Below are 69276 nucleotides of genomic sequence, written 5' to 3' on the forward strand. Positions count from 1 at the left end.
GATTCGCTAAAATGTAAAAGGGTTCTTGTAATAGGGAGAAAGGAAACGTTGCAAACAAGTAAAAAGATACACCAGAGGCAACGGAAAAGAAGATCGGAGTAGTTTCTGAAGTACTGAGTGTCGTGGCAGATAAAAGAGAATTAGAAAGCGAAACTCTAGAGGAGAATGTGTTAGCTCTGGTAGTGGGAAGAAAGTCCACAAATGAGTTGTAAAGGTTTTATTTATAGTGTCAAAAGAAGTGGTTACTTGAGAGGGTTTTAATGTACGTAATGAATGATATTATTAAAAAAAGTTTTAATGTTAGGTAACCATTACTAAGAGTTAATATCGAGTAATGGTTAGAAACTTATTATATGATTGTTGAAGTAATTAAATGTAACAAGACTTGTTATTAATTAGAAGGTAATAGGGAAGAGGTATACGAGAAAATGCACAAGAGAAGAAACTGTACATGAACAGGTACAAGAGAAGAAGATGTATATGAACAAGTACATAAGAACAAGGTAAAAGGAGGAAATACTTGTACTTCAAGAAAAGGTTAAAAGGAAGACTTATTAACTATCTCCACATATGACCCACCAAACCAAACTCTTCAAAACATCCCAAAATAAAAATAATCCATGAACCTTGTCACTTATTTCGGGTTGCTTTCACTGTCATCCGTATAAAGTGATTATTCTGTGTGAAGTAACTATTCTACTTATATTAATTGTTTCATATGGAGTAGTGCTCCATTTATTCTAATTGTTCTGCATGAATTAGCAGTTCACTTGTTTTAATAGCGTTTCACTTGTTTTAGTTGTTTTGTGTAGAGTAGTGCTTCATTTATTTTGATTATTCTCTATATAATATTATGTTCTAAATAATTCTTTAAAGAATATGTATTAACTAAAATTAAGTATCTATCAAATCAAAACCGTATTCATTAGTAGTTAAATTCAATAAATAAAAGGAATAAAAAATGTTCCCGAACAGTAGAAACTAAATGGGTGATCAATACCTAATTGAAAGTCATTGTTTTACATAGCTTATTTTAAGATGCTAGACTCAGGCAATTAAGGGGCAGGGGCTAGAGCTCTTTGGACTAATCCAACTCTGATTTTCCAGGGTACATGATAGTTATCCATCACAATTGGGCATTCCAAACTTAAGTGAATACAAGACTATTGTCTTGGAGGAAATAAGAGTGTCTGCCTTGACTAACGGGCCAAGTTTATTAATTTTTGATAAAAAAAAAAGTGCTGATATTTGGAAAAGTGTAAGTGAGTTTAAGGGCGATGGAGCTTCCTCAGTTCCAGTGTTCCACTAATATGTTTTGAACTGAATTCAATTCATGAGTGGTATGAATGCATTGGCTGTTATTCTAACGGCCAAGTCTGGCTATAGGGGCGAGGAGTGGGAGATCAAGGTGATAAACATTGCTTTCTCAGTTGGAAAAAGCAGCTACCAGCTCACTGCTGAGATAGGGGTGGAGTTAAATGGATGCTGCGGGTGTATGTTGCGCTATATCGAGAAGGGCAAGGTTATGCACTGCTCTGTTTTCAGCTCTTACCGATATCTTGCACTGCAGAGGTTTATTTGGTTTTTGTGAAACAGAGTTGAAAAATGGGTGCCAATCTTCCTTGTTTACTCTTACAGTGTTGACATTAAGGTCCTCGTTCATTGTATCTGCTCCCACTGATAAATTTACCAGTCAGAATTCGGATGTATAAGGTTCCAGTATAAATGAAATCACAGCTTTTCAACAATATATATAAATTAAGCCCCATCTCAATTTCATCTTATCTGCATTATATCTAAAGTGTAAATCATGTATAGACCACTTCGAGGTACAAGTTAACAAATAAGTCAACAAAGCAGTGACCTTAGTTGAAGAAGAAAGTAATTGCTGTTTTATTTTGATCCCTTACCAGTTAACTTTCCTTTTCTATATGTTTAGCTTTCTACCACAGAAGATAGGCACCCATGTATTACACCAAAGTTGCAGATCCATAGAAGATTATGGACATATAGCCAATTGTTTTTTCAATGGTTCCTCCACTTCTCACCTCTTTTGTTTTTTTTTTTTTCTCTCGTCCTTTATCTCTTTTTGTGCCCCTTATCTTCTAGAAATGAATCACTTTATCTTTTGGCCCACCTGCCTCTTGTAACTTTGATGCTGAAAGAGAACCTGCCTAACTCGCCAACAAAGTTAAGGTTCTTCCCAGGATTGATTCCCAAGTTTAATAGTTTAATTATTCCCATAGTATCTCTGTCATTATTCACTAATTATAATTAAGTAAATCTTGTAATCTATATTTTCGTGTTTTAATTGTGTCATGTGGATATGTAAAATATTAAAGATTATATGAGTAAACACGATAATAATACGTTTAATAACTGTATAACGCAATAGGACATAACTAACACATATATTAAACGCAACACGACATAATTAATAAGTTTTATTATTCAAATTTAAAATTAATCTTGTAAATTTAAAATTAATAGTTTTTATGTCTACTGGGACATTTATAATATCAGACAGTAACGTCTCTAACATTTTCCTTAATTAAGTAACATGAATCTGATAGCTCCTGTGACCGCTTGACATGGAGAATCCGAAAACAGTGAAGCAAAGGGATAGATGCTATGCCCAACATAAGAGGTTCTGAAGAAAAATAAGGAAAACGAAAAGTAGAAGAAGTGGTCTGAGACCATACCAATTACTCCAGCAATAATAGATTCTAGACATAGGCAGACGATTTGAGCAGTCCTTATGAGTTATAAAGGCAACTGGTTCTAATAAAGTTAGGGAAATGAAGGAAATAACATTGAGAGGGATACAAAAAATAAAAGGTTCTCGGCAGCTTATTAAAGAACCCTAGCTCTGTGTCTCTGTCGGTAAAAATACTTGGTCTCCGTTTCCAAGTGAGGAATGGTATAGCCAAATATGTAATAAAGCAGTGAGGGCAATGCAAGTATCTTTTTTTTTTTCTCCACAAAATGTTATGTATGGAGCATTGTTTGTCCCTTTTTTTCTTTTTCCTATGGTGGAGTCTAGACCCACTAACGAAAGTAGACTAATTAGAAAGCAAAACGGACGTCATTAATACTACTGCCTCTATAGAAGGTAAAGCAAGTGGGCTGAGGTAGGATAGATGGAGTCATAGCAAAAGATAAAAACAGACGTTGGCCTACTTTGCTGCATGAGAGCCATGCGTCTAAACCTTGACGCCTTGGTGGCAATCCCAAAAATTGTAAACCGACAAAAAGAGCAATTTCAGAGCAATTATCAGCCACTTCACAGTCTTACCAGCGGAACAAAGCTGACGCTGAATAGGAAAAAGAAATGAAGAAGAAGAAGAAGAATAGAAGATGAACAAGAAGAAAAAGGCCCTTTTTTGCATTAATTGTTCTGACCACATTGCTTTGTAGTACATGTTTCCTCTACTGTGCCACGGTGCCTGAACTAGTTTTTGATTTTCTTTTCCTGTCTTTCCACAGATAATAAAAAACATAAAATAGTTTACAAAACTAAGAGAAAGTAAAGCACCAAAAGCTACAGCAAAATTCATGAACCCAGAAAAAGCTTTTAGGGTAAAAGCCTCCTTACATATGCATCTCCACATACCTACTTCATATATCAACTTTACAGGGAGGAGCCCCAAGCAAAGGAACCTGTCCTACCACACCCTTCTTCAAGCCCACCCAAACATCACATTTCACATAAACTCCATACTTCCCGGTCCTTATGGCACCAGCCTTCCATCTCAATTTCCCCAACAACACCACCCTCAGCGCCACCACCCCGTAAGCCTCATCTAACATTAGTCCATTCACCACCTCAGCAGACGCCGGCACCGTCTCGCTACCAAGCACCGGAGACAGTGCCACCGTGCTCTTTGTCTCATGGTACAGTGGTGGCAAGTCCACTGGAGGAGTTATCTGTTGGTTTCTGTACGAAACATAAGCTTGCAACTTTTCGTAAAAGATGGAGACTCTCCTGTTGGGGTTTCTTGTAACGATAGTGAACTGCATGGAAGTGGAAATGAAGGGTTGCGAGGTGGCGTTGAGTTCATAGATAGCAGCACTGACAACAGTGAAACGAGGCTTATGGGGGCGGTAGACGAGCCAAACAGTCAGGGCTGTGGCTCCTGCTAAGAGGAGGAATATGAAAATACATAAGCAACAGAAGCGGGCTGCGCCTCCTTGGCTGTACCTCGATGGGTTGGATTTAGGAGGGGAACCTAGCTTATCTATGTTCATTTTGGATTTTTGAGGTTGCTGCTCTTGTGTTTGCTCTTGGTCTGCCATGGAAAACCGAATATAAATGTGAGGGAATTTGTACCTTTACTGTATGATGAATGGAAACTGAAAGGGAGATGAGGGTTCCTAGGTGGTGACGGTGGGCCGAGTGACAATGTGGAAAATAAAAATAGAGGAGAAGAATATGTGTGACAAATGGAACAAAAAAGGAAGGGAAAAGAAGGGAGAGCTGGGTCGATGCCTGCCAAAGTGATATTTCTTTCTTGTGTTTTATTTAGAACAATGTGGGTGCTCTGCTCTTTTCTTTCTCTTGGCCTTTTTTATCCCTTGCTTTTGCTTTCTAACTTATTCGGAGGGAGTGGGAAAACAATGCCATATACCCAGAACAAAAAGAGATGTGAAAAGGAAGCAAATTGGGTAAAGCACTGCCATGAAGCAATTAATAATGCGCATGGGAACAGGTTCAATTTAACTTTTTAGACACTGCACTCCGAATCTTAAACCCCTCTCCAAGACACTTCTTTGTTGAATATATACTTCCTGTTTCCTCTTTTAATTGCTTCACACCTCGTTATCATTAATCATGAATTCATTATAGATCAATTGTAAAATATTCTTTATTTTTTATCTCTTATAATTATTGGATTTTATATTATTCTAAACCCCACAAAAGTAGTTAAAAATATGACACATGCCCATGTAATAATTATATTCTATTAGGACACTTATCAACCTTCTAATATTCCTAGTGCACTGTTAACACTTATACATCATCAAAAACTACGAAATGTCATGCAATGTTGACTGCCTATATATATATATATATGTATGTATATATGCAATCCAATCACTTTCAGATTGTTTTATTTTGATAGAACATACGTTTGATAGAAATGCGAAGCTCATCAGTGGTACGATGGCTCGGCATTAGCTTTAGCCCTTGCGTCAGTAGGACATTACATGATGTCAGCAGTATATTATGCCTTAATTTGTGGATTGATATATATACTTCCTAATGAGGACTAATACCACTATCACGACAGTGATTTCTCATGATTTGTCTCAAATCTCCTGATTCAATGTTACCAAACGTTTTGGTACTTTGTTCATGTAAAGGATAGAAGAAAATAGGAGAAAGGGAAAAGGTAAATAAAATGTGTAGCTCCAACGCATTTCCCCCAAGTGATGGAAAAAAACACATTAACCTTCAATTTTTTTTCTTCATGCTTGTAATTTAAAGATGGTAATCTGGGTCCCAAACAAAGGAGCCTTAGTGGGTAAGAGAAGAGAAAGAGATTGAGAAATGAGATCAAGGGATAGGTTCTTTTCTTTGTAATTTATCTTTCTAGATGGTAAGCATAAAGGGTCGGGCAGTGGCCAGCAGCACCACCGACAAATGGATAAGTTCTTACCCCAACTGTATTCGCATGAGAAGAATAGGTGGCTCTTCTTCGGCTTTTCTACATGTTTGGCCCCGATAGGTTCATGCCTCGTCATGCACCAGATCACAAGGCAATTCAACCAGGACCCACGTGCATGTATACACGTCACAGTTCCCTGCTTTTTCCTCCTCCTTCCATGTAAGAAGTCCACCATTTCGCTCCACTCCTTTTCACCATTTTCGTTGAAAATCACTTTCTTCACCTTCTGCGACTTATTTACTTTGTTTCTCCCCTTTCGTTTCTTCCTTTTGCCCCCAGTCTTTCACAATGGAGGCTGCGGCATATGATCCCATCAAACATAAATATCAGAGACCAATGATGCATTGATACTCATAAATGCGTTTCCCGAGATTTAGAAATTCAGGATTATCCCTTTCACTACAACTATTTCGACTATTCAACAATCAGAAGATTTGCATTCAAGTACAATTTTTCTTTTATACAAAAAAAAAAATTAATAAAGGCAGCGAATAGTAAGATCACTTTATAGCAAATACAGAATGAGAGCTCTCCTACGCAGTCTAAAAGAGAAACCATTCAGTAGAATAACCAAAGTTGTAAAGAAAAGAGTCAAAGACACCAATACGTACATTACCCTATTGAAGCAAACTTATACAACTAACTAGCCTGCCTAAACTACAATAAGTCAGTTGTCCAATGTGCATACAATCATACATAATCTACGATGAAAAAGAACCAAGACTACCTCGCTATAATTACAATGCTAACTCTTTCAGTTGGATGCAAAAACTACTGTCCTCGCCCATTGCTACCAGAGAAGCTTGCAAATATTTCAGCTATGACATGATCCTACTTTTACTTTCAAAAAACTTGTTGAATATGCTTGCAACAGAAAATTGAATAGTTTCATGCTTTGATCAAGAATCGATCTCCAAGTCGGTGGGAAAGGCAGGTTTGTATCGTCATATTTTAGGGCCATCAGCATCACCTACGGGGGTTTCATTCTGCACTTGACGGACAAACTGCCCTCTCACTCGCGGACGCTGCTCTGCTAGTCTTTTCCGGCTCTGATATCGAACCTGCGCAAAAAAGTTACTCATTAAAGAAGTAAACAAGCCTCTATAAACTTGTTACTTTCTGATTTCCTTTTCTCACCATGGCGCAAAACAGGATGTTAACTCATTCTAAAGAGGTTGACAGGGTATGTCTCTGAATCTAAGTTGTTTGGATTTTGAAGCAAATTAAAATTTGAGCTTCTGAACAAAGTTAAAAATACTTGTAGCTACAGCAGAGCATATTTTAAAGAAAGAAAAGACCTATTAGAATAATAATACTTGAGCAAACATAAATGATGGGTTAGATGGCACCAATTTGATAAGATTGGGCAGAGAGAGTGGCTGTTGTGAAGTGACACCAACCCACATTTAGGTGAAAAAATGTACACTGTTGTCTGCATACAACCATATTCCCATATGCAAAGCTTGAGTTTATCCTAAACCAATTACAACCATAATAGTAGTAGTAATAATATACCTTTTTCTCAAAGCATCGATCTTTCCGCTTGAGTCGGAACTTTGTCAAGGCGGCTTCTCTTTGGCTGGAGCGATGAGTATCCATCCCTTTCAATCCATCGTGATTGAAGAAATTGCTATCATTGAAACTCTCTGTGATTGTGCCATTATCAACTGCTGCAACAAAAGTAGCACTAGCACTTGCATCGCTTCTAGTTGAAACACCTCCCTGTGCACTGCTGTTTTCATGATTCACAACACCATTAGATAAACTACTGCAAGCACTCTGGTCAGCAATAGTAGAACTGCACCTTGGTTCCCCAACAGGGTCCTGCTTGTTCTGCTCTTGAACAGTCTGGTCAATAGAACAATTGGTAGCTTCATCAGACCGGTGGTAACCTTGTTCTGAGTCATGAACATCAGGATTAGAGTGCACTGAGGTGCTCACAGGAAAGGAAGAATATTCTCGCTGTCCAGCTGGTTTGGGACTCCATGCAGGGGGTAAACCTGATTGCGCATAATAAATGTGTGGGAAAACATTCTTACATCCAGCATACATATCATCCAACCTCACCCCTGGAACAGGAATCAGCCCAGGTTGGGCACTTGGACATGTTAGTTCAGATTGACCTGTGACTGGATTGGGCAGATTCTCCCAACTATCACTCACTAAAACAACATGAGGTTGAGAAGTACCATTGGTACTTTCCAGGTGCTGTCCAGATTCACTGTCACCCTCCTTCAATGCAGCTCGATTGCCAGCTAGCGTAGGGAAAATGGGCTGTAATGACTTGCTATTGTTATACCTGCAGAAAGAAACTTAGCAATCATCAAAAGACAAGCTACATAACATTTCCAGGAATAGAGACAAGGCACACAGCCATCTTTCTTTCAAATTTCAATGAACTGTTTACAGAGATAATCTGGTCCACCTAGTAAAACACTTGGCACAAACAAATTAAAGAAATGCTCACTCAAGGTCATGACAGGTTAAGTCAGTCCCTAGAAAATTTATATATATTTCACTTGGGATTATTTCCCAATCCTAGAAAAGGAGGTACAAGTTGTCTATATACAGGCAGCAGATTTTAATTGAAATATGATACGGTAATTGCATATATCACTCAATTCAAAACACAACTAGGCAAATTGATAATATTTTTTAATTATGGCCCTTTTATTGGAAATTTCAGGGAGTATTCACTAACCTATGTCACTGTAGCCACCTCTAAATTGCCTCCACCGCCCTCAACGGTATTGTACAAGGATTCACCTTTACCTAATCTCTAATTCTCCAGAAGATGTTTCTATTAAATAGTTGTTCCAAGAAACACTGATTTTCCAGAATAGCAAAAAAAAAAAAAAACTTTGCCAAAAATAGTAAAACATGGAGAGACAAAAAAAAATATTAAAACAGAAGAGAAAGCAACTCTTTCTGTTTCTCCAACAAAGATCAAGTAAACAACAGAATGGCATCTCAATTTAGCCTAATCATCTGTAGATCTCAAGCTCAATTATACAGTAAATAAAAGAAACGAAACAGAAAGTTTACCATGAAAAAGCCGATGCATCAGAATGGTTTAGTGTAGGCCTTTCACTGGTACCTTGGTTCTTAGTGCTACTTAAACAAGATCTTCTTAAGGAAAGCTCCAACTGTGGAGAAAATTCAAACTTGTTTGCACCATCACTTAAAATAGAAAGCCCAAAAGTGCCCTTTGGTCGATTATCAAATGAACCAATCAAGTCAATAGCTCCAGTTGGAGGTCCAACTAATTCATCGTTGCAGCCAACTCTAATCATAACATTCTCATTATCTCTATCACTATGTAGTCCAACAGCAGTATCATGAGTCATCCCTTTAACAGAAGCAGGGTTTTCTTCCAATCTAGATGCAGTTGATTCACAAGCTACACTGCAATAAGCAACCTCCTTTTGTAATCTATTTGAATTTTCTGAAACAAATAGCTTGTCAGACATCCCTCATCATAAAGAGGAAAGCAATTTTCTTTCATTTAGCTGAAATCAGAAAAGGAAAATAAAAAAATGTAAAATAGGGTAAAAAGAGATGATAACACACCTTCAGCTTGACCCTCAGCTTGAAGTGACCCTTGACACAATTTGATAACGTTTCCTAGCTGCTCTCCGCCTGTATCACTAAAATTTGAACTCGTACACTTCAGCTGTGAAAGACCCTGCATATTTTGCATGTATGTACTCTCAGCTTCCAAGTAAGGCGTTGTACAAGAGCTCTGCACAAGAGGTGGCAAGACATGCAGTCTCTACGTGAAACTTCATGAAGCCAGCCTAATCTCAAAATGAAATTTTCCTCACACTATAAGTAGCTCACATAGCATTGCATGATGAATACAAGACTTCTCGTAGATTGTGATATCAGTATGGCCCCAGATAAAAATGAACAGATCACAACTGATACTTAGCTTGTCATATTGCAAATACCTAATGAGTTTAACTTCCCTTGGCTATGGGACATTCAAAGAACACTACATGTCATGGACATGGATGTTATCAAAGTTTTGCAAAATCGTCAAAACAGCTAGACCATTAGATTACAACTCCAGTGGGCTGATAGCATATAAATAGTGACCTGTGTAGAAGTACCCGCAAGCCCTTATTAAACCTATATCACAAGATAAGAAAATGCTCACTTGGGTATCACTTCCTTCTTTATTTTTCTGTGTTGACGATCCATAATCACTCGATTGATTGCTCTCAGCATTGTTTTCAGCTGTGGCTTCAACTTCATGTTCTGTAGCAGGTAGATTATGAGGAACACGTCCACCACCTAGCTGATAAAAATTAAAGCAAAGACAAAAAGTTCAATCCAAGTTAAATGCTTGATTTGAACAGAGGAAAACAGAACCAAACGTTGAGCATACCGAGTGTCTTCTCCAAACATGCTGCCAGAGGTTCCTTAACTCATTCCTCCGAACAGGCTTGATAAGAAAGTCAGCTGCACCTTTTAACATGCACTTCAAAACCATGCTAATTGAATCATGCGATGACATCACTGTTTTAATCACCAAAAGATAAAATTAAACTTTAACATATTAGCTTCATATGTAATGAAGGATAATTAAAGTTCAAAAGACAATATTAAAGATGGCAGAGGAACAACAAAGTTAGTAGAAAGTACATACTTATAACAGGAATATTTCTGCAAATATCATGTTCCATGACCAAAGTAAGAAGAGCGAATCCAGATATCGATGGCAGCTCTACTTCAGTCAATATAAGATCAATATTATGCGGTCCACCCTTTAAAGTCTCCCATGCCGTTAAACCATCAGGAACTGCCGCAACTACTAAAAAAAAACAAATGAAAATTAGATATCATAAAAACAGGGGAAATTAAACTAAAAATTTTAATTCGAAAATAATCATAGCATGTAGATCTAGAGATAATGATAATAATACTAATAAAATGCCAAAAAGAAAGGTAAAGAAGAAACCTTTGTAACTGCATTTTCGAAGAAGAGCGGTAATAATCTGACGAGTGGAATCATCGGCTTCAACTAATAAAACTCTGAGAACCATCCGAGGTAAGAACCTTTCCCACCGAACAACCGCCGAAGATCCATCTTTTTCCTCGTTCTTATTCTTTTTCTTCCTCTCCCCCGCCGTCCCTACCTCCATTTCCACTTCCATACCAACTTCACCCATTCTCAAACCCTAATTTCTCAGTAAAAAGAAAAGCAGAGTGAGCTGAAGGAGAAAGAAAGAAAACTATTTATTTTGCAGTGAAATTATCCAAATAACCTCATCCCTAACCAAAAACCTGTAGAAATATCTGAAAAGTGAGAGAAGCAAAAGCCGCCTAAATTTTGATTAGCCAACTTTCGTTCAGGACCGCGAAAACAGCATAAATATCTTCTTCTTCGTGAATAACAAAAGGAAAGAAGAAACGAAGACTTTCCGTTTTCCTCTCTACAAAAAAAAAAAAACGGGGGAGCGAGTCAGATCAAATCGTGGGCCGCCATTGGCTTCTGGTTGTGAAGATGACGTGGCGCAATACGGGCCACTGTTATTGATTTTTTTGGGGGGGTTGTGTGGGGACGGCACTGCGATGATCTGGTCGTGCTCGTCCACGCTGTTGGGTGGGGGCCGCATTCGGCTGGAAGGGACACGTGTTGGGCCGTTGCGGGATGTTCGAGAGAAGATATTTTTTGGTGACGGCTGCCACGTTGGCATACCAATACCACACTTGGGATCTCATGGTGGGGAAATGCGACACGTGGATCGTTTAAGAGAATCTGGCGTTTGTGGCTTTGAGCTTACTTTTTGGGCGGGAGGGAGGACTTTATTTATCATTTTTCCTGCTCATTGCTTGCTAATGCGACATCTGCCTATCTGCTTTTTCCTTTTTTACTATGGATTTGATTGCTTTTCCTTGATTATAACCATAATAGCTACAAGTAGGCTACTGATAAGGTGGGCCCTCCTTTCTTGGTTCGCAAGTAGCACTCTTTGTTTTCTTTATATTTGAATGATGATAGAAAGATTGAAATGAAATGTCCACACTGAAAAAAGAAAAAAAATTATAGTGTCTAGCTGGGGGATGACCATCTCCTTGAAGTACCATTTTTTTTAGTGAGCTTGGCATTTGCCAAAATAAATATAAAATGACATCCCTTTCTTTAAAAGAATCAATGGAGAATATAATTTGGCAAAGTAAATGTTTTATAGGTGAAGGCATCAATGGATGGTCAGGCAAATGCTTTAATCTGGTTAATATTTGAAGGGACATTTATTTATTTTTTATTTGCTAAAATAGGGAGCTTTATACAATCTTAGTTGTTGGGTCCAATCAAAAAACTATAATTGATGGAATCTCTTGCTCCAATTCTCTCATAGACCCATAGCCACTCATACCACTTAGACTTTTATATAATTTTTTAGTGGTAGTGTAATATTACTAATACTAGTATTGCACCACCTTATTTCAACTTTATATTTTATTGATTAGGATTCTTCCCAAGAATGCTCAAATAATTGAGAAAAATATTACTAGTTAGGCCAAAATGCCCCACATTTTCATTTTCCTTAATAAATATTCTAAGATATTTTTCAAAGTTAGTTAAGCTATTATTTGTGATCATATTTTTATAAATATAAGCGCAACAATTAATGTAAATAATTTCATTGTATTAAAAATTAATAATTTTTAAAAATTTGGTTAACAAAACCTTTAATACAAAGGAGAGTAAGAACTAATAGATAGTAAAGGATATTAGCAATGACTATGACTACTGGAGCCTGTATTGAGCGGATGATCCATGGCGCGTCTGCCGAGCAGCGTGCGCTGCTATCCATTCGTTTTAACGAGGTACTTTTTCGACTCTCGTGTCTCTCTCTATCATTAACACGCCAGCAACACTGAGACAACTTAGTGCAGAATTTATGTTTCATATCTTCCGCCCTTTGTCCCAATGGCAAGCAATTTCTGTTTAATTAATAAAAAAAAAAGAAGAAAAACACGTGGTTGATCATTGTGAGCTCTACAGACAATTTGACGTAGCATATTTTGGACCGGTCATCAAGATTAGCTCTTTAAATATTACCCATGTGATACCAATAATTCTCGCTTGAATGGATCATGGCTACAAATCATTGGTTCATTATTCAACGCCGACTAATTGTGGAGGACAAAGCAAACGAAAGGCGGAAGATATTAACAAGTGTTTGATGAACAACAGTAAGAAAGCTTGGGCAAAATATACCAGCCGCCCATTTCATTATCTTGGCAGATGGAAACTCTTTTGCTTCCGTGGTGAGCTGTCTTTCTCTATGAACAAAAGAAAAAACAAAAAGTTAGTATTTCTAAGATACAAAATGGTTTGGGCAGACAATTTGAAAGGGTAATGTGTTTTGTATGAATTTGTCTACAACTAGTAGGTGTCCCACAGCCTCATGCCTGTCCTTTTCGTTACTTCATTTTTCATATGAAACCTAACAAATGAGGAAAAATTCGAACTAGGAAATGGAGTTACGAAAATGGAAGTTGTCAAAAAGGGTTTTTCAATTAAATTATTAGTTTACATTTTATTTATTTCATAATCTTATCTAATGTCATTAAAAATACCTTACTATTGAATAAAAAATCTTTTCAAAACGCTTGTAGATGCTCAAAACAAAGTTGTATCATGAGAGTTGACGAATTTATCTTTTAAAAATGAAGACATACAATTAATAATTTATTTACACTCGAATATTTAATTTATTGGTTAGTGTATGATTTTTCTCTAAAAAATAATGATGTTCGAATCCTCCTTCCATCAAATGTAAAAAGAAAAAAAAAAACAATTTATGTACTCAATTCATGAATAGATTTATTTTCAAAATAACACTAATGAAAAATCACTTAAATTTATTCATTTATTTTTATTATCTAGAGGAACTAATTAATCGGCTGAATAAACTAGCCATTAGTTAGTTGTGGATTGGAGGGAATGCATCAGGCATGAATGATCAAATGGACAAAGAAATGAAAATATACAATGAAGTGTCAAAAGTGTGAAGCAGGGTTATTCCAGACAGCTAAGTGAGAAGTGGCCGTGTTTAGAAACAAAGCAAGGACTCGAGGGACAACGTGATTCAGTGTGATGTAGATTGTCTTCGTACCTCAGAAAGCGTCTCGGTGCTATCATGAGAGAGACTCTGTCTCAAGTTGTGAAAGTCATGTACTTATTGTGGGGAATACTTTTGAAAACAAGGGACTATTGCAGGGCTCCCTCCGGTCAAGTAGATTTTTATTGCTATAAACCAAACCAAATGGTTTAAGTTCAAGATGCCGCAACCAACTTATTTGCCAAAGTGGGTCTTGTAGTTTGCAACTTTGCATCACAAATTTCTCTGATGAAATAAGCATTTGGATCAAGGAATGACTCAAACTCCAAAACAGTGCGCTTGGCCCGTTTCGAGTCGAGCCTGAGGACCAGGACAAGTAGCTGGACCCAGGAACACATCTAGCCCATACTACTAATTTCAATGGGCAACCATCGCGATTCTTCTGCTTGTAAGTTGTAGCCTATTAATTATGTGTAACTGGTGTCATTATTCATTTCCGGCTGACAGAAACCAGACAACAAAGAAATGCAGCAAGCTCTCTTTAGTTCCTCCAAAACCGTCTCTCGTTCACTCACCTTCCCGCCAAAACCTCCATTTCTCTTCTTCCGTTCCTCCTCCTCATCTCCGGGCCCACCCCACAAGCAACAGCCACCTCGTACTTGCACTTCCGCGATTGGTTCCCCGGCACGAGTTCCAAAACTTATATCCGCCCAGTCCGACCCCCTCCTCGCCAAAGAAATCTTCGACTACGCCTCTAATCAACTCGGTTTTCGCCACTCTTACTCTTCGTTTCTCGTCCTCATTCTCAAACTCGGCCGATCCAAACACTTCTCTCTCGTCGACGACCTTCTCATTCGCCTTAAAACCGACAGGTACCCTGTAACCCCGACTCTGTTTTCTTACCTTATCAAAATCTACGCCGAAGCAAATTTACCCGAAAGGGCTCTCAAAACATTTTACAAGATGCTTGAATTCAACATCAAGCCTTTGCCCAAACACTTAAATCGCATTCTCGAACTGCTTGTTTCTCATCGTAACTTTCTGATGCCTGCCTTTGACCTTTTCAAGAACGCTCACAAACACGGGGTTTTACCCAATACGAAATCTTACAATATTTTAATGGGTGCGTTCTGTCTGAATGGGGATTTGAGTGTTGCTTACAAACTGTTCAACAAAATGTTTGAGAGAGATGTTGTGCCGGATGTCGAGTCGTATAGGATATTAATGCAAGGGCTATGTAGGAAGAGTCAAGTGAATACAGCTGTGGATTTGTTGGAAGATATATTGAATAAAGGGTTCATACCGGACTCGTTGAGTTATACTACCTTGTTGAATAGTTTGTGTAGGAAGAAGAAGCTTAGGGAAGCTTATAAACTTCTTTGTAGAATGAAAGTTAAAGGGTGTAATCCTGATCTTGTGCATTATAATACGGTTATATTGGGTTTCTGTAGAGAAGGGAGAGCTCTGGATGCGGTTAAGGTTCTTGAGGATATGCCTTCAAATGGATGTTTGCCGAATTTGGTTTCTTATAGGACTTTGATAGGGGGTTTATGTGATCAAGGGATGTTTGATGAGGCTAAAAAGTATATGGAGGAAATGTTGATAAAGGGGTTTTCTCCACATTTTTCGGTTTCTCATACTTTAGTCAAGGGGTTTTGTAATGTTGGTAAGATTGAGGAAGCTATTGGAGTGTTTGGGGAAATGCTGAAGTATGGGGAAGTGCCACATATGGATACTTGGGTATTGATAATTCCTAGGATTTGTGAAGATTATGAAACGGAGAGAATGGGGGAAATTCTAGAAGAGGTTATGAAGGTAGAAATAAAACGAGACACAAGAATAGTAGACGCAGGCACTGGATTGGAGGATTACCTCATTAGGAAAATACGATCTAGATCAAAGAGACCTTGAATAGCATTACAGATACTGCAAATTTTTTTTTTTTGAAATTTACAGATACTGCAAATTTAATTGGCTATCTGCCCTCGGAATCTTTGAATTTTCTTAATCCAGGTATGGGCCTGGCTTTCCCATTTCTTAAGTCATATTCTTTGTTTGATTTTTTAAATGATTTGCCCCTATGTATATTAATTTGAACTTTTATAATTCTTTGCACAAGGTTACACTAGGTTGGCTCTAGCTAGATTGACTACATCCTGGATTCAAGGGATGGAGGTGGGTTAAGGATGCCCAGGAATCGATCTAGGAGCAATAATGCTCTAATTTGCTTCACCCTTCAACTTTCAAAAAAAAAAAAAAATTGCTTCACCCTTCAACACCCGAGCCCAGCTACGAGCAAGCTTTCTCTTTAGGATAGATTGTTTTCAACTTCTATTGCTTCTGGTCCATCCCTAGATTAAACCATAGTCCTGCTCCTGAAGTAAATTATCACACTCATTGACTGACCCAATTGGAGGGAATCAATAGATTCCTTGCCGTAAGCAATCCATCCTTCCAAAAACAGCTTACAAATTTCAGTAGTATTGAGGACTGCCGGTGTGCTTATTTCCATTCTGCCCCACCATGGCAAGCATATGTGAAATAAGAACTGTGAAGCTAAGAAGGCATTGAGAGGTCCTCTAGGCCGAACCGTAAAATTAGCTCAGTCTGCTTGCTCACTGCACACGTATACAATCACCTTCCAAATGAAGGTATGGGGATCCCCTTGTGGTTCACAAATTTGAGATGAATGGCCATTTTGGGAGAAAAAAGAGATTTCCATTTAAGCCCAACTCTGGATCAATTGACATTTAAGTTGCCTCCTTCCGGTTCAGCACATTAGAGTTGTACTTGTCCCCATTAGTTTAACATTGGAAAACAGATGCAACATATTTAAAAAGTGAGCGGTGAGCCAGCTGGGCTTCCTTATGGCTTAAACCTGTATTCTCGTGCTGGGAAAAAATCCATCAAACTATCTTTCCGTGTATCTATATCTCCAATATGTGGCGGTGATGGAAATTGTAGCACTGAACTAGACCAAGATTTAAGGGCATTCAATACTTTTCCGGCCTAGTTATTTTTTTTTTTTGGCAATTGTTGGTACTAACTTGTTAAAGCAATTCAATATGTTGGCAATAGTAATTAAAAGTCATATTATTGCTTGTAGTTGTTTGATATTGTTATTCGGTGATTGCAGGGTATGTGGAAGATTGGCTGTTCTAGCCACCCATTACGGGAGCCTCTTGAAAAGATGCATTTTGCTCAGTGATTTTTGGATCCATAGAAAAGCCACCAACAGAAGCTTATGGTATTTTTCATTGATAACAGGCGGTTTGATTGAATATAGGTGCATTCTATGACAGTTTTCACAAAGAATTTCCATGGTCCACCTAATTTTTGGCTGGTATCAGGTTTCTTGAAGCTCCAACATTAGAATCAGATTGTTGGTTACTGTTGTGAAAGTTTCTTCAAGCAATTTTAGGTAACCGTTCCCTATTTGCTACTACCAATTGGGCCTAATTCCTGGTGTTCCTTAGGAAAATGGTTCCAACTTCCGCAGTAATTATAATAAAGTATGTTGTGTTTTCTTGTCAGAACTTGAATGAAACCAAAATATTGATGAAATCTGTAGCAATTTATTTATTTCAAATAAACAAAGAGTTCCTAAATTACGTGTAGCATCCAGCCACAACTGCCAAAAATTGTGTAATTTTAATCTTTTAAAGTGAAGTTATGCTAACTTCAGCTTGGATTTAAGACTGATATCCATTAATCTCTGAGAGGCCCAACCGTCTTTTTAGGCCATTGAAAGTGACCATAAAGAAGCCGATTTTGTTGAAAAGAGACTACCATATTTTATGCATGTTACCATCAGTAAACTAGCCTTTAGGCAAACAAGAAAACACCAAAGCTACTCTCACCTATTAACAAGGAAAGAGACAATGACTTGAGGTATGAAAAACTGACCTACTTTCATTGATTACAAATATATTAAAGATAATATAGTGTACAATTCTTTCTCCAGTCACAAATAAAACAAAGAACAAAACATACTACATCATTTTCATAAATCAGAAACTCCTTTGTATTTTGAAGAAGTTGCCATCCCTACATATATTACTAGGACTATAAAACTACTCCACTATGCATGCATGTAAAGTTATACCCACTACAATTCCAAGGCAAAAATGCTAGGGATTCCCAAAAGGGGGCACTGCATTAGCTGACAGGAAAATCTAGGAAGAGTTAAGTGGCTGCCCTGCAATGTCAGTTTATGGAAGGAACTTTAATAGCAAATGCAAAATATGAAAACCATCAAACTGTGAGCATGGCAGGAAATAGGGCCACACAACCCTTTGGGGTTTGCCACTCAAAGCACATGTCCAAGAAACAATGGAAATTGAATTATGAAACCAAAATTTTAAATAGACAAACAACCTTAAGAAGACATACTTGTTACACAAGAAACACTACAATGAAGTGGACAAGAGATTGCTAGCAGTAACTAAATATGTGAGAATGCAATAACAAAATGTGAGCGTAAATAGATTTTGATCATTGTCCTACTTCCAAAGTTTAGACATGAGCAGTGCCTTCGGTGAACTTTGGATCCTCACATCTATATTGGCCATCAGGTCCAATTCCAAAACCTTTTGGATCGGCAAACACATTTTCGAGCAGCTGGCTCCGAGAAGGAAGGGGGCTTTCATCTGCAAACTCAACAGAATCCTCGACCACCTCATCTATCTTCTTATCTATGGCCTTTAACTCTGCTTCACTGGCCAGACTGTTCTCAATTAGATACTTCTTCAGGGCTGTGATAGGATCTCTTGCAGCATAGTGAGCCTTCTCAGCTGCCAAAGAAGAACCAAGAAATTGAAAAAGGGTACATTTATAAACTCTTAAGATCCAAAATAACAACAGAAGTTAAATGCACAATTTCCCTCTACACCACTAATTCACTTGGACATGCTTTTAACGTAACATACAAAGTGAAAAAACAAAAAACAAAGTAACCGCTTCAACTTTAAGCCAAGATTACAGCCACGGTAAAAGACACATGCATGCAGGCTGTTCTAGTTTTACCATTAAAAATTGTAATGTAATAATAGCTCAATCAAAACAACCTAATTCAGGAAACAGAATCATAAAGTAAAAAGCCTATGACTACAATTAACTAATGAAATCATAAAAATAATAGACTAACAAAGGCAAGATAACGAAATGCTTACCAGGGTCACGAAGCTCATCAGGGTCAGCCAAAGAGTGTCCTCTAAACCTATATGTCTCGCATTCCACCAATGTTGGACCTTCTCCTCTCCTAGCCCTGCCAATGGCCTCCTTGGCCACTTCCCTCACCTTCAAAACATCCATCCCATCGACATGAATACCGGGCATCCCAAAAGCCGGTCCTTTCTTATAAATCTGAGGATCAGAAGTAGCCCTCAAATGCGACATCCCTATAGCCCACAAATTATTCTCAACGACAAACACAATGGGCAGCTTCCACAACGCGGCCATATTCAAACACTCAAAGAACTGCCCATTATTACAAGTCCCATCTCCGAAAAACGCCAACGTGACATGATCACAATCCGCTTCCTTCAGAACCTCCCTCTTATACTTGGAGGTGAAAGCCGCCCCCGTGGCAACGGGGATCCCTTCACCGATAAATGCAAACCCACCAAGCAAATTGTGTTCGCTCGAAAACATATGCATCGACCCACCTTGGCCGCGGCAGCAGCCGGTGGTCTTGCCGAAGAGTTCGCTCATGACGGCACGTGCAGGGACGCCTTTGCTTAAGGCGTGCACGTGATCACGGTAAGTGCTTACGACAGAGTCTTCCTTCTTTAAGTGCTTAATGAAACCAGTCGAAACGGCTTCTTGGCCGTTGTAAAGATGAACAAAGCCAAACATTTTGCCCCTGTAATACATCTGAGCACACATATCTTCAAATGCTCTTCCTAATACCATATCTTCGTACAATACCAATCCTTCTTCTTTAGTAATTAACTGGAAAAAAAATCGAAATTGAATAAAAATCGAGATTTGTTATGAAACAAATTAACAGAAAAAAAGGAGAAAAATGGGGTTACCAGATTGGGGGCGAATTTGGATTTCTTTTCCTTGACGACATCGGAGACGGCGACGACGGTCCCCGATCGACGGTGGAGATTCAATTTGGAAGAAGAATTAAGGCGGAGTTTGCGGGAGGATCCGAAGAAAGGTGAGGTGGCGCTGGGGATATTGAAGGGCTTGTCGTGAGATCTGGGGGAACTGGTGTTGAGAGGGAAAGGCTGGGTGGTGAACTTGCCTGCGGAGAAAGCGCTAGACATTGTTCTATCCCTTTCTACTTTTCGGCTTCCTTTTGGTTTCTGATGGGGAGTGTTAGCGGGGGAGGAGGAAAGCAGGGAAAATGGGAGGTGAAGGAGGGAATGAAAGATAGATTGGGAAAGATATAAAAGAGAGGAAGGGGGGGAAAGAAAGAAAAATGGGGGGCGGAAGCAACGAGGGAAAGGGCGTGGGAATAATCGCCTGGCAGGGAGCGTCGGGAGGAATTGATGAAGTGGAAAAGAAAGGGAGAGCCACCAAACATAACGACACACTTGAACACACACATGCGACTTTGTAAAGTCAGTTGGGAAGACATTTAAATTTGTGATTCTTGTTGCTCCCTTTGCATTTTATTGACGGTTCATAAGGTATGTGTTTCTTGTCAATATATTTTTTTATAATTAAAATAAATAAATTTTAATTTTAATTTTTAAATAAAAATTATATTAATTAATAAATCAAATACTCTAGTGCCTTGTCAATATTTGATAATACCTCAATTTATTTTTATAAAACGATGTCGTTGTCTCTTAATTGACATCACATGTAGTTAATACATAAGTTCGAGTTAAGGTTAGGATTGTTTTTATTTGAGATCATTTAATTTAAAGAGTTGTAATAGTAGAAAGCCATACAAACAGTAATTGATAAGAGCTCAATTTTTTGGTTTGATTCAGAAAAGAAAAGAGGACCCTTTGTAATAGAATCCAACATCAAATGGTCTTAAGATCAATTGCATGTATAAAATACACAAACTCATTTTTTAGATTGGTTCTATACATAAATTGACTGCAATTTCTCAATTTGTTTGCTCAAAAAAAGGAAAAGGCAAAAGCAAAACACGTGGAAAAGTTGGGCATCGTTGAGCAATTATTATTAATCTATTTGGTTCCTAGCATCTCGCCAAGTTTCATGTTTTGCCTATATGGGCTTCTAACTTGATAAGGCCATAGGTACAATCCTCCAACCAACCCGGCTTTTAGTTAGTGGCTAAGGTTAACGTGCTTTTCAATCAAAATTCTTCAAACTTTGTATAAAAGAAATATCTCCGCTTTAACGCCAAAAGGGTCCATAGCTCAGTGGTAGAGCATTTGACTGCAGATCAAGAGGTCACCGGTTCGAACCCGGTTGGGCCCTTTCCTTTAAGTTCATTGTTTTTCACTTGTTTCATCTTGCGACATGTGTACAAGCTTGTTTTATTGAAATAACATGAAGCAAGAAACTATCTTACTGACGGTCCAGTGATCAATATTATATTTCTATGGAAACTTATTCCAACATTTCACAAACTAATTAGTACTATATATTTAATGCATCGTGCAGGGGGGGAGGGGTCATACAAGGGAAGATTTGTCCAGGACAAGTATTACTTTGATTTAATTTTAAACTTAATCTTAATGAAATGATCTTTCCATGATACATGTACAAAATTTTTCATATTTACAAAATAATTTGCAATTACAACAATCTTCATCTTTGATACAAATAAATAAATAAAAAAAAAAACGAGGGTTACATATGCCAATTATCTTGGATTTAATTATCGCAAATTTTCCAACAGCTACTGGGTACAGCATCAGAGGAAGTTCATCTCGAGTATCGTTAGAATATACATATATGCCAATTATCCTATCGTTTGCTTGTTTTCTCCTTACCTGCTAATGAAAAAAAAAAAACTCCCTCAATGCTATAAACGAGATAGAACGATACCTAGCAAATCAAGTTAGCAGTAACTGAACTCACCGAATATACTTGATTTTAGTGGGAATCTGAGAGATGATGATCCCTTTAACTTTAGCTCCCTGAGTTGCTTGCTTTTACTTGGTTTTTCTATTGCACCAAGATGACTGCTGCTTTCTCCTGCTAAAAGTTCACTCCTTTTCTTCACTTTTTCATGATAAATAGCCGGAGGTGCAAGCTTCAACTGAGGCAAAATCTCTATCTGGGCTAATCTCTGGTCTTTTTGAAGGTTACTTAAGATTTCAAACTGCAAAATCCAAATTGAGTATGGTTAATACAATTGCCCGACAAAGGCAGCAAACAGCTACAATAAGAAGAATATAGAGTTACCCGTGATATTTGCTGAAGGCCATGAGAATTATCTAGTGCATCACTTTCATGAGGGTATAATGTTGATCCTTGTGCTGGTAGGGTTCTTGAGGGCAATGTACTAACTAAGCTATTTTCTGTAAGAGCAGATTTATTTCTAGACTTCTGAGTATTCTTCTTAGGCAAACAAACAGGGCATCCAGAAGAGAAGCCCCTAGTTGATGCCTCATTTTCCAGAAGCTCACATTGAAGATGAGTTGCGTGACCACAATTGAAAACTCGAACTCGAAAGCTAGAAGAATTCTTGGTAAGAATGCTGTTGCATATACAACACAGTAAACTTCGGGGGGCGTATCCATGAGAAGCTCCCTTTTTCAGTAAGCTCATGGTGTAGAACGTGTCATCCTCTATCAAAGATTTGGCAGTATCCTGAAATTAAAAAAAGAAGCAACAACTAAAATTAACATAAAAAAAATTCACCCAAAATATTAACATTAGAATTACTCAGAGCAAATTATTACCAAAAAGAAGAGTACGACTAAGTTGCTACCAAATCCAACTTAAAAGGGAAGGTGAGGAACGGTAATTTCAGTGAAGTAATGACATTTCAGAAATAAAGCCTTGCCGCATATATTGTCGCCTAATTATGTATATCTGTGTAGCATCTACAACATGCCAACAGAATCATGGTTTTTGTTTCATTTTAGATGCACCCAATTCTAGATTATAGCATCTGCTGTGAGAAACAATTCGAAGCTTTGAGATGTGGCCTGTGAGTAAAGGTTCCTGAGTTACTTCAGGCCATGAACTGGAACACGTTGGGAGAATTACAGTTACAAACTGAAATTCACACATATGTAAGACTATTTGTATGGCCCAGTAATGCACTATCCTATTTCCAGGGACAAATTGTAGCATGTGGTGCAAGTTAATGGTAGACTTGTGCTTCATGGTATATATGTATATATTTATATATATATATATATTAAAAAAAAGATAAAGATGAAATAAGACTTCTAGTGAATTCAATTACAAGAATATAAACTATCTTGATATTCAAAATACAGGAACATACCAGAATTCTTCTTTCAAAGCCATAAGTTCCCAGCATTCCCAATATTGTAAGCTTAAAATCTCCAAATTCTTGGCTACCATTATCAGATAGGAGTTTGGACATAATAGTTGGAAGTCGAACATATCCTATCATTCCCTCAACAATCTCTTTGATGAACTGAGAGAACAATTTCCTCAATATATGGCTACCTTTGTGAGATTTTGGGATCCTCCACTTGATTATGCAGTCCTCTTCCTCTTGAGAACCCAATGATTCAACCAGCATTCCCACATGATTTTCCTTCTCAGATACCCTTTCTTCACAGTACGAACCCATCAAAGGTTCGCAAAATCTGCATTGAAAATCAGACGATGGTAAGCATATGAAAGACAAACATGCCCGCACATTTAGAGATTATAGCGGTTTTTCACCCTTCCTCTTTTTCCTGTCTTTTCCGCAAATACCTCATGTACCTTACTTTACTTTCTTCTTTATTATAGATTTAAAGTCTCTCTCTCTTCAACTTTAAAAATTTGAAGGTATTTTACCATAGAAGTGCTCTTTATATCACATATAACAGAATCTCCAGTTAACTAGCTGACTGTATTAACTTTCAAAAAATAAAAAAACTAGATGACTGTATCTACTCTGCTATCATGTTTTGTGCCAAATAATGAGTTTCGAATTTATATAAGGCAAATGGGGAAAAATGATGCATTTTCAGTTGTCTAAAGTAAATTACTAGTTTTACACAACTCCTACATAAATACTTAACAGAACAGAAACAACATAAAAAAGAAGGCTTAAATTTTGGAGACAAGCAAATCAATCAATATGTTGAACTTACGAGTCAAGTAATCTAAACCAAAGCATCTCAGACTCTTCTGGATTCAAACGAGGGGTATTCCGCTGGCACAATTCAATACAGGCACGCAATGCATTGCATATATCATTCACCTATTTGATATAACATCAGAAATAACATCAAGGTGTCCGGTCATCCAACAAAAATGACATAAAAGATCTTAACTATTCCATAATCCAGGAGATATATACTACAAACCTCCTTCATTTTTAAAACAGAATTGAAATGCTGCATGCTGGCAGATCCACCTAAAGAAACTTTAGAGACACCACTTCCGACAGCAGTATCAAGTTGTGTAAATTTATCATTAAGGCCAGAAAGTGTAAGTAAAAGAGCACTACCAACATCACCAACCCTTTCTAATAAAAATGCCGCCCCATCTATTATTCCATATTCCTGGCAAAGGCGTAGACAATGTTCAACTCGATAGCTATCAAAAGTTTCCAAGAACTTGAGAACTGAATCCCGTTCAAACTGACATAATAACTGCAAAAGGAAAATCAGAGATGGCATGATCAAGAAAAGTGGCCAACCTAAATTATTAGAACAATCATTTTAACTCAGTACTCAATTTCCTTTCCTGTTATTTTTCTTCAACCTGAAAACTTAAAGTTAACAAAGGATAAAATAAAAAGAAAATTGAATAATACTACAAATAATGGAAGCTGTACAATGTGACTTAAAGCCGTGCATTTCTATCGGAGAGCAGGACAGGTGGGCAGTTGTATGCTAAGAAAAGAGCGGTGCAATACCTAGGTACTCACCTCCAAATAAAGCTCAATCATGTCATCAGTTACATTAAGAGGATTACTTCGCAGGAACTTAGGGAAATTGGAGATTCTTTCCAAGTATGCTTCAAGCTCTTCTGACTGATCTTTCCCCCTTCTTCCACTAAAGACATCCACAATCTCTTCTTCTCTTAAATAAGAGAAGTTGAGGGTGCCAGATAAGTGAACCTCAATGACTGTCTTTAAGTAAAGAAAAAGGCTTTTTGGATGAGAGTTAAGTTCAGATAATATATGCGAACTCTCATCATTGAAATGGTCAATAACTAAGAAGAATGTCCCCTCTCTGCAAAAGATCATAAAAGCATAAGATTGACAAGGGAATAAATGATTTCTAAAACAGCTGAAATAATCTTTTTAAAGATGAAAACAAAGAACAGAGACAATTCTGAAATTTATACAAGCATTACCTGCTTAAATTAACCAGCACTGGAATTCGAGAGATGACTGCTGATCGAAAAGTAGCATGATCTCCACCACTCAGCTGCATTAATGTATTGTTGATAAAAACGAAGGCATGAATCGGCTCCTCCACATCTTTCATATAGCTATCGAGAGCAGCAAGATACTGACGTCTGATGGCATGAATTAAGCCACAAACCTAAGCATGACAAAACAAAGCTTATTGTAAGGAAGACCTGAAGAGAAAAAATCTAAAGCATCACATCATGCTTACAGTGAGAAATTCAAGAAATTAGCAAGGTAAAGATACCTGGCAAAAGTGTGCATTCTCACATAGCTGCAACACATAAGATTGATCCCAATCGCTCTCTGGCACTACTTCTAAAAGTGCGAGTAATTGCATCTCTCTTCTTTTGGATGTTTCAGTACTAATGGTGGAAACACTTTGTGGAATATTATTTTCTAAAGTCAAGTATTCCAAAATCTGATTTAGAACAATTTTTGAGATTTTAGCTCTTCCACATGCAACATAGTATGCAATGAACTCAAACAGATAGCCCATGTCCTTTTTTGAAGGCCATGCGTCTATTGATTCAGTATCATCATTGCTTGGAAGCCCATCTGTTCGAGAGACATTCTTATCAAGAACATGAACCAGAGCATCAACAGTTTTCTGAACCAAAATAGTATCAGATTCAGCCATCAAATCATTTTCCTTTCTAGCTTCCACATTTGCATTGCCAGACTCAGAAAAAGAGGAGTCGGGTTTGGGGGATTTGTCTTCTATGAAAGCACATTTGAGAACATCTAAAGTAGCCTCAGTATCTAACTCTAAGAGATAATACAGGTTAAGGTATGCCCCTCCAAAAGCCAAAGTTGAAGCTGATTTTCGATCCTGGCCATCAGAAACCTCCAACAAAAATTGCAGAAGTTCTGTCCTAAGAGACGACAAGCGTGAGGGTGGAAGAGTACCTTGTCCTGCAGATAGAGAATTGGCATGTTTCAGTAGTGCAAATGATCAGCCTCAACCATTGCGAAACCAAGGGCTACACATTAACATGGCACTAAATAATATTAACAAGGGAAATCGTTCAGAAATATGTCAGGCCCTACATGTACTAGTTTGGAAATGCAAAATCCCTAGAAGTACAAGTTTAATGTTACTATAAAATAAAAGTTAGTATAAGATGTCATTTTCAGTAAGCCAGCGCGTTCGATAGCATTTCAAGTGTGTGTTAATGAAGCAAGTAGCAATTAGAATAACAAATTCCACATTAATAACTGATCAATTAACTTTCTCTGAATCACCCCAGCTTCAAATCAGGAAAGACTTTTTTTTTTTTTTTGGAGTGTCAAAAGATAACAAAATGCACCTTTTGACTACTTCAATAGAACAACTCATACCTGGTGGAAAAGCAAGACCTGTAAAGCAGTACTTCAAGTAAACAAGCATCCTGTATCTGATAAGATGAACAAGTTTTAGTACTGATAGAAAGCTAATAATATGAAGACCAAAAGAAAAAACAATACGAACTATATAATATGCTATTAGAAAATTACGATTAATCTAAACAAAATGGAAAATAAATTTTTCCAGTAAACAATGCAATTCTTGGTTCCACAAATCTTGTAAGAAGACCTCACTTGCAAAGAACAACATATAGAATACTATGAAAAGAAAATATTTTATAAACTTGTAAACTAACATAAAGTATGAGAAGCTACTCCAATATATCTTGTTGGTTCTATGTTATTTAGGCAACTGAACATGCAAGACAAAGCCAGAAATATCAGATTAAACCTCATGGTCTACACCACTACCTTCATATCATTTAAGCCCTCCAAATGTTATAAAAAAATCCAAAAGTGATTAAAACAAATTTACCCACATGTGTTAGTCTCTTCTGATTAACATATAATTGTCTCATCTGTTTTGATTCAAGCTTGCTAAAATGAAGTAAGGTACAAGCCACCTTAGTACCTTGGCAATTGGACTGCTCACATGGACCATAGTGATTTAATAGGTTTAAGAATAAAACATGGTCCAAGGAATAAAAAATGAAACGTAACTAAGTTATGTAGCTGGTATGTTTCCAGAACAAAATAGAATCTATCCTGTAACTAAACAAAAATCTTCTTGAATTCCATCAAGTAAAAAACCCCCCTGCACCTGAACATGCAGAGAGTGTGGGTGTTCTGTTTTTAGATGTTCGGGAGAATTACAGTGGGAGGATTATCCTTGGGATTGTGGTTTGATGACAATGGAAAAATGGGATGTTATGGCTGTTCCTGTGACTGTTGGTTAATCAGACTCATTGAGTAGCAAGACAAGGAAACAGTCCAACCGGTTGTGTTTCTTACTCTTCTCTTTCCTTTGACCTTTCTTTTGTGGGATTCAGATATTGTACAGTGATGGTTGGAAGTGGGGTTGATAGGTGTGATTCTTGTATAGATGAATAGGGTAATATACTAGTTTTTTGCAGGCCAGGTTCTGTCAACTGTTTCCAGTCAGTGTCATCTTTTCCTGGGTTTCAGTGACTTGTATATTCAGGGGTCTCCCCTGATTTTGAATTGAAATGAAACTAATATTCAAAAAAAAAAAAACCCCCGCACCCTCTTAATCAACATGTCTGACCATCTAACTTACCCCAGGCCAGAAGCACTTTCTCTTTGACTATTTCGTAAAACTACCAACAACTCCTCCAAAGGTGCCTTGAAATCATCTAATCCTTTGTTGAAAAGATACACTAGAGCACCATACAAACCATGCTCCCGACATAAAATGACAACCTACAATATAGATAAGGAAAAGTAGTGAAAATTTTGTGATAAAAATTGGAAAAAAAAAAGACAACAAGAAAGCAACCAAAAAGACATGTAGATGATATATATTAACCTGATTGAAGTCCAAGGAAGAAATGTCCATGTGAAGAACACACTGTTCCACTCGCTGCAACCATCCTTTGCTGCTGTAATGCTCTACCAGTGCTTGCATGATCTTTCCAACAAAGCGAAAGCATAATTACAATGTATTTATAAGATGAAGAGTATAGCTACATACTTTAACACTATATGGTACCTCAGGAGGTAAACATCCAAGCATGTCCTTCAATATGTACGGCTCCAAAAGCTCTAAAAATGTTTCTAGAACATAAAAGCAAATTATTCAGAGATTAAAAAATTGTGTCTAATGAGTGCTAAACAAGGCAGTCATCAATGGATAAATTGTGTTATGCACATCTTCACAGGCTACAAAACTATGGATAGCACAAATTGGATGGAGGAATATCACTTAACTAAAATGTCACAACTACAAATAACCATGAGAAAAAGAGCCATTACATTGATTCAGGATATAATTCACTAACAAATCAAATACCAAAACAATGAATAAATAATATGTAAGACAAGAGTTACTTCATCAACAAATAAAGCCAACTGAGCACCACTATCTTTAATATCTTCTCAAGTAGTCTTGCTTTGCCCTTAAAATGCTTATAAGGTTTTTCAGTGACAGTCTGCCCCGAAAATATGCAAGTAAACATCAATTTTAGTCACTCTTTGCATTCAGAATTTTCAGCAAAAAAGGCGTTCAGAAAGAATATGCATATTTATGATATTCAAAAACTTTTTCCAATGATGGTAACTGATAAGAATTCACTCCAGCTTGAATCTATTGGATGTGCAATGATCATCACAAACAGGGCCAAGTTATCAGGTATCAGGCATGACATGCTTTTGTTAAATTTGATTATAACAATTTAACAGAAAGATAATTATTCTACATCACTAAATCTCTGACTTGGCAATGTAGCTCAACTTAAATATTGAACAGCAAATACAGAATATAGAAGTAATTACTGAAGGCATGGAATGAGCTGTTTATAATACCTCTTTGCTGAATAGCCATGAATTTGGAGAAAATTTCATCAAAAAGAATGTCAGTCCTCTTGATATGGACACAAAATTCAACGGCAACACCACCAACACGGGTGAATTGCTCTTTTATTTCAGAGTGCACAGAACCGTTTCTACTTTCAGGGTCATCTGGCTGCTCCTTTTTACCAATTTGGTTGCAAAATGCCACTGAAATATAGGAGAACACTTCATCTACATATGACAAAAGCAACTCCACAAGATAGGGCATTATGGCCTCTTGCACCAAATCCAGGTTTCTTGGAAGGTCAATAACACCATGGGCTTGGCCATCATAAAGTGTCATTGCCATGTTCAAAGCTCCCATCCAGTCACCTGCTTTCCGTAGAACCTGAATCCTTTCCTTCCATGGAAGAAGTCGGCATACAGCAAGATGCATAGGTCCTAGTATATATATGGAAGCTCCTCTCACAGTCACACAATTATGATAAGCTTTTTCAGGGTTTCCAAAGATATTAATGAAGTGAGTATGATATGCAACAAGATCATCTCCTCCAGAACCATCAACAGCGAAACTTGTTTGGTGAATCACAGTTCCATCCCTAGCAAACAAATAGAGCTGTCCTGTCACTGTAAGAACCACCATCATCTGTACAAGCATGAAAGCCTCCATTAGCAAATTGTTTTAATGATGGAACAAACAGAAGCACAATAAAATCAAGAAGAAGCTTAAGTGCCTATGGAATTAAAGAAACAAAACCATGCATACCTGATCATCCAACCAAGTGACACCTATGGCTGAACTGTCAAGAGACCATTTCCCATATACTTTCAGGTCTGATTTGACCAACTTTGCAACCTGAACTTTCCGATCCCATGCAAGAGCAAGCAGTGAAACTCTTTCTGCTGTTTCTGATTGTGTATTTTCTGCAACATATTCATATCTCAGAAAGCTGTCAATGTGAAACTTAACAATCTCACACACTCTATACCTGATGAAGAGCCACGAGGCTGTGTCATACATGTCCATGCAGTGTAAGGCATGGAACCCTCCCGCACACCATCTGGCCTAGAAAGTTGTGCATAGACTTCTAATGTTGGAGTAAGCCTTACCTATAGGTGAAAAAATAGTGGCTTCAGAAAATTGTGTACAAGAACTGTCCACAAAAATAAAAATGTAATCCTAAACACAAAAGATACATGGAATTTGTGCAATCATCCAGACTTCATACCACCAGAGCAGTTTGATAGGTGACAAATATGACCACACCTTCTTCAACCAGAGAAGAGCCTTCGGCAAAGAGTTTCCAACCTGCATCTCCCCCAACTACACCTCCCATCTTGCTACCAATACTGCTTGTAGCATTCCCTTGAGAGGTCATCAAAGTGCTCCCACATGAATCATCAAAAAGAAGGGGTGAAGCTGACAAGACAGTGCCCGTTCTTTGTCCATCAAGAAGACACTATTTCAATCAATATTAGAACATATCAATCTAACAAGTACTACACTGTTGACAATTGAATATCAGTTTAGAATAAGCAGATAACTTAATCCCCCATGCAAATAGACTTATTTCAATGTAGTAACATTTTACCTGCGTTTTGATCGAGAACCTATTAAGCAAGGGAACAACTGAGAAAGCATGTAAGAGGACCAGGCCTTTACTATCACCTGTAACTGCTTTAAATTGGCGAGTAACTTGAGAATCCTGCCCCAGAAATAATGTATGTATCACCGGTGCAGTATGTTCTCCAGTAATAACTTTTGCAGCTGATGCCCTCTGAACATCCCAAACTGTAACATGACCATCACCATAGCCAGCTAAGAGCAGGTCTCCTAGCTGATTGAAGCACAAGGACGTTAAAGGGGCAAGGAACCGATCCCCTTGCAAACCAAGTATCACCATCTAGAATACATATCACACAATTAAACAGCAAAGTTAACTCACACAAATTCAATTACAAATGAAAAATCAAATTCAAGAAAGTTTGTTAAATGTATGCATATTGAAGCTTCAAAGTTCATCATACAAATTCCTCAACTGCAGTAGAAGTTAACATGGATAACTACAATAAAATGGTTCACCACCGTAAATCGCAAGCGAACAAAACAAGAAAGAAAAGAAGATTACTAACACATGTGAAGGCCTGTCTTAACAAGCCTCTGATTTCAAGTATGTTTCTGTAAATCTGGTCAAGCAGCTGCATCATGTCTTTTAGTCATAATGCACCAACAAGATACTATAAGATTCCATCTTTCTAATTTCAATCCATCAAACCAGTAATTTATACTAAATTTTATTGTTTTGTGCATCAGAATGCAAAGTCATAAGAATATTTTCCTAATAACCAAACTTGTCTTTAACCAAAAAGGAGCAAAAGTCAACAACTATAAAAAGACATAATTCCAAAGAGAAGCAATCAAAGAGAAAAATTAAAGAGATAGAGCAATTGAAGCACCTTAGGATCCATGTTGTCAGCATGATGAGCAGAGTATTTACTTGGCACTAGGATTATGACTCCTTTAGTCATTCCCACTGCAATAAAATTCAAATGGACTGCCAAAACTTGAGGGGAGCCATGATCACGCCTGAATGCCTGTGATGTAAGAGTCCGAGTGATTGCATTGTTAGCCTCAACATCAAAGTATCCCAATGTGGTTGAACCCCTCCTAACACCCTCAAGCCGCATTGGTTGGGCAGCTGCACCCTCCTCCCAATGCAAACCAGTAGAAGCCTGCTTCATCTCAAGCTCTTCAGCAAATTCAAGTGGCTTCATTGTGGCACGTGAATCCTTTTCTGCCCTTTTCCTTATTCTCTCACTCTCTAATTGCTCCAATCTCTCCTCTACAAGCTCCGAAATATCACTTATTGAACTTGCATCATCACCACCCCCAATATCAGCACCATCACCAACACCTGCCTCACCATCTTCACGACTACCCGTATCATTTGTTAAATTCTCCCTTTCCACATCCACCATCACCAAGTCCTTATCTATACTTCTCTCCTGATCAACCCCGGTCAAAGCTGAAACACTCTTTTTATCCGAATCATTCTCATCAAGAACCATAGAAGTCTCATCAACAAAAACAGATTGAATTTCTTTATCAAAAACTTCCACTGAACCCGAAATTGTAACTTCTTCAGTTAAGTTCTCATCAAAATCAAGCTTAGAACAGGCATCCACTTGTTCAATTACTTTATCCGTTTCACTTTCCTTATCTTTATTATCAACAACATTACCATTTTCATGGGTATCAGCAGACTGAAAATCGCCCATTTTATTATTATCATTAGAATCGTCAATTTCTAATTTTTCACCTGAAACGCTTGATTCCGAACTAACCCCAATTGATTCCCCATTCAATGAGCTTACCTCATGATCATCACTATCTATAACCTTCTGGAGAACCCCACCGCTTCCCGCTCGTCTCGACTTGATCGCCGCCGCATGCGGCGTTGGAAGCGACCTCGACGCCGCCGCAGCCGCAGCGAGTGCCGCTCCGGGTTTCGCATTGGATCTCACTCCGCCAAACAGCGTCGGCAACTGTTTTGAGGAAGAAGACGATGACGAAACCCTCCATATCGGATCCCCAGTCCGCGAGAAGGGGCTAGGTTTCGAGGATTCCGCTGGTCCTTGCGAAACCGCGTCGCTTCCCTTCAAAGATTCCGCGAAGTCTTGCGGAACGGTCTTCGACCGAGGAAGGTGGTTAGTGGAGTAGGGGCGAATGGAAGGAGGAGAAGAGGGTGAGGAGGATGACGTCGAAGAATCAGAGTCGTTGAGGATTTCATCGATGGTGCGGCGAGGGATGATAGAGTTGGAATCGTCCTCGGAATCGGAGCAGAGGTGTGAGTCAAGTAACGAGTCAATGTCAAGTTCCATTTAGCGGAAGCGTTCTCGTTGTCAATTAAAGTTCACCGTTAATTCTTAGAAATATCATCTCCGGTGGTGAAAGCGAGCAACATAAGTTCATAGTCAGAACTTAGAAGAGTTTAGGCGGTGACAGATCACTGATTCTTTTCAGAAAATTTCAATCTGATAAGAATTACACATTTTCTTAAAACCATAATTTTTTTTCACCGCTTTGTAAATAAATAAATAAAGTTTCCTTAATATCGAAGTAGGTATGATACTTATTAAAGTCTGAAATTATACTTTCAAAAATATTATATGAAATTTAATTAATGACAATAATAATTTTATCTATGAAAGTCAAATTTTAATATGTTAAAATCATCTATTCCTTTTATTGTCAAAAATATTTTTATTCATAAAAGCAAAAACAACTACCAATAATAACAATAATAATAATAATAATAATTCTTTAATAACTAAGATAATTAAATAAACCTCATTATGAAATTGGACTACCTTAATTGAACAAATTATCTAATTAGATTATAATATAATATTATTAACTTGTTAAATTATAATATTTACTTAGATTACAATATCTAATATAATTAAACTTATAAATATATATTCATTCACCTTTGTAACAATATACACAATTCCTAATACAAGATTGCTATTTGTATAATAATGAAATTGTATTTGTTGTTATAAAAGTGAATAAATATGTATTTTTATACAAGATTAATCTTATTTATAATTTAACTTTAATTAAATATTATAATTTTACTAGCTAATAATATTAAAGTATATATTTTGTACAATTACCTTAACTTATCCATCAATAAATTTTGATTAAATAATCTTCCGTGTTACCAAAATATTGAGTTTGAGTTTAATAAACACAAACAAACACCGAAGCTAAAGTAGTACAAAATGAAAAATACCTTTATGTATGTACTCCAGTTCCGTTTATCCGTTAATGCGGTTGCGTGGTCCAGAACTGACTCCAAGCTCTCAAAACCTTGTAAGCCGGTGCAAAACCGAGAAGGCCGAGCCCAACGTGGCACGCCTTACCTTAGCCATCCTCTGCTTGCCACGTGGATTGTACGGCCACCAACTCTTGAGTCCTTTCACGGTAGAAATGAAAGGGTGCAGTGCAGGGGATGGAACTTCACTTCCAGACTTGGGTGCCAAAATTCACTGCAGCTTGGCAGAGGGTTCATCATTCATCATTCTATTCAGTGACAGGTCGGAAGTTTGAAGCAGAAATGTAGCAAGTCAGAGTGAATAGTTCTCCCTGTTTTAGAAGACTGTTCGCTACAAGATGTATGTAACATGTTTCTCACCATTTCTCTGTTCAATCGTCATGTTTTCTAGCGCATTGTGCAGTATTTTCTCGATGCTCCTCTAAGCTATGTAGAGCTTCAATTCCATGGTTACATGATAGAGACATAGATGTCCTGATCATAGAAGAAATTCAAATAGTTTAAACCTCAATTCTTAGAGTCTAAATTCTGGTAGATTGCGGAATTAATGTCCAAATTCACATGTTTATTGGTTGAGGAATGAAAAAATTATCAGAAAAGAAAAAAATATTTGTGGATTATTTTAACTGCCAAATCAAAGACCAACAGGAATATATAATTAACAAATCAAACACAAACGGTAAAAAAACTCAAAGTTCAAAATTAAAATTGTTTGATTTGATAAATCAAAGACAAAGTACAAAAATATCACTTGGAAGTGCGTAAAGGAGGAACTCCACATTTTCGTAAAACTTGATCTGAATTGTATGCGCACAAAACAATTTTCTTTTCTCACTTTCAATAAACCCATAATGTATGTATTTATATAAAACACTAATATATTTTATACCTAAATAATGTGAAATAGAAACTTGATAAGATACTACTGTGCATCTAACACCAATTTTTTATTGATCGGTGTGTGTGGAGTTTGAAGAGAGCAAAATTCACCAAAACTAATTCTCCTCAAGGCCAGTGGCCATCGTGTCATGAGAATCGCTCCACGTTATGACCAGTAGAAGGATGCCTTGGATACAGATGTTACGGTTGAGGTACTAGTTTTTTTAGTACTATCTTTCATGCTGAAACATCAAAATATCATCTTCTTCTAGTAGGTTTCTATTTCAGCAATATTCCCGTGATTCGTTGGATAATTGCACATACCCTTTGAAATGCTATATAGGTTAAAGTTAGAGATAGAACCGAGAAAGTCCGCTTCTTCCACTGCTACAAACGAGGAGTTGATCGGGTGTTCGTGCATCACCCTACCTTTCTTGAAAAGGTTAGTCCTTGTGGATCAGAATCTTTTCATATCACTTCATTAACAATATATTTTGATCAGTCAGAACTCAGAAGATGTACTTCCATAATATGAATGCATTTCAAGTATGGGGGAAAACCGGATCCACAATCTATGCCCAATTGCTGGAAAGGATTATGAAGACAACCAACGTAGGACTTAGGTTCAGCTTGTTATTTCAGGTCGGAACCTTCGCCTACCTCCCGATTGAGTGTGCTAGTCTCTCTACATAGCTTGAGAGAATTGCATGGTCAAGCTTCTAAAATCCTGGCAACGTATCTCTTTTATTCAGTACTTAATCAAAAGATTTATGTGTGTAATATTGTCAACCACTTCGTTGCTTTCTCTGTTACCACTTTCTGGTATTAATACTTAATACTCAAAGTTGCTAAGTTATGGATTTCAGGCAGCTCTGGAAGCACCGAGGATTCTGAACCTCAGCAGCAGTTAAACATTTCTCAGGGCCATACGGTAAGGACTAAGGACTAAAACATTTACATGATTCTCACAACCGGAGGTTCTGCTACAAAAAAAAAAATTGCTGATGTTCAGATCTTCCAGCTTGCAGATGAAGATGTTGTTTTCATTGCCAATGACTGGCCTATACTGCCCTCATTCCGTGCTACCTGAAAACAATGTATTAACCAAGAGGAATATATAAAAGTGCTAAGGTGAGATAGATTAAGAATTTAAGAATTCTAGTCGCAGTAAGAACAATGGAAGAAGAGCACACAATAAACCAACAGTGTATATATATAACCTACAAAATACCTAGATATAATAACTTTGTCTTTGTTTTCAACTCACCTCAACGAACATAGAAGTAAACCAATATACTTAGTTGCTCAGAGGTTACTAACACTATGTTGTTCTTGAAATATTAAAAAATGATGACGTGAGGCTAAGTTAGTGTGCTATCTCTAACAGAGACAACATACATTGTGCTTTATGGCTAGGTTGCTTTTTGCATTCACAACATTGCTTATCAAGGAAGATTCGCATTTGCTGACTTCTCACTTCTCAATCTCCCAGATGAATACAAAAGCTGATTTGATTTTGTTGATACACTCGATCAGCTTCACATAATGGAATTCCTACTGTTAAACACGAAGTTTGATCAATCTACTCTGCAGGTATGTTAAACCTGTCAAGGGAAGGAAAATCAAATGGATGAAAGCTGGCATAATAGAGTCTGACAAGCTCTTAACTGTTAGCCCATACTATGCTCAAGAACTTGTTTCTGGCATAGACAAAGGAGTAGAATTGGATAACATTCTTCGGAAGACAGGCATCATTGGAATCGTGAATGGCATGGATGTCCAAGAATGGAACCCGTCGACTGACAAATAAATAGCTGTCAAATATGATGCTTCAACTGTAAGAAGTTACGAACTTGAATTGGCCAATCATAATTATCATTGCACCAGGATTTACTCATATACGACACTCTCAGGTTATGGCAGCAAAGCCTCTTATGAAGGAAGCCCTCCAAGCCGAAGTGGGTAGGCCACAAGAGCAGAAAGGTTCGGCCATACCTGTAGAAGCCATTCCCCCATTCATTAGAGAAAACGTTCAGATAATAGTCCTTGTAAGTATCCCAATGGAAATGTTTTTTCCCCACCTGTGTTAATCCATGTTCATAAAATGAGATGAATTTCCCTAAAATCAATGCCAACTAAATTTCTCCCAGGAGACTAGCAAAAAACGAATGGAGAAGCAGCTTGAACAGCTGGAAATATTGTATCCTGACAAGGCTAGAGGTGTAGCAAAATTCAATGTTCCCTTGGCTCATATGATTATAGCAGGAGCAGACTTTATTTTAGTTCCCAGCAGATTTGAACCTTGTGGTCCTATTCAGCTGCATGCTATGCGTTATGGAACGGTATCGTGTCAACCAAAAACTCGTCAGATGGATTAACTCGTCGTTAATAATGTTCATACTTAATATTTTCAAAAAAAAATAAAATAAAATCATGTTCATACTTATTACCTAACGTTTCCTCTTTTCTTGTCCATTTGCTATTATTTTCTTTTTCTTTTCTCTTCAATAGGTACCCATCGTTGCCTCAACTGGTGGGTTGGTCGACACAGTCCAAAGAGGGTTTCACAGGATTTCAAATGGGAGCCTTCAACGTTGAGGTAATAACATAACCCTGCCCAGTAGTTCATTAAAAACAGCATGAGTCATAGTCTCCTATAAAGTATGTATGTGTTGCTTGACCCCCCAGGATCGAAATAATAACTTGCCTTGACTAATTGTAATTAATGTCTCAATGGCACATAGACCCGCTAAGAAATGGGAGGGGGTGCTGCTGAGTCTAGGCGGCCCTGGTGGTGAAGCTGGAATTGATGGGGAGAAGATTGCTTCTCTAGCCAAGGAAAACGTTGCCACTCCATGATAGACGCTACTGCACCTCTAAATTAGCTCAGCAGACTTTCGCATGTAGAAACAGTAAATTTGGTAATTACACCGAAACACATTTGAGTTTTGCTCAATGTAACTAATTGAATCAACATTTTAACTTGGCCAAGTTAAACAATTGGTTAGCATCATTTATTTTTTGACTGAATCCATTCCTGGCTCACCACATAGGCCGAGGTTATAAAAGCATAGCAATGATATTTACACTTCCATGTTAAAATAAAGACCAAAGATATCCAGAAAGCATCAGGGTATCTCATTCAAGAATATCCAGTAAACAAGCCCCGGATACACCGTCTCATACTCGCAAGAACATATAATAAGAGATTCGGTTGATGTTCTTAATAGAAAATGGCTAAATCTACCAGGGAATACATATGGCAAAAAGTAAAATGAAAACTGCTTAAATTCAAGAAACACGCAGCAAAATACAAGACAAAGCAATCTTCAAGAACCAATTTCAGCAAACAAATAAGAACAGAACTCAGAACCCACGGGTAATGACAGGAATGTAAAATAGCAACCCATTGGATCAGATCCTGAGATGTCATCAATGGCAAAATATGTAACTGCTGAAAACAACAAAAACCAAATGCATGCATTGCAGTGGAATAACATCAAATCAACACTCTAACAAATGACAAAAATGTCTAGGAAGACATATATATATATAGAAAGATTCTAACATTGCTCAAAAAGGAACAGCTACTCAGTGTCACTTCATTTAAGAATACATGTACCTCTAATCAACAGACAAATACCAATACCAATACAATAAAACTCAAACAGTAACTGCTGTTATAGCTTAACGCACTAAACCAGTAATCAACCAAATCACTCGCTGAAAGGAGCTCCTAATCAAACAAACTGAATCCCATATCATCATCACTCTCTTCTTCTGGTTCCTCCTGCAAAATTTCCCAAAAAATCAAATATCAAAATAAATAATGCAAGGAAAAAACGAAAATAAGGAAATCCCAATTCTATTCGAAGTCTCACCTTCTTCTTTTCCTCAGCAGGAGGTGGAGCAGCAGCACCACCTCCGCCACCACCAGCAGGGGGTGCAGCTACAGCAACTGCAGCAGCACCACCACCAGCTCCCACATTGGCTATGAGATCCTCAAGGTTGCGCTTCTCAGCAAGCTTGGCAAACAAGTTTGGCCAATAAGATTCAACCGACAAATTTGCAGCTTTAATTATTGCTGCAATCTTGTCAGCCTATTAGCAATAGTTAAAGAAACAGATAAATCAATCTTCCCGAACATATAGTAATCTCGTTCTTTCAACAACAATAATAAAGATTTTTAATTTCATTTTCATTCCATAATGGTACCAGCTAAGTTTGAACGAAATTAGAATTACAAATCGTAAAACCCTATATGCATAAAGGATACGGTGACCGAGATGTCATCATCAATAAGAATCATAGCAGCGTAAGAGCAAGCAAGTTCCGAAATCGACATCGTTTCAAACTACTAACATAAAAGGAAAAAAAAAATTAAACCCAATCCATATAAAGATTTACGATAATCACCAGATAATAAAAGAAAAGACAGAAAGGCAGAGAGTTACCTGAGAGAAGAAATACGAGACTGATGGTTCACAGCAAGCTGTGCAGCGCCGCTCTGAAGCAAGGATTTCTAGGGTTTTCCCTTCGGCTTTGTGAAAAAGGGTTTTAAAGAAAAAGTGAGAATTGGGCTCCCTGGATTTCTGAGGCCCATTGGACAAACTGGCCCGTATTTCAAATTCAGCCTCAGTTGTTAGAAAACGATAATGCATTTTCCCGGAAATAGGAGAACGAGAACTCTATCTTCTCAATTTGTTGTGTTACAATTACATTTCATTTTTAGTTTTTGTACATTGAAAAATAATTTGTTAATTTTTATATTTTAACATTGTAACAAAATAATATTTTCTTAAATATTTTCATAAACTTTGACACTGATGAATTTACATATAGAATAAAATGATTATGAGGAAAATTTTATTTTAATTTAATTTTATAGACCCATATTATATTTCAAAAAACAAAAATGGACTGAAAAATGTGAAAATTTATATTTTGGCCCGGAATCACAAAATTTTTTTTTTTAATTTCTGTGCAGTAGCCTTTTGGAACACTTTCAGAAGATAACTTGATTTGCAAAATATTTTGATTGGCGTCGAACTTATCTGGCATGCATAACACCAGGAATTCTAATAGCCATTGGCTTTCTAGTTGTTTTCCTTTTCTCTTTTTGGAAGATGACGAAGAGCAAAACTTATTTGGGAGAGTAGAGAATATGAGGACTTGATTTGGTTCTGGATAGGTAACTAGGAAATTTCCTGAAATCTTGAGTGAATAATGGTCTTGAAGGATATAGGAAGAGAGACATAAGCAGCTGAATGTTCACGTGGTTCTGTCTTGCAATTCATCATCACGAAATTAGTGGTGCTTGAGAATGTATGTTTGTTCGAGCACATCAATGGCTATTCCTTCTTGAGGACCAACCCAGAATGGACCCAATTCAATTTGGGAATGAGTTTTAATTAGAAGACAGAACCCTCTGGCCTTCCACCAAATTCACCAGTATTTCTTTCTTTGTTGTTTGAACTTTTAAGACAAATTCGGGTGAAGAGCAAGAAAATTTTTCTAGAGAGAGATCTTAAAAAAGTCTTAATAAACTTGAAACCACCCGTCTTTCACTCTCTCTCTCTCTCTCTCTCTCTCTCTCTCTTTCTTTCTCATATTTCCTTCAAGTAAATTTAGCAAAAGGGATGTAAAAAGGAGTGCAACAACAGTGGCTTTGAGAAGAGTGAAAGATGGCTGGTTACAGAGCAGAGGATGACTATGACTACTTTGTCAAGGTGGTGTTGATCGGTGATTCAGGAGTGGGAAAGTCTCGAGGTTCACCAGGAACGAGTTTGGCCTCGAGTCTAACTCCACCATTGGCGTCAAGTTCGCTACTCGTAGCTTGAATGTTGATGGCAAGGTCATCGAGGCCCAATTGTGGGACACTGCTGGTTAAGAAAGGTCTCACTTTTACATGTGTTTGGTACGTACTAGAGAACGTGATTATTGAAAAAATATATTATATGAAAAAGTGATGATAGTAGAAAATGTAATATAATTTATAAAAATATTTTTATATAAAAATATAAAATTAAATAAATTTATATATTTTTTAATATAAATTTTTAGCTTTTCAATTTATTTCTATAAATAATAGTGATTTAAAATAATATTAATATATATATATTTACTAAATATTTATTTTTAATAAATTAGTTAAATTTTAAAGAATTAAATTAGTTAATTTAATTAATTTATAAAAAGTTAATTATTTTATTTTACTCAATAAATAAAATTAATTTATAAACATAAAATTTAATTAATTTATAAATATTTTACTGTTCTTTTTTGCTCTTTGTGAATTGAGTATTAATATGGAAATTTTTTGTAAACAATATGCCATGGACAAGCCATTCACATTCATGGTTATTCATCCTTTTTTGTAATTGGGAAACTTGTGCTTTTTTATATGAAATCTACCATTATAATTAAAAAAAAGAACTCCACTTTTCCTTTTTTTTTTCTCTTCTTCTTTTTCTCTCTTTTCCTTAGTTTTTTTCTCACCTTCCTCCTCCTCGCGCCTATCATTTTTAACAAACATCGGCTTAAAGAAGGTAAAAAAAGGAGAAGAACTCCACTTTTTTCTTTTTTTTCTTTTTTTCTCTTTTTTTTTCACCTTCCTTCTTGCACTCATCTTTGTCGACAAACATCTACTTAAAGAAAGGTTAAACAAGAAAAAAAATTGATGATAATTTAGGAAAAAAAATTTTACTTTCTCTCAGTTGAGAGAAAGTAACATTTTCTCCATGAACTAAGAAAATAATATTCTTCAACTGATTGTAATGATTTTTTCTTTACAATTATACTCTTTTATTTTTTGTCAATCAAATGTTACAAAATCATTATAGTTATTTAAATTATAATGCACTAAACTATGGTCAATGCGTTGCACGCGGATATTTTTCTATCTGTTTTTTTCTTTCTCTTTCTACCTCTCTTTTTCTTTCATTTTTTTCTTTTTTTCTATGCCCTCCACGTGACTAAATGAGGAAACCCCTTTGGGTCTTCTTTTTATATATGTTATAGATGCCTTTCACTTCCCCTAAACCAAACATCCTCTTGCTATTTTCCTTGCCTTCCTTTCTTATTTTTTGATTTAGGAATCTTTTGTTGTTTAATACCTTTGTCTCATAACCCTAACACTGAATTCCAAAACCCTAAATCGATTTGAAACCCTAAAATCAATTTCCATTAATCCTAGATCGTATTTGAAAACCCTAAAACCGATTTTCTAAAACCCTAGAATCGGTTCAGAGGTTTTATAAAATCCCTAGACCGGTTCAAGAGCCTTAAAACAGGTCAATTGAATCGTTAAACCGGATGATCCCCCGACTCTAGTACGATCTGATGAAAGATATGGGCCAGATACAAATGAGCTAATGGGTGATGTAGTGCGAAGGAAAGATCATGCCCCGCAAGACAAGAATAAACTAGTGGCCTGCCCATCAAAAAGCCAGGACCAGGTTTCTTCTTCAGCAGTGCAGCCGCATGCAAATCGGGTGTCTTCTTCAGCAGAACAAGTCCAAGCCCTTAACCAAGCCATTTTACCAGTTGATCTTCCACTATCTGGGAAACTCAAAAGTAGGAAGGTGGGTCTCTTGAGTGAAGTGGTGGAACGGCTCAGTGGCAAGAAAAAACAAAAAGAAAGAAGAGGAAAATTAACGGTGAGGAGGATAAATAAGAATAAGTTAAGTCAACTTTGGATGAAGGCTAAAGAGGTGTGGAAGTTGAGCAAAAGTGTTGGGCTAAGTGCAAATGGTGATGAAGAGGAAATTTTTGCACAATTGCTAGCATGGGCCCAAGTAAATGGAAGGCAACAGGACTACCAGCCTCGGTTTAATTCCAAACCTATCAATTGCTGCCCAGGGCACCCCTTTGCTTGCCATTGAAGCCTTGGCCTTTTCAAAAGAAAAAGCACGCTACAAAAAGGGATAGCGTTTAGAGAAAGAATTGTACTGTTGAAAATCCAATGCTTTCCCAATTCAATTCCTCTTGAAAACCAAGGTATCTGTTATTAGACAAGTCTTGTCTGAGTTTTAGATTCCTTATTCCTACCTCGACTTGGGCTTCATTCAACAGTAGCCCAAGCTAAATTCTCTAATGCCACTGGGAACGGCCTCATAGGCTAATACCCAAATCCTTGAAAACTCAATTTTCAAACTATATTATTAAATTATTAAATTTTAAAAAATATTTGATACATTAACAATGTCCAAATTGATGACTTAACTCTGTATAAAAATTATATACTATGAATGTATCAAATATTAATTTTATTAAATTTATACAATTATCTAAACAGTCCCTTCAATTGAGTTTGCTGTGCAAAGGCCAGATTTTCGCCAACACAACATACGGGCCGGTGAAGAACAGGGTCTAGTACCTGACAAGAAGAGCAGAGAGATGGACTTGACCCAGAAATTGAACAAAGAACTGAATAGAGCTGTTACTGCGCCATATGGTGATGCTGGTTTTCAAATGGCGAAATGACTAATGAGTCAAAAATCGACTTGATATGACACGAAAATTTGCAAATTTATCGTGACATCTGCAAAAGCTTTGCTTCAAATTTTAAATTATAGTAGTAGAACTAATTCGGCTATACAACTCACTTGAGGTTAACTTGAATCGTAGATATACAATACAGAATATAGATTGGAAACCAATTCCAGGATAGTCTTGGAATTAGCTGGTTTTTTCTTGTCCTGTGCTAGTTAGCAAATCAGACTTTCCATGTACAGTACAAGCAAAATACTGTCTGGACGTCGACCTTAATTTAGTGACGTACAAAAATGACAAAGAAAAATGTTAAAGCAGTAGATTAAATTAACAGTTGTACTACTGAGAAGATGCTAAGGTTGTATGACAAAAGAACAAAAAAAACTGGAACAAGCTAGTATATTCAATGTCATCCACAAACCAAGGCTTTTTTTTTTGCCTCCTCTGATCCAACACAAAGACCATGTATATACGCATTCAAAATTGAATTGCGTAAAGGGCCAAGCAAGGTTAAATTCTTGCCCTTCACCCTGCTTCTGAACAATTTCAGCCAAAGTTCAACATGCAACCGAAGGAATGGAACACGATTCAGTGTATGGCACCTCCAGCCTTGTACCATTGACAAGACTTGGGGGACATGCAACCTCCTTTTTTATATCCCTTCTGACAATTTCTCGTTCATGCTTAACAAGCCGAGGCTAATAAGTATTGGGCTTTTGGCCAACCATGTTGTACCATATTGCTTTCTTTTGTTTTCGAGGGGGGACCTTGTTTCATTAAATTAGGCTTACTGTTTTTATGTTAATTGGAAAGGGACAAGTTTGTACCGAAATAAGGACAACATTAAATTAAAAATCTTGCTCAGATTCTTTTATAAGATCGAAATCTTACCAAACCATCTCCAACAAAAGAGAAGTAGATTTCAGACCAAGTAAGAATGTGACGCCTTCTGCCATGCAACAAGCTGGCAGACAGAGCCATCTTGGACTAATCCGCATATTCCTATCATAATGTAGAATAGATTTTGACCCATCATCAAAGAAAAAACAAACGCCTCCTTGAGAGAAAAATGATGGACCAAATCTTTGCAGAAACCTTTACTACTCAGTCCTCAAACATTCAACAATGACTTTGACGACATGTTGAACAAATTACCACCATTGGTTTTAATGTCTTGCAACTCTTGTGTTTTTATTTGTAGTGCTTGTGTTACAGTCAGGCAGCAAATTTTGGAACAGTTTGCTGGGAATTGCAGAAGATAAAAGCCGAAATTAAAGCATCCTTTGCAGTAGTTTTTATTGGAGGATGCAAAAACTATTGCAGTGTTTCTCTCCTGGTTTTTCTTTTCATACACTTTATTAGCCATCGGCAAACACAAATAAGATGAGTTCAGATGACTTGTTGCAACATTGGATTTACTTTTCCATCATTTCTATAGAAGAAAACTTTTACAGGCTTTCATTGAATTGGAAGGATCCGAAGCCTGATAACCGGCATGCTTGACTCTGAAACGAGAAAAGTAACCCTCCAACCATTGACCTCTTTTTTGAGATGAGATCCCCTTGGATTCCATACACATGCATCGAACCCCAAAAGTGATGATCATGGAAAAGAAAGGATTTGTTCGATTAAATAAAAAGATTACCCACTGAAAGCGAAAGATGAAAGACAAAAGAGATGATTATCTGTTAAAGAAAGAAAGAAAGAAATTGACACTATTTTATTTATCCCAACTAATCCTATCTTTAAAAAGTATCAATCGTGAATAATGGACAAACCAAAAAAATAAAAATTACAAGTTAATGGGTGAGCTATCCGAGCTCGCCCTTTTTCTTGACCAATCAATCAAATTTGGGTTCAAAGATACAAAATCAATCTTCTGAACCACTTGCTACAAAATATGAACAAGACTGTCATCGGATGCTCTCTGCAACCGAGACAAAGTCATCTAATAATTAGTGTCTAAGGTAGAATCCAAAGCCAATATTTGGTTTCCACCTTATGCAAATACATGAATGAATATGATTTCTAATTAATCTTAATGCTACCAACTAATTAAGACTCCCTACTCTCCTAGACCAAACATGTATCATCAATTGGTGACTGAAGATGATGACAATAAGACAATCGTATCGGGCATGAATGGAGAATGAATCGTAGACAGTTAAGAGGAGCGAGCTTTACATCTAAAATGCCCGTTCCATGAATGAAAAACCCGGTGCTGATATCCTTGACTTCCATCTCTTGTTATGCTAGGTGATCAGGCATGAAGCATCCTTCCTTTTGAATCAATAACTTGTTGGATTCTTTTTATTCAAATGTCTCTTTTCCTCAACCTTTACGTCCCTTTCAAAAGATCTTGATTGTCTTGTAAAAGAAACTGTATCCCTCAAGACAGATTAACTTGATGGGTTCTTTTCGGTAGGTGTTCCTGAAGCCTGTGAAGGACCTGGGCCTGTTGCCACCACCCCAGTTGTTGTTGTTATTGTTGTTGTTGTTGTTGTTGTTGTTGCTGCTGGTGGAAGTGGTGCTGTTGTTGCTGGTGGTGTTGTTTTTATTGTGACTGTTGATGATGTTGTTGCTGCTGTATTTGTTGCTGCAATACCTGCTGCATATTTTGTTTGACAATTAACACCTGTTGCATTTTGCTTTAAAATTCTCTTGGAATAGGTATTTTACACCAAGGGATCAATTGACTGAAAACTGTATAAAATATTCTACGAATGTATTTAATCAGAAGTTGTGTAAAATATAAGCACCTGCGGTAGTTGCTGCCATAGGCATTGAAGAGGGAAGTGATAGGATTCCCGTGGAGCTATACTGCTGAGGCAAATAAGGATATTGTACCATTTGGGGATATTGAACCCCAAAACCATGAGCTTGGCTATTTTGTGCATATTGAGCATAAAATGGATAAAAATTATGAAACATCCCCGGTGTCACTGATGCCCCGGTAGCATAGTAAGGTGAAAACTGTTGACCTCCATAGAGACTATAATAGTTCTGCAAATTAAACACCATTCAATTCAGCTAAAGCAATGTCAAGGAACTGATGTAGTATATCATTCTTATTTGCAATCTTTGTTTATGAACACTAACCAAAGGATAAATGCTGTCTTGTGAATACCCAGTGTACCTGGAAGTAAACCAAAAGAGGAGGGTGATGAAACAGAATAAATGAAACAATAAAGAGTAACAAATGCAGGTTAAAAACCAAGTGTCGTTGGATTTTATTTCTATAATAATACTTGAACTCACCCATAAGCTGAGTAAGGAATTGAATATTGACCAGTAGGTTGTTGGACATAAGTTGACGAGGAACCATGATAAGCAGGCGGTGCCATCAATCCAGGTGCTGGTCTGAACCGTCCTGCCCCTGCATTTTAATTATTTTCTCTAAATTAAATGATTTTATACCTCTAGTTTTTAGATCCACATTTCAGTTTATCAGATCACGTTGACTAACTACTAGTCTTGAGCTTGAAACATTTTAGAAATGATAGCAATGAACCGAGGTGAAGATATTTTCCCAATATACGGTATTAACAAACACATCTTCAGAATGAATAAAAAGGGGATTTTGAACATTTGAGATATCATTATCAAAAAATGACCTTTTTCTCACCCAAATGTTGTACTCTGAATATTCACAGGACCATCAGCATATGCATAGAGAGTTGATATTGATATATGAAGGTGGCATTTCAACAAGAATAAATAACAAAAAAAAAAAAAAAGGAAAAGGGAAGAAAGAAAGAGACCGTGTTGAGGCGTTGGTGGACGAGTCTTCTGTGCACCCAATGAAGCAAGATTGCAATTTGCCCTCCTTCCATCAATGATAGGAGAAGGGTTTTGACAAGCTCTCATAGCTGCCTCTGGATCCTTAAAGGTAACCTGGAAATGAAAATAATAATAAAAAGAGATTCACTTTTTATTGTCACAGAATGGATAACAAAAGGAAACAAATGAGGCTTTTAACAAAGGGATCAATGAGCCTACAAAGCCATAACCCTTGGATCTCCCAGTATTCTTATCTGTGATTACCACAGCCTCAAGAATCTCTCCAAATTGATCAAAATAACGCCTCATGGTATCTCTTTGAGTTTCCCAAGCCAATCCACCAACAAAGATTTTCGTAAAAGTTGTGTCATTATACTGCCCTGGATTGTTACCACCCACCATCTGAAATTGCCTTTGTTGAGACATAGAAAAAACAGACCAGACTCCCAAATAAAACAGGAAAAAAAAGATGGTGATTCAAGAGAAAAGTCTAAAAGAACCAAGAACCAAAAACAAACCAACCACCCCAGAAGCCAAATATAGAGTGGCAAAAAAAAATGGTAAAAGAAAATTAAAAAAAAAATAATAGGGGGACTTGATAGAGCCGTTTGTTTGGATGATCACATCAATCAACCTTAAAAATCTGTGTCCTTTTTTTTTTTTTTTCTCTCTTTGCTTTGCCCTTCCTCAAGCACTCGTGCGCTCGTGTATCCTGTTTTTGTTTTTTTGGTGATGTTCTTCTTCTGGCTGTTGTTTTTCTAATGCTATAACTGCCACTTTTTCACAACCAAAACTCCTCAGATTCCTCAACAACGATACCCGTAACGAGAAAATCATTACCATTGAGAAGGCGGAAAAGGAAATGAGAGAAGAGAAAGAAAGAAAAGAAGAAAAACCCTTCCCCAACAAATATAAAATATATTATACTACACCTTATACTAAGTTATAACCAAACTGAGAGAGAGAGAGAGAGAGAGAGAGAAATATGATAAAAGGATGAAGAAGGAAGAAGGGAAAAAAAAAATAAAAGAAAGACCAAAAAGCTGCTAGTGGGTACCCACGACAGTAGTAGGCAAGGTTGCCCAATGAAATATCAAGACCAAGACCCAACCTTTTTCGCTGTATCGGCACTTTCTCTCTCTCTTTTCTCTGTGTTACAACAAAGAAAGAAAAAACATATATGTATATATAATATTATATAGAAATTATCTGCTGCGTGTGAGAGGGGGTGGGACTCCCTAACATCTGCTTCGCTGTATTCAACCGTCCGTTCTCCTCTCTCTTCTCCCTCTTAAGATTGCATGTTCTGTTTCTGGCATTTGTGGGTCTTTGAGATCATTTCACACACCTTCTCTCGCTTTCTCTCCTTGTAATGTCTCTGCCTGTTTGGCTCCGTTCAACTCCCTCCTCTGCAGCGGCAGCTATTCCCTTAACCGAAAACGTACAGGTAATAAGGTTATGTTTGGTGGGCCAAATCTTTCTGGCACAACCTTCTAAATTCTCTTTTTCTTTTTTTCTTTTTTTTAAGATTATTTTGAATAATAGCAGTAATAAATAAATTAAATTAGGGAGGATAACAGTTGACAATTAACCAATTTCTCCTGTTTGAAACCCCGAATTTGCCCTCCATGGAAAAGCTTTGCTCAGCTTGCATAATTGAAGATTTGAAAAAAAAAAGAGAAAAAGAAAAGAAGTGTAACGTTATTAGTGTTTTGTCCATTGTACATTAATCAAAGACCATCCTAACTTCATCTAAACATTATCCACTGACATGCCTTCCCATTTTGACAACAAGGGTCCCCTCTTAAATCATGCTGTTCTTGCAACCCAACTATGATGAGAAAATTAAAGCTAATTTTTTGGTACAGAAGAGGAAACAAAAGGGGCTATATTCGAGTTTCTATGCACCAATCCTCAATTGGTTAAATTTGTCTTTTCCTTTCTTATTTTTTTAACATTATTGTAATAAAAAAAAGTTTAAAAAAATTAAAGAGAGGAAGCAAAATTAGTGGTGAGCGTGGTAAGCGGCGTTTATAATGGGGGGGTGAAAGAAGGGATAAACAAGGGATTAGGGGAGGGTAAAAAAGGGTAACCAAATTTCTACTAGAGTAGTTAAAATTAAAAATTTATCTGAAACCCGAATCATGACTGTCGCTACCCAACACCAACGGCTTTGTACTGTCGCAGAGTTCGGTCAAACCTCTTCTTTATTTAACCTTTTTTTTTCTTCACTAATTATTTTTTTCAGCCCTTTCCCCTTCTAAGATTTTTTTTATTGTTTTATTTATTAATTTATTAATTTATATTTTAATTTTTTTACCCTGGGGTTTGTCGACTCTCTTGGCGGCTAGTGCACTGAGGCTGAGCTTGGGGGAATGGGAATGTGTTCTAAGGGCATGAAAAACTGAGGGTCTTCACTGTTTTAAAAAGAGTTGATAGCGACAGCTGATCGGAATCTGAATTTTTTGGATAAGTTTAGACAAACTCATAAATCCTAAATACTAATTTATTATACTATAATACCAGTGATCTAATTCATAGCCATAGCTCAATGATTCCTAAAGTTAACAACCATGCTATTATTTATCTCTTGTTTCATATTAAGATATACGGTACGTAGAAAATCGGTTCTTAAAAAGTTAACAGCAGATCAATAAAGGGAAAGTCCAAGTGCATAATTACACAAAACGTTTCTCTTGTTGCATGCATGTGGGATTATTATTATTTTGATCCTAAGATGTCTAAGGGGTGTAGTCAACCTGTTCATAGTATATTTTATTAGGCGAAAAAGAAGGTTAAGGGACCTGTTCATTTTCCAATCTGTGAATTACTTATGTGCATTGACCATGCACTTGGATCTTTGAATCTGGTGTGGTGGGGGTGTTGTTTAAAATGCATAAGGTAAAGAACTGGACTTGACTCATGATTGCCACATTTCAAATATAGGACCAATTTTTGTAAAGATTAAGAAAAAATGATTGGAGGACGATCTAATAGTAATGGTTTTTGCTTTATGCTTTCACATTGATTCAACATGCTGTGCATGCCCCATTTGAATTCTTCCCCACTTACTAAGAGGGCCAAATGGAGTTTTCTCTATATCAACTTTTAAGTGCATTCTCAATCAATTACTTGGACATAAAAAGAAAGACATGAATTTATAATTCCTAAAGTTTGAATTACATTTAGATCATATTCTAGCTACACCTTAGTTTATTACAATTAGAAAGGTGCATGGATATTAAATCATGACAAAGAGGAAAAAAGGCAAAATTATTTTTCACAATGGTTGGCGATGCAAAAAGAGAAACATCTGGGAATAACTAATGGGAAAAAGATAAAAACAATGTTGAAGGAATTAGAGTGGGAAAACAGAAGATCAAAAGTTGCATGAAAATTCGAGTCTTTTAGAGAAAAGAGGGCAGTAAGAAATAAGAAGACACTGTTGGAAGCTGGCTTGCGGACAAGCAAGCCGAGCTGAGACATTGGAAAAGGTCTTAACTAAGAAAAAGGAAAAGGAAAAGGAAAAAAAGGAAAGCGTGAGAAAATATGTAGAGGGTGTCGTACTATCCACATGAAGGCTGCAAAAACCCGGCAGGCAGTCTAGCGTCAGAGCTCGCACATGCAACTCGCCAGTGCTTTTCCATTATTACCTTCGATTAGGCGTGGATCATGTTTTTCAGGCCGTTAGATGGTGATTTAGGATACGTGTGTAGGGAAATCCGAGGGTGGAGAGAGAAGGATGGCATTGCAGAAAGTGGGAGATAACGTAGGTGATTGGGGGTGTGGTCGGCCCCTGCATGTGATGAGTGGGAGCGTGCGACTGTAACGTGGGGGAGATGTGTTTCCTATGACTTTTGCATCATCCCTTCCCTTCTCTTTCCCTGTTCTAATCGAGGTTTTTACATCAGTTTGGTTCTCATCTCAATTTGTTGACACGTAGCGATTCTTAAATGTTTCATTTTGTAAGCCATAGACCTCGGCTTGCAAGGGTAGGACTAAGGACTAGGACTAGGAGGAGGAGGAGGGCCTGCAACAAGTACCTGTAACTGCGAGCAATTTGACGTAACGGGCCCAGCTGTTGGAACATGCGAACCAAAAATGGAAGGCCTTCGAATTATGCTTTTGACTCTTTCAACATTCTCCGAGTCACCCAAGGCTCTATAAATTTCCGGAGCTAATTCGCGGCGCCCAGCCTGCCTATCCTTACCAATACCATTCGACAAATCCAGAATACAGCACAGGTTCGACCAAACTGGGACCAATCAAAACCTGTTAAAAATTATTCATTCAAGGACTGTTTTTCTCTCGAAGATTGATTTGTTATCGTCCTATGTATGTAATAAGGGAAATCATTTTTATAGAAATTCGTTTGATTTTGCGACGGTCACCCTGGCTTGGCATGTGTTGGAACAAGTCCCCAACACCTTTTCAGTTGTTCCAATAAGTAAAATCCCAAAAACAAAAAGACCCATAATAAATAAAGCTTAAACAACACAAAGAATAATTCAATCAGGAATCCAGCAACAAAATTACGGCCCAGTATATTTGATAACAGCCCAAGGCATTTCAGACTTGGAAAGTATAGCCCACCCTAAAACTACTACCCAAAGCAGTAGGATGCGTGTCCAGCAAAGCAACCCAAACCTTTTGTTTTTTTGTGCAAATCATGACGATTAACAACAAACATTCGTACACGAGTATTCGACCTGATTGTATGCAAAATTTCATTAACACAGAGGGAAATAAATTTTCACCTCCTTAGAAGGCAGCAACCAACAAAAGACCCAAAAGACAGGATGGTATTGGTCGGTATACCCCAACTTGCAGTCCGGTATACTCTCCCAATGCCCCTTTGGAGCACTTAAACACTCCAAACCAAAAACATCCTAACTTCTATTATTGTTTCAATAGATCATATTTACATTTTGTTTCTGAAAAACAAAATTGAAAACATACGTAACCTTTCTTTTTCTACCGTTTAAGATCACTTACAAACTATCATTTCCAATCCCTTCTTCATCAATAGTACTCAAACTCAAACGCCTTAATCTTGAATTCTCGGAGATGTGAACTTGTCCAACTACAACTCGATGAGACAATCTACCTCCACAGCATTCCTTAACGATCAAGCGACCAAGTTCTGAAGTCCCTTTGCTGGTAACCGCCTGTGCCTTCAGCTCCTCGAGTTGCCTTTTAGTCATGCGCACCTTGATCCTAATAGGACTCGACGGTGCATCAAAGCTCCTCCTTCTCTCGTCCTCTTCTGCGCTCTTCATCGTCCCAATATCGTTGTCCAATTGTTTCACCGTCAAGTTTGATCTCCCAACACAATTCCCCATTCCGCTTTCTTTATACAAGAGCAGTGAATTCTCTCCCTGTCATAAATACGCAAACCGTCGCACGGCACGAGATATATAGGGGGGACGCTGCCCTGGGGGGCCTTCCAATCAATGTTTTCAACTGGAATTTGCTGAAAAATCTTTTAGCGTATCAGGCATCAGGCTATGCCTTTTCATACACAGATTAGAAATTAAACGTGGCTTGCGCTGGTCTCTAGTTAGAAGCTGAGAGATCACGCTAATTATTAATGACCCTATTAATTACTATTAATTCATACAATTACAGCTCGTAGCATGCAAAGGAAGTTGGTCCCCACTCCCCACCACCAAGCTGAGATGAACGGATTACTTTAAACGACTGTTTTTCACGTTTCATTCGAGTTTAATGACGAAAAATAGGGGATTTCTAGATGAATACAAAAGCTTGGGTATGAATGCTCGTTTACCAATTCGAATGGAGCCAAACGCAACCGCTAAGATAAGACTTAGAAGTCATGCAATTATATCATTACTTCTTGTATCTTTCTGTTAAGTTCCCGTGATTGGTTTATCTCGGAATTTGCTTGTTATTGCATGTGAGTGGTATTAGAATTATATCATCCCTTATTATCTATTTTTATAGGAAATTAAAATGCTTTTTCATCTTTTGTCCAATTGATGGTTTTCCTTTTTTCACATTGTATAGTTTTTGAAGAATCTCCAAAAGGACAAGGTAACTTTTCCTCAACGGTATATAATTAGAGATGTCTTCCAGTTTCCGTGTGTATAATTTTGGTTTATGCGACCTAATTCTTCATTCCTCGTGTTTCAGAAAAAAAAAAACATTTTACATGGGATTAAGTTTTGATTGTTCTAACAAATTCGAGTACGATATGGGATGACAAAGCAGAAAAATGTAGAGAAAGGAACAAAATTTTCGATTTGCATACACATTGAATTATATATAAGTTTTTTGAAAAGCAGAATTATATATAAGTTAATTATGGGTAAACGTTAGATACTTTTCAAAAAAAAAAAAGGTAAACGTTTGATCGAGAAAGGGAAGTAAAAACAAAAAAAAAAAAAAAAAGAAATGCCTTCACAATACAAAGGAGTGTCAACAAAATTCACCGACTACAATGCAATCTGATTATATACTACAGCTCAATCCATATGCTTATAAACAGTAAAAATTAGTTATCAATTGATTCAAATTCAACATTCACCCAAGTAATTAAAAATTGATACCATAATTATATGAAGCTTAACTCAAGTGGTAAAAACGGAACAAATTTGAGTAGGAGTTTTGAGTTTGAGTAATTACATTCTACAAGAAGATAATAATAAAATTAGCAAGATGAATTATATGAGAACATCAAGTCAAATGAATTGAGAGACATGCATGGTCAATAAAGAATTAATGAATTTGGGATTGTCATAACATGTTGGATCCTAGAACCCGATCGCTAGACGTGGTTAACTTAAAAAGTTGCCACCAATCTTTTTTTCCTATTAGGTGTGATTGGTCACCTATTAAATTAGTTTTATTCGACGAAATCCTAAATTGATTTTAATTTCGTCGAAAGAACGATAAACTGATCTACGTATTTTATTTAGAGTTGGGTTCAGGAGTACTGTTACGCACAGGGAATGATTAACACCCCTGTGACGTCCGTTCCACGAACGGTACCACTTAATCATATATTATTGTAACCCATTAATTTCATTTGTATGCTTCCTTAATCTGATTTATATAATTCATCTTTGATTCTTTTAACAAGTTAAAATGTTTCATTTGTTTTACGAATTTGACGTGCACATGATGCAATTATGAAATGTATGACATGAAATCTAGATAATGTTAAACGAAAATATTTTATTGAGCTTAGTTTTCGAATCCGCCCATCATACTGGTGGGATCCGGAAGTATTCTCTCACCTAGGAAAATACCTTAGAAACTCGCCTTCACAAGTTTGCAAGGTAAATCCCATCATCGGGACAATCGTTTACCAGTAAAAACAGCATTTTCGTGAATGCAAACCCTAATGCGGGCAAAAGCTTTTTCATCAAAGATATCTCTCCAAACCTTCCCACCATACTAGTGGGATCCGAGGGTACCTTCTCACCTAGGGAGTTTACCCGAGAAACTCACCTTCGCAAGCTTCCTCGGAAAGTCCTATCATCGGGCTTACGCCCGTATACAAAATATGTCTATATGCCATGACATGTAACAATGCAACAATTATACGCGACGTACTCATAAATTCAATGTTCATTTCTTGTTCACTACTTTTCTTTGAGCTTATTTATCATGAACAAATATTCTATATTTATTTATTATTTTTGTATGACCATTTCTATTTCGTCATATACTTTGTTTATTTATATTTTAGATTACGTATTTTTTTATTATACGTAGTTATTATTATTTATGCATATGTACTTTATCCATTTTTTATTATTATGATTAACAAATTTATTGTTATCATTGATTTTTTATTTCTTTATATATATATATATATATATATATTTTCATTAATTAGGGATTGAATATATAATTTTTATTTTTTTAAAATTAGAAACATTAGAATTTCGAATTAAGACCCTCTCATCATATTGGTGGAGTCTTAATCAAAATCCTTAACCTAAGAAAATTCATTCGGAATTGCGACTTACTTCTCACATTCGGAATGGATATCCTATCATCGATAATGATTCCAAATTAAACATTATATTTTTATACTTAATAATTTCATGCTAGATCTCATTATTTTATTTTATTTTATTTTTATTTATTTATTTATTGACTTTTTAAACCAAACTTAATTATAAATATTGATCATAAATATATATATATTTTATTTTTGTTAATTTACCTAACCTATTTTCCTAAAATGGTCTAAAATTAAACCAAAATCACATTTTAATTAGGCAAAATGGACTAGACCTAAAATCAATTAAAATAGATTCACAAACAAAAAGGCAAAGGTTATACCTCTTTGGGCTAAGATTGGCCCAGCTCAAAGGCCCACGGAAGGCCCAAATCTGCTTGCACCAGGTCCACTCGCTTAGGTCCACAAGGTAGAGCTCAAAACGCACCGTTTTGGGTGCTGGTTTCGAGGACTGTAATACTCCAAAACGACGTCATTTTGAAGACCCTAACCCTAGCTATTTAAACTTTCTTTTTTCTTTCTCCTCTCATTTGCTGCCTTATTTTTCTCTCTCTAGCGACAGATACTCTGCCTTCTCTCTACTCGCTCACCTCCTCTTCTTTCTTTCTTCTTCTCTCTTCCTCATTCTTTCTCTCCCTTTTTTCTTCTCTCTTTCTTGGGTCGCCGCTCTCCTTTCTCTTTCTCTTCTTCTCTCTTCCTCGCTGGCGTCTTCTCTCACCGTCGACGCCTTTTCCTTTCTCTCCCTCTCTTATCTCTTTCTTCTCTTTTCGCTGGCAGCCTTCCCCTGTCGTCGGTTCCCCTTTTCGATTCTCACTCTACCCACCAAAAAAAATCCACTCTTTTCTTTATACCCAAACCCACATCTCACTCATTTCCAGATCTGACTAGTTTTTCTTTTTTTTTTTTGTTCTGTTTGTTGTGATGTTTGATTTTTCTTTTATTGTGGCTAGGGTAGTCTGCTGCTAGAAAACTAAGACATTTGGGTTCTGTGATTTTTTGGTTTTTTGAAAGGTCTGATCTTTTTGATTTTATTTGAATCTGGTTTTTGGTTTTTGAAAAGTTGGTTTTTTTTTGTATTGAAAACGTTTTCTGGTTTTCTAAAATGCCCCCAAAAGTCTCTTCTGGTTGCTTGTCTGAAGCCCCCTTTTAAAAAATTGATTGTCCAAATTTTTGGACAATCTAGAGGTGAAATCATACTATTCTGAGCATGATTTCACAAGACGGGTTAGCAGTCGGAAGTGTCCATTTCTCCTTAAATCTAGCTACTTCCCAGGGACCCTGCAATGATTAACTGAAGAGGTCTGCTCAGCCTTTTCCTTTCTCTGTTCCCTTTTTTTTTTAATTTTAATTATATTATTTAATTTATTTTTGGTTAATTTTTATTATATATTTTTTTTATTTGGAGAATAGGTGTCTACATGGATTATTCAAGATTAAAATTCTGTGATCTTCAACATGCTCTGGTATTATTAGTAGTATTTTATATTAAGTTATCAAAAAATATTTGCTTATTGATGGTATTATTTTTTTTGTACGTATATACTTATTATTATTAAAATCAAAATATTTTATATTTATTTTTGTAAAAATTAGGTAAAATATTAAAAAAATATCAAATAAGTTCTTGTTGTTTTTTTTTTTTTGCTAAACCAATCAAAGGTTTCATTAGAATTCAATAGTTGGTACAAAAGAGGGCCTAAAGGTCATAGGTACAGCAACTGCAAGCAACAGATGAAAAAAATTCTCTGTTGCAAAGAACATAAACAAAAGAATAACCAAAAGGACAAAACAGCAACAAAGAGAAGCCAAATAGCCTACAAAATGAACTGAAAAACAGTGCAGCAAAGAGCAGCCAAATAGAGGGAAGATAGCTCATAACAGCAACAAAACGATGATGAATAAAACCAAGTGTGGTAGTTCATAATAGAGAGAAAGAACAGCAGGAGAGATTGAAGTGAAGTGAACCATTAAAGTGAAGTCACCACCAGACAGAAAATGATGTGTTATTATTAACACCATACTTTGCCAAGGAATCAACAAAACTATTGCTTTCTCTAAAGATATGCTTGAAAGAAACTGTACTTAACCTAACACGTAAAAAGTCCAGCTCGATAAAAATGCTTCATTTATCTCATGGTCGTTGCTCAATAGAGTTAACACATGAGAGATCTATGCGCGTATCAGATTCAATGATCAAAGGAGATGCTACGTAAAGAGTTGCAAAGTTTTTAAGATGATTTTGTTTTTCTATTGCATTCAATTAAATTCATATACTTTTATTTTGAGTTAAACAGATTATTATTATTAAAAATTGATTAATTGTTATAAGTTAAAATGTTATTTATAATGAATGATGATGTTAATGTCACGTGATATAAAAAAAATGATAAAGATATTTTAATTAATAATAGTTAATTATAAGAGCCTAAAAGCTTAATTGAATGAAATAAAAAAAAAAACTTATTTGATTTTCTTAAATAGTTCAGTAATTTTTAAAAGTATTCAATAAATACTCTTACACCATGTACTCATTAGTTATTAATTACAATGTAACGTAATAGCCATTATTTTATTGTAAATCCAAATGTGTATAATTTAGAATGGTGGACAAAAATACTATATACTATATATTACGAAAGCAAAATCTTCGATTATGCAAAGGAATAACGCTTACGCTGATCCTATTAATTGTTATTTCTTGACCAATATTAGGCTCCATCCCATGTAAAATATACAAATAACTTGAAGATTTTTCTGATATTAGGCTCCATATTATTTCGTTCAAGATTAAGTCCATGAGATCTTGACGTAAAGTAGATTAATGATTCTACATCTGATAAATAACTAGTCTAATTTTTAACACGAAATTTGTGTGTATAAATTTGACACAAATCTCTACCTCTCATCTCTTTTCTTCAAAGCTCAAATTCCCAAATTGCAATAGCCCCCAAACTTTGCCAACAAACTAACTCGCCTACTCGAGCAAATTTTGCAGAACTTGTAGAGCTTTTGTCTTTCTTCTAACATATGAATTTGGAAAACAGCAGGATTCACTCAAGAAAGCTTGAGAGTTAGTTTGTTGGCAAGCCATTGCAATTTGGGAATTTGAGCTTTGACCCAATTTGGGAATTTGAGTTTTGAAGAAAAAGGATGAATTGGAATTTGAGTTTTGAGGAAAAGGGATGAGAGACATAGATCATCCCCCTAGGCGTAGCAAAAATTTGTGTTCACAAATTTCTCATTAAAAATTAAATCGAAAATTCAAAAACAAATATCAAATCATTTATTGGACATGAAATCTTAAATCTCTGATATTTTTTCAGATTAATTTCCTCAAACTTAACTTCAAAAGTCTCATTGATTGACTTGATCTTGAACGATAGAACAAGATGGAGTCTAATATAGACTTTTTCCAAAATTTCTTCACTTGAGGCTTTCTTCTTAGACTTGTGGGTGATTTTCTTTCTTAAACTTTGAGTGTGGGTTGGTGGGTGATTTTCTTTCTTAAACTTTGAATGTGGGTTGGAGGTTCTTCAAAATCTTCCTCACTTGTGGGACGATTCTAGAGAGAATTTGTTTTTCAGGATTTCTTCTTTCCCAATTGTCTCCCAAATGGTTTGGAGTAGCACTGTATTTATGGTGCTAAATGAGACAGTTTAAAGACTTAGTCTTTTTGATTTTATCTCTAAATTATTTTAAATTAATTAGAGATAAATCATGAAAATTCATAGATAATCTCTTGATTGTCAAACTTTGAAATTTTTAGTTTTGATTGGTTGAATTTAAATCTTATCTCTAAATTATCTTAATTTATTTAGAAAAACATTGGATGACCAAACTTTAATTTTATCTCCAAATTATCTTAATTAATTTAGAGATAAATTGCATGACCGTAAATTTTGATTAATCAAATTTAAATATCATCACTAAATTATCTTAATTGATTTAAAAATAAATTAGATGATCAATAAATAAATTTTGATTAATCCAATTTAGATATTATCTCTACCTTATCACAAGAGGAAATATAATTGGTCTAATTATGTGTTCTTAAGATAACTAGTCAATAAATTAATTATTATAAAATAGATTATATGACTATATTAAATGATGTCTTTAAATCACAATACGTCTTTTAAAAAAAAATTTAATTTACTAATTTCGAATATGTGACATCTTGTAATTGGATAATAATTTTTCTCTTTCTACATATGCATACATTTTTTTTAGTAAATCATCAACTTTATTATATTTGATCTCAAAGGATGATGAAAACATGCATATCATCACCCCGGACCAGAGAAGTCCAGTAATGTTATCCTAGACCCAAAAGGAACACCATATAAATCATTCCCCTGAAAGGATCCTATAGATGAACTTCATATAACATAAAACATATGTTAATTACTTTAAATAATTCTATTTTACTCACACCTTTTTTTTTTTTCAAAAGTTTCAACTAAGAGATGAACTTCATATTGCAAATTCACTTGGTCCTTCACCAAAAACACAGTTTTCATCGAACCAAATGGGCTTTTAATAAGATTTCCCGATGAACTAATTTAAATGGGTTTTTGAGGGAAGAATTTTCAACATTTTTAGTGGGTTGTAGACTAAAAATTGACAATATTTGTTCCAAAAAAAGTACGTATGGATTTGGACCATTTAGTAGTTAGGTGAAGGTGCTGAACAAAGACATAAGAGACAGTGGTCAATTAAAAAGAATTAATGAAGTCCAAAAAGATCCTAGAGATGCTGCGTCGACCTTCAAGCATGCAATGATATTCTCGACAGTCCATTCTCAGCCACCCACATGCATCGAACGAGATAGTGATGGCAAAGGACAAATCAATGTACCAAAGGTGAATTAAATGTGGTGAAAATTGGTCACTTTAATGCCGACAGTTGAACGTTTGAACCGTTATGGTGAAATGATTAAAGTTAATTTCTCCTTGCAGCTGTGCTAATATCATCATCTCTAACTAGCTTCAAAATTTGAGTCATTTTGCCACACTCAATCCTTAATCATTATAAAACCATCACCCAAGTTATTAAAAAGCAGATTACTCTATATAATTGAATTATCCCTCAAAACCATGCCTTTCACCAAGCTGGAAAATAGCTGGAGAAGATATAAGCTGATGAACTAGCTGCTTTTGTTAATAACCTGATAATTTAGCTACTTAATTAAAGCTCTCTTCGTTAAATGGGTCCAGCCAACGTAGGTTAGCGTAATTACCTTCGCAAGTTTAGAGCATAGCACTATTCGCATTCCTTTAATCTCGAAAAAGCACTGTCTTTGTAATTAGAAAATGATGTCTTATTAGACAGTGATTTTACTGATGGTGATAACATTCTCCTTTTTGTCTCATTATGAACTGGTAATTCAGCTTTCGTAAGTTGTATGTGCCCCAAAAAGAGCAACTTTTGCAAGTTTTTGTTGTAATTTGTAAGCACTTGCAGACGTTCCTACACATTGCCTAGCCCTTAAACATTCCTAAACCATTGTAAATAATCTCCCAGCTTAGGGCTATTCAAACATAACCAATGAAGAAAATTTCGAGTGAAAGTTTAATGAGTGGTATCGCCGCTAAGTCGCCGCCGAAAGTTGTAAAAATGCTCTGCTGTTCCTGTCCTTAATGATTCATTTAAGCAATAGGATCCATGATACCCAGTTCTGTTCTAGCCTCAGCTGGTTGCTCGGTCTTGGAGAACAGAATATCTATGAGCTAGGATCGATATTGCATGGCCTAAAATAGCAATATGAAGTGAATGGTTACTCATTACTAACTGGTGAAAGTCAAGATCATGGGGTATCTGTCCCTTATCTTTGGCAAATTAAAGGCGAAATGAGCTCCAAAGGTTTATTTGCCCAGCTCATGGACCTTGCCATTAAACAACTTGGAGTTTTAAATTAGAAATGGAGTCTTATGATTATCCGATGAGCTTTCGTTTTCACTGAGATCGATCAGAATCTTCTGGTCCCCTCCTTGACCTACCCAATATATTTTGTTGGGGGTTCAACATCTCCAAACTTACACGTTATATATGTACTGTCTAAGAAAAACTTTGCCAGGCTTATTGAAAAATAACTTCACTTAGGTGAACATCAAACGATGTTTTACATGGTGGAAGTCAATGAAACCACTACCAGGCTTAATTTTTTCTCCTTGAACGTATATAACCCTGGTGTTGCGCATGCTAAGCAATCCTACCCTTCTCTTCTTTTCACGCCGGAGTCGCCCATAACTGGGCTCCACTTGTTAAAAGCAATCGGCAAAAAGGAGTGAACACACTTGATGGTGCAATTGACCATGAGTCCCTTAATGATCATGATCTCAACGCATATATATTCTGAAGAATCGTTGACTTGCTACTGTACCTTTAAAAAATGAAAGAAAAAAGGGAAGAAGAGGGAGGAGAAAGAATAGATATCTTCTAATCCATCCAACGCCCGATTTCTTTCCTTGGGCATTTTGGCTTATTGCGCTATATCAACGGTGCATGTTTCTCTTGCCATACAAGCAAAGAAAAAAGTGGGCCATTCCCCTATAAAAGCCGCAAGATTACAGATTTTGGGATTGGCAAAGGAAAGGATTCTTGTGTCGGCTACACACCGACGAAAGGAAACCCTCAAGAAACCCCTTTCCTCTTCTATTCTCCACTTATATTTCACCACAAAAATTTTTTCAAGATTCCATGCCACAAAACCCCAGCCTTTCCCTCTCTAAATTTCCATAGAAAAAACTACAGCAACGAGGAGATTATTGTGGAAGAGCTTAATTAGTACTGACGACTTGATATGGGCAATTGTGTGTTCAAAGGATTTGGAGAAGTTGAAGAGATGGTGAAAGTGGTAACATCCAGTGGCGGCATCATGGAGCTATTCGCACCCATCACCGCGGAGTGCATAACCAACGAGTTCCCAGGCCATGCTATTTACCGCACACGTGACTTGTTCTCTCAGCCTCTCCTCCACAACGAAGAGCTCCATGCAGGAGAGCTCTACTATCTCCTCCCCCTCAACAACAGCTTCACAAAACAAAACAATCAAAACATTAAGAGCCTTCAAGACGACGACAGCAAGATCGGTAACAATATTATATCTACTTCGTCTTCATCTGTGACTACTCCCTATCGCATGTCGTTTGATCACCAGAGGGTGTTGAAGAGAAGCGAGGCGGAGGTGTTGCCGAGGTATAATAGCAGCGGAGTGTGGAAGGTGAAGCTGGTGATAAGTCCAGACCAGTTGGCGGAAATCCTGGCGCAGGAGGCTCGAACGGAGGCATTGATAGAGAGCGTGAGGACGGTGGCTAAGTGTGGGAATGGGGTCTCATCGGTGGCTAATTCTGATCAATGGAGTGTTTCTAGTAGTTGGAAAGGATCCTTGGGGAAATGTGCTGAAGATAGATGGTGACTAATTATCAGTGTAGAAAGAGATTATAATATTTGCTTCCTAATATTTGATGTTTCTTGTTTGTTGTAGAATGTAGAATTAATATCTAAATGGTGTAGTAGTTTTCATCCTGGAAGTCTAAAATGTCTGCTAACTTGTGCCATGTATGTGTGTGATCATAAACTTATTAAGTATTTTTTTTTTATAATTAGAGGATTTGAATTTTACTTTTTATATAAATAATTATGTATTAACTAATGAACTAAATGCTCAGATACATCATAAACTTACTAAGTATTATTCTTTGTCCCAAATCAAACTGATGAAGTGAGTCATGACAAGTTTAAATGGCTGATGAGAAACTTGACATTAATTTTCTTGATTAATTCCATAATGTTTGTGATTGATTGTTATATCATATGAAATTAAGTATATTGACTTCTTATGCGTGGTATAGCACATGTATAAAAAGTCCAACTGCAAAATTAACGGAGGTGGTGATGCTAGGCGTCCTAAAATATTCCTTTTTAGCCAAGATGTCATGTCACCACTCATCACCGGCCAAAAAGATGATTATGTTGTCTTCTTTAGCCTATCCTCCATGGCACAGCTTCATAGAGCCCTTTAATATTTAAACCACAGTGCTTCGCCCGTGCTTAATTTAAAATTTGTGTCAAAACCGACAAACTTCCCTTGCCACTTGCAAGCTAAACTCAGCCATGGAATGAATTCAAATGGAAAAAAGTATTGAAAATTTAATCTTTTATAATCATCAAATACGTACATACATCCCAATTAATAACTATAAGATTTTATAATTAGCAAATACGTGCATTCTAATTAGTCATGTTGCATGTAAATGCGTTGCTATTGAAAATTACAAACATGCATCTAGAATGAGAACTTCTCTTTGGTAAAAAAGAAAGAAACCCTATCGACATAATGACATTTCCTCAATCTTTTTGTTAATAAATTTCTTTCCATTTTCCAATTAGTTATTACCCTCCATTATATCTCAATCATCCAAAAATAATAATAGAAAAAAGCTCCGATCTGATCCCGTTCATGCTTACTCTTCAGTCTTCAAAACAAGACAAGATTTGTTTTAATTGAAAATCAGCGTCGGCCGTTGGCATTAGCTAAGCCTTTGGGCCAGATAGGCTTCAGAAAAAGATCCTAATCCAAACTGAGAGAATTTGGGCCCAGGTTCAAGTTAATCTGAGAATGACCCTGACGGCATACGATCCGAAGGAAAGCCCAAACGAAGACAACGTCTTTTATATAGGTTTGAAGCATTGAGTAACATACGTAAAACGAGTACAAGTATAATTTATACATACGTATCTCACATATTTATATTTATAATAATTTATATAACAAATATAAAGATACAGATGTTGAAAAAATTTTAATTAATAAAAATAGTATATTCATCATAATTTTAAATTATTATTTAAAATTTTTATTATTAATTTTAACAAAATATATCTAATTTGTAAATATAAAAATCTATCCAATGAATTTCATTTAAAGAATTTTTAATATAAATATTAATATGATTTATCTAATTTTTAAATAAAAATTTCTAATTGCATTGAATGATTTTTGATAAAAATATTTTTCTAAGTTTTAATAATATTGAATAATTTATAGATTTATATTAAAAAATTTCAGTTATATATAGTTGAAAATTAATTTTTTATGCATAATTATATTTCAAATATAATTGCCTTTAATTTATAGTAATTAACTGTAAACTTTAGAAACCTATCTATTTTCTATATATAATTTATTATTTAAAAATAAATATAAAAGAAATATATTTGTGCAACAATAAATGTATACATTAAAAAAACTTATTTATTTTTTATTTAAAAGAATAGAATTCGATCTCAATTTTTTTTAAATAAAAAAATTACATACACACTTATAATTGAACCGTGGAGGGATAAAATGATACAACTCATCCCACAGATCTGCTTGCTTAAAAAAAGAGTTATCGGTTGGTATATCAAACACATTCCTAAATCAGGAAATGATGTTGCTGGCAATCTTGCGAAATTAGGGGTTGATAGGCAGGGCGGGAGTGTCCCATAGTTATGGGGGGCCATGCCCCCCCCCCAAAAAAAATGTTTAAAAATTTGTATATATTATATATATTTTAATGATTGTTTTAAAAAAAAATTTATTGAATAATTAATGCAAATAAAAAATAATAAAATGATCCTATCATGAGGCTACATTCCTCTAAAAATTTTAAAATTTTTTATTTACTATATATTCCTCCAACAATCATTTGATGAAATTAGAATCAGTCAGTATATTGCTAGTTATCATATAAATTCTAACTAAATATGTTAAGTCTAGCAAATTTTAAAAAATAAAAGTGAGCATACTAACTTAAACCTACTAACTCTTAATATAAATCTGAATCTATCATAACATATTATATCTTAACAGTCTAACTCAATAGACAATCGTACCATATTATATATCAACCCAATAGCCTAATATTTTAATTAGCAATTCAAGAAACACATAGAAAATAAGAGAAGAGTTTTCTCAAAGTGCTATACATTTCATATAGAACACATAAAGTAAAAAGATAATTTATTTGAGTTTAAAAAATTATTTTTTCTTTCACTTTTATCCGTAAAGAGTGAGAAAGAGTTTTTTTTATAATTCTATTTGATTTTATATATTATATATGACATCATTATTACTAATATGTATTTTTTTTTATGTTTAATATCTTATGAATTTTATTTAATCTTTTATATGACTGAGAATTAAATTATATATAAAGTTCTCTTTAATTATTAAGTGTCTTTTTCTAGTTAGTTTCCCTTTTAAAATTATTCTAGCTCCGCCCCCTGTTGATAGGCCACATGAACTGCTCCAACTTTTCCCTTAAATGTTTGAGTGATCTTCCTTGTTTGCTGGTTGGCTTCGCTGCTTCTGGTTTTTCGATGGGAAGTTGTTACAGGTTCATTAAAAGGAGGACTGTCCACTATGACAAACTTCTCATCATGGAAGGATCTGCAAGCAAAAGGAACTTTCAGAACGGCTTGTTCCCTTTGCTTGCACACCCGTATGTTTTTCTTGTTGTTTTGGGGTACAATAGATTCTCTCGCCGATTTTGTAAATGGATGTTTTTATAAGCCAAGCTCATGTCTTACGACCTGGTATAACACCTCCCCAGCCAGCTCCCTTTCTTTTGTGTACAGGGGGTCTTCCCCTTCTTTTGCAATGAAAGGCTACTATTTAATCTTCAAAAAAAGAATGATAAGGGTGCTTCCATTATTGAGAGTGCACGATCAAAACGAATATAAAAAGCACGTGGTACAACCCAAGTCTCAAAGGCCACCTTCTTTGAAAAGATGGCTTGTTTTTATAGAAAGCGAGACGTGAAAATGGGGTAAATAATAGAGGGGTGGCTTTCTCCATAGCACGTACACTTACGATCCATCAATTCTTAACCCCCTGAAACCCTAAAAAAATCTCTAAGATGCATGATTGGGAGGGAAAACGTGACTTCCTCAACGCGGCGTTTACTGACTTTCCATGCAAAAGTAAGTTTCTTTTCTTCTTGGATCAGGATGATCAGTATTCGCGAGCCTTTGATGCTATAGACGACCATCAAGGACCATATTTTCTTCTTTTATTGTACTGTGAGATTTTTAAAGTCTTTACGAAAGGGAGATTGTTCCTCAGTCCTCACCATTCATTTATTGCTTTTATGATTTTAATTTGCTTTTAGTTAGGCAGTATGTATCAACTATTACTGTCTTTATGTTTTAGGAAAAAATAAAAATTGGTGCAACTGTTGCATTATGTTTGCGTGTAAGCTAGCTTCGTCATCCGACCAATAATCATGAAATTCATGAATTAGTATTACTTTAACATTATCACCATTCGGATGCAAATTTCTCAAAATTAAATAATTAAGTGATAATATGTAGTATTTGCGTATGAGAATTTCAATCGATTATGTGATTGGGAAATGAAACATAAAGTGAACAAAGCTAGCTTAGCTATGTTATGTGTGCGGGGCTAGCAAGAAAAGTACCCTAAAGCCAACTTAATTATTATGTTACAGTCCTTTATTGAAAGTAAAAATGGGAAGTGACTTATTTTCACTGTCTTCATTAATTCAAACTTTTACACTGATTAATTACTACTCAAGTCTAAGTTATAAAAGTTGAGTCAATTAAGTGCAATTTTAGTTAATCACTGGATTTACATTAATTTCTTGGAAGTGGTGAAATAATGAAATGAAAATCAAATATGAACTACGAGTTCATTTGTTGCCATAAATGTACCTAGCCCAACAACTTACTAATTGGTGGTCAAAACTTAAATGATTTTTCATTGATTCTAATATAGCATGCTTAGTGGTACTGGTGCATGCATGCATTTGCAGAAGGAACAAAACACAACGGGTGGCCTTTGGCCAGCTAGTTGCTCAACCATTTACATCGGTGTTACTACATGAAAAGACTAAAAAGACAGCAAAATGGTCTCTGAAACATGATGATTTCGTGAATAAATGTGTAGTTGGTGATGCAAATGTGATTAAGGACTCTAATAAAGTAATGAAATTCTTTTATTTTCATTGTTGATTTTCTCCACAATTGTACGGGTGATTTGGATTTTAGGGGAAGGGATATTGAATTTGAGTGTTAATACTGATTTCCTCCGTAAGCTAGGACAATATGATGGGAAATAGTTCATCTCAGCAATCTTTTATTATTTCGGGGCTAGCTCTTTAATTGCTTGATTGGCTTATAAGTCAAGTATTTTTCTCATGAATATATTTTTCATGAAATCCTTGTTACCTCACCACAACAAATTAATAATAAAGAAGTGATATGATGAAATTACAAGAAAAAGTTGAAGAGAGTTATAGCTAAGTAAAGGACCGGTATACAAAAAGCTGTTTTTGAGCATTTTAGTTTGCTTAATTTTGATGGATATTTCTCATAAAAAAAAAGTAATGCTTCATTGAATTAATATAATTTTTATTTGTACATATAATCTCATTAAAAAATCAAGTTTTATGTTTTCTTATTATAAAAAAAATTAATCAATCTCTGAAATATTGTAGGTATCATGGCATTGTCAAAGAAACAGTAGAGAAACGATAGACTGGTGGCCACAATCACGTGTAGGATGTCCAGTGTTTCCAGTTAATTCTAAGAAACAAAGTAGTAGTGGTGGTAGTGTAGTGTGATGTGTAGAAATTAATTGGTTGATTGAATGACAGCTCGAGTGACCCCATCCATAAGAATCTATGACCCTATTTATCATTAGACGGACCTTCATACTCTGAAAAGTTTGCGAATCTCCAGCCTGCTTTCTTGTGGTAATGCAAAATTTCTCATTATTGACCCAAAACACATGATTGAAAACGAAATGATATTTATAGCTAGAATATGTCATCTGGGGACGTTTGGTTGCTCTGGAAAACAAATGAAAGGACCCCTTCCCATAACATTTAAAACAAACAACCAATGAACAAAGGACAAAGTAGAAATAAAAAAAAGGTATTTAGCCATTACAATTCAAAAGAAGAAAAAAGGGTATACAAACCCAAAACAAAAGGAATTGCAGCTTTCAAATCACTTTTGATACTAGGCAGCTATATATGCCTCCCAGAAATGGTGACCACGGATTAAAAGATTTTTAGATAACATGATAAATCAACTTGTAATGCTTTAAAAGGAGAAAAAAAGTAAACAAAAGTTTGAGGAATCTTCATCATTCATTTTGGATGTTGTTTCTATCAAAAAATATATTATCACGTAAATTATATCTAATAATTTATAGTCGATAACGACTTAGACTTATGTTTAAAAGATTAAGATTTAAAATTTGAAACGCTTAATTTGCTCTGGCCTAGACTTCTTGAAATTTGGGTAAAAGAAATTGCAAACGAAGCAAAATCTTTTGAATGGATTTGTAGTGACATTGGAGGCTAGAAGCCAAAACAAAGTTCACTTAATCAGAGCCTCGAATATAGCCAGAGAGAAAGAGTTAAAAGACATTGTAATGGAACGATAACGACAATGAATTGTTTTAGAACAAACAATGTTTGATCAAACAAAAAGTTGTCTCGTGTCACAACCAGCTTTCGCGAAAAAGTGAGCTGCACACCCTTAAAAACTCCCATCAGAAAGTGAGATCGTGATTCTCTCTTTTCCTCTGTTGAGTCATGTTTTTGCTACCTAATTAATTAGCAAATGATTAGGTCACCATTGAACATATGAAATGAATGCCTTAAACAAAATATTTACCGGATGCCCAACAAGGGTTAAAATAAAAGGAAAATACTTTTATAGAAGATTTGCACAAGGAAGAAGACAAAACCCAATCAACTTTTTTAATTTGTTTATAATTGGCGAAGTTAGTCCATAAAGCTTTAGTGTCATTCGTCAATGTGAGGAATCAAATTAGATTATTATGGTGTTGTAAACGCATGAATAAAAAGGGCTTTGGTTATCACCAAAAAGGGGAAAAAGAAGAAAGATGGAAACATGATCTTCGTGTGCTGGTGTACAGGGTTTGAATTCCTTGAGAAAGTGGCCAATATTTTTCCATTTTTCCAGCTTTGAAAGAAAAAAATGGAGGGCAGGGGGCGAGCTTTATTGCCAACCCCGAAGGGCATCTTCTCTCATTTCATCTTTATTTTTTGCTAGTGGACCCTTGGATCGAGAAATATTCTCCACTAGCTTGATTTTCTAAAGAAATTAATTAGTTTTAAGCATTGGTCGGCTCGATGATAGTCGCTTTGTTTCCTTGAAAGATGCTTTGACAATATTCTCTTAGAATTTTATAGTG

General features: G+C 36.1%; 8 protein-coding genes, 2 long non-coding RNA genes, 1 other non-coding gene and 1 pseudogene across 20 annotated transcripts; 5 read left to right on the forward strand and 7 right to left on the reverse strand.

Annotated features, from left to right (window-relative positions):
* Positions 1-3358: 3358 nt before the first annotated feature.
* Positions 3359-4601, reverse strand: LOC18613888 (Late embryogenesis abundant (LEA) hydroxyproline-rich glycoprotein family). Its single transcript, XM_007051362.3, has one exon. The coding sequence runs from the start codon at positions 4294-4296 to the stop codon at positions 3619-3621; it is 678 nt and encodes a 225-aa protein (XP_007051424.1). The 5' UTR covers positions 4297-4601; the 3' UTR covers positions 3359-3618.
* Positions 4602-6212: 1611 nt separating this feature from the next.
* On the reverse strand, positions 6213-11115 carry PRR9 (pseudo-response regulator 9). Of its 6 annotated transcripts, XM_088806836.1 has the most exons (10): positions 10959-11115; positions 10633-10852; positions 10321-10485; positions 10060-10190; positions 9829-9969; positions 9240-9411; positions 8715-9114; positions 7859-7968; positions 7185-7738; positions 6213-6730 (listed from the first exon to the last, which is right to left on the reverse strand). In XM_088806836.1, the coding sequence occupies exons 2-10, from the start codon at positions 10841-10843 to the stop codon at positions 6614-6616; spliced, it is 2001 nt and encodes a 666-aa protein (XP_088662962.1). In that variant the 5' UTR covers positions 10844-10852; positions 10959-11115; the 3' UTR covers positions 6213-6613. The 6 variants fall into 6 exon arrangements, with proteins under 6 accessions (XP_088662962.1, XP_017985432.2, XP_088662959.1 ...); XM_018129943.2 differs by having other exon boundaries at positions 7185-7968; positions 10321-10482; XM_088806833.1 differs by having other exon boundaries at positions 7185-7968; positions 9240-9354.
* Positions 11116-14231: 3116 nt separating this feature from the next.
* Positions 14232-17344, forward strand: LOC18613890 (oligomeric golgi complex subunit-like protein). Its single transcript, XM_007051365.3, has 2 exons — positions 14232-15760; positions 16884-17344. Exon 1 carries the CDS (start codon positions 14273-14275, stop codon positions 15656-15658), a length of 1386 nt encoding a protein of 461 aa, XP_007051427.3. The 5' UTR covers positions 14232-14272; the 3' UTR covers positions 15659-15760; positions 16884-17344.
* A 671-nt stretch (positions 17345-18015) lies between these two features.
* LOC18613891 (pyruvate dehydrogenase E1 alpha) lies at positions 18016-20039 on the reverse strand. The gene is made up of 3 exons (XM_018114124.2): positions 19783-20039; positions 18919-19699; positions 18016-18540 (listed from the first exon to the last, which is right to left on the reverse strand). Exons 1-3 carry the CDS (start codon positions 20020-20022, stop codon positions 18263-18265), a joined length of 1299 nt encoding a protein of 432 aa, XP_017969613.2. The 5' UTR covers positions 20023-20039; the 3' UTR covers positions 18016-18262.
* A 1046-nt stretch (positions 20040-21085) lies between these two features.
* TRNAC-GCA (transfer RNA cysteine (anticodon GCA)) lies at positions 21086-21157 on the forward strand. The gene has a single exon. It is a non-coding gene; the product is annotated as a tRNA-Cys (tRNA).
* Positions 21158-21369: 212 nt separating this feature from the next.
* SETH5 (transducin family protein / WD-40 repeat family protein) lies at positions 21370-33078 on the reverse strand. 2 transcript variants are annotated; one of them, XM_018129713.2, is made up of 19 exons: positions 31512-33078; positions 30647-30958; positions 30284-30514; positions 30044-30164; positions 29821-29978; positions 29067-29700; positions 28255-28319; positions 28072-28173; positions 27823-27965; positions 26580-26635; positions 25486-26153; positions 25184-25374; positions 24753-25059; positions 24187-24474; positions 23971-24080; positions 23145-23475; positions 22091-22498; positions 21764-22007; positions 21370-21675 (listed from the first exon to the last, which is right to left on the reverse strand). In XM_018129713.2, the coding sequence occupies exons 1-19, from the start codon at positions 32934-32936 to the stop codon at positions 21650-21652; spliced, it is 5820 nt and encodes a 1939-aa protein (XP_017985202.2). In that variant the 5' UTR covers positions 32937-33078; the 3' UTR covers positions 21370-21649. The 2 variants fall into 2 exon arrangements, with proteins under 2 accessions (XP_017985202.2, XP_017985195.2); XM_018129706.2 differs by having other exon boundaries at positions 21370-21678.
* Positions 33079-33909: 831 nt separating this feature from the next.
* LOC148764801 (uncharacterized) lies at positions 33910-35822 on the forward strand. The gene is made up of 6 exons (XR_016027093.1): positions 33910-34235; positions 34865-34986; positions 35118-35216; positions 35281-35416; positions 35641-35705; positions 35796-35822. It is a non-coding gene; the product is annotated as an uncharacterized LOC148764801 (long non-coding RNA).
* Positions 35607-36971, reverse strand: LOC148764802 (uncharacterized). The gene is made up of 3 exons (XR_016027090.1): positions 36856-36971; positions 36042-36769; positions 35607-35860 (listed from the first exon to the last, which is right to left on the reverse strand). It is a non-coding gene; the product is annotated as an uncharacterized LOC148764802 (long non-coding RNA).
* LOC18613893 (granule-bound starch synthase 1, chloroplastic/amyloplastic-like) lies at positions 35870-38195 on the forward strand (annotated as a pseudogene). Its single transcript, XR_016027087.1, has 7 exons — positions 35870-35905; positions 36191-36309; positions 36368-36611; positions 36688-36822; positions 36925-37116; positions 37286-37439; positions 37519-38195. The product of XR_016027087.1 is annotated as a granule-bound starch synthase 1, chloroplastic/amyloplastic-like (transcript).
* Positions 38196-38323: 128 nt separating this feature from the next.
* On the reverse strand, positions 38324-39382 carry LOC18613894 (large ribosomal subunit protein P1). Of its 2 annotated transcripts, none has more exons than XM_007051372.3 (4): positions 39229-39382; positions 39051-39128; positions 38656-38874; positions 38324-38564 (listed from the first exon to the last, which is right to left on the reverse strand). In XM_007051372.3, exons 2-4 carry the CDS (start codon positions 39117-39119, stop codon positions 38511-38513), a joined length of 342 nt encoding a protein of 113 aa, XP_007051434.3. In that variant the 5' UTR covers positions 39120-39128; positions 39229-39382; the 3' UTR covers positions 38324-38510. The 2 variants fall into 2 exon arrangements, with proteins under 2 accessions (XP_007051434.3, XP_017969800.2); XM_018114311.2 differs by having other exon boundaries at positions 39051-39131; positions 39229-39355.
* A 5578-nt stretch (positions 39383-44960) lies between these two features.
* LOC18613896 (RNA-binding (RRM/RBD/RNP motifs) family protein) lies at positions 44961-48016 on the reverse strand. 2 transcript variants are annotated; one of them, XM_007051374.3, is made up of 6 exons: positions 47267-48016; positions 47029-47161; positions 46526-46643; positions 46367-46403; positions 46027-46270; positions 44961-45872 (listed from the first exon to the last, which is right to left on the reverse strand). In XM_007051374.3, exons 1-6 carry the CDS (start codon positions 47471-47473, stop codon positions 45667-45669), a joined length of 945 nt encoding a protein of 314 aa, XP_007051436.3. In that variant the 5' UTR covers positions 47474-48016; the 3' UTR covers positions 44961-45666. The 2 variants fall into 2 exon arrangements, with proteins under 2 accessions (XP_007051436.3, XP_007051437.3); XM_007051375.3 differs by having other exon boundaries at positions 44961-45875.
* Positions 48017-61597: 13581 nt separating this feature from the next.
* Positions 61598-62599, forward strand: LOC18613899 (UvrABC system protein C). The gene has a single exon (XM_007051378.3). The coding sequence runs from the start codon at positions 61843-61845 to the stop codon at positions 62455-62457; it is 615 nt and encodes a 204-aa protein (XP_007051440.1). The 5' UTR covers positions 61598-61842; the 3' UTR covers positions 62458-62599.
* Positions 62600-69276: the final 6677 nt, after the last annotated feature.

The sequence above is a fragment of the Theobroma cacao genome, chromosome 1 (assembly GCF_053813885.1).
Source record: "Theobroma cacao isolate CCN51 chromosome 1, ASM5381388v1, whole genome shotgun sequence".
Lineage (NCBI taxonomy): Eukaryota > Viridiplantae > Streptophyta > Magnoliopsida > Malvales > Malvaceae > Theobroma > Theobroma cacao.

Coding starts and splice junctions, on each gene's coding strand:
- LOC18613891 (XM_018114124.2), bottom strand. CDS start 20,022: ATGTCTAGCGCTTTCTCCGCAGGCAAGTTCACCACCCAGCCTTTCCCT. Junction 19,700..19,782: donor CCAAATTCGCCCCCAATCTG/GTAACCCCATTT, acceptor TTTTTTTTCCAG/TTAATTACTAAAGAAGAAGG. Junction 18,541..18,918: donor TGATGAGCTTCGTGACCCTG/GTAAGCATTTCG, acceptor CTTCTTTGGCAG/CTGAGAAGGCTCACTATGCT.
- SETH5 (XM_018129706.2), bottom strand. CDS start 32,936: ATGGAACTTGACATTGACTCGTTACTTGACTCACACCTCTGCTCCGAT. Junction 29,701..29,820: donor TCACTTGGTTGGATGATCAG/GTATGCATGGTT, acceptor ATGCTTGTACAG/ATGATGGTGGTTCTTACAGT. Junction 28,320..29,066: donor CATGGCTATTCAGCAAAGAG/GTATTATAAACA, acceptor TTTATGTTCTAG/AAACATTTTTAGAGCTTTTG.
- LOC18613896 (XM_007051375.3), bottom strand. CDS start 47,473: ATGTCTCAACAAAGGCAATTTCAGATGGTGGGTGGTAACAATCCAGGG. Junction 46,404..46,525: donor ATTCCTTACTCAGCTTATGG/GTGAGTTCAAGT, acceptor GTTTACTTCCAG/GTACACTGGGTATTCACAAG. Junction 46,271..46,366: donor AAGACAGCATTTATCCTTTG/GTTAGTGTTCAT, acceptor TTTAATTTGCAG/AACTATTATAGTCTCTATGG.
- LOC18613890 (XM_007051365.3), top strand. CDS start 14,273: ATGCAGCAAGCTCTCTTTAGTTCCTCCAAAACCGTCTCTCGTTCACTC.
- LOC18613894 (XM_007051372.3), bottom strand. CDS start 39,119: ATGTCGATTTCGGAACTTGCTTGCTCTTACGCTGCTATGATTCTTATT. Junction 38,875..39,050: donor ATGATGACATCTCGGTCACC/GTATCCTTTATG, acceptor TATTGCTAATAG/GCTGACAAGATTGCAGCAAT. Junction 38,565..38,655: donor CTGCTGAGGAAAAGAAGAAG/GTGAGACTTCGA, acceptor GAAATTTTGCAG/GAGGAACCAGAAGAAGAGAG.
- LOC18613888 (XM_007051362.3), bottom strand. CDS start 4,296: ATGGCAGACCAAGAGCAAACACAAGAGCAGCAACCTCAAAAATCCAAA.
- PRR9 (XM_018129942.2), bottom strand. CDS start 10,843: ATGGGTGAAGTTGGTATGGAAGTGGAAATGGAGGTAGGGACGGCGGGG. Junction 10,191..10,320: donor CAGAAATATTCCTGTTATAA/GTATGTACTTTC, acceptor TGATTAAAACAG/TGATGTCATCGCATGATTCA. Junction 9,412..9,828: donor AAGAAGGAAGTGATACCCAA/GTGAGCATTTTC, acceptor CCTCTTGTGCAG/AGCTCTTGTACAACGCCTTA.
- LOC18613899 (XM_007051378.3), top strand. CDS start 61,843: ATGGGCAATTGTGTGTTCAAAGGATTTGGAGAAGTTGAAGAGATGGTG.